Consider the following 72,089-nt stretch of genomic DNA (forward strand, 5'->3'; position numbering starts at 1 on the left):
ATGCAAGGATTACTGTAATATGATGTCTTTAACTCTCTAGGGAAGATGCCAGAAGGGGAAGAGCTGGGTCAAATGGAACAGGGTATTGGAGTAAAATGAGTTGACCAGTAAGAAGTAAAAGAATATTAGAATTACAGACATAAATATCAGCCACTATCCCTAGGCCAGAAGTTGAGCATCCAAAGAAAACACCATTTCCCACTCCAATGGGCTAAAATCCAGACCTTGCTTGAAAGGGCACAATGGATTCCCTACCTGTATAAAGATAATGGTCTGCTGCTACGTGGTTTTAGAAATGTAGCACACACACACAAATTTTGAAGGTAATCTACCCTCTTGTTTGATAGAGAAATATATTAATTCATCAAGATATGTTTTGCTAGAAAATCACTGAAATTAAACCACTCAAGACTGAATAAGATTAGCCTCCATGCACTGAAGGAACCTGGAGCTAGCAAATCGGCACACACTACAGAAGCTAAATCTGGAGAAACAAAGGATACATTTTAGTCCAGAGCATTGCTGAAAATAGTAGAGCAATTAGCTTGCAATTACTGGAGGCTGATAACTTTTTGTGATACCAATAGAGACAGACAGCTTAACAAAGACATCAGGGGAGGAGGAAGTCAAAGACACCATGCTGAAAACATTATTACCTGAGGGTTATGGTACACATGCCTATAGAGCAGGCACTGGAAGCATCACAAAGCGGTGAACACAGACTTTACTGAAATATTCCATCCAATCACTAAGCAAATAAATAAGGACACAGCATAAACAATAAGGACCAAGAGAAGTGAGGAGTGAGTAATTAGTATCAAGAGTTGCTACAATTTTCGGGTGGGTGTTGTGTTGCACACCTGCACTTCTTGCATCTGGGAGACTGAGTCAGGAAATCTTGAAATCCAAGCCAGCCTGGAAAATATATTGATTTCCTGTCTGAAAAAAGCCCAAGTTGCTACAATATAATATCTAAAATCTTTGTTTTAACAACCAAGAATTACGTGACACACAAGGAAACAGGAATATATGATCCATACAAAGAAGAAAATATACATATATATATATATATATATATATATATAAAATAAAACAGAAATTACTATTGAAAGGGCCCAGATTTTAGACCTAACAAAGACTTCAAAACAGTTATTATAAATATATTTTTAAAAACTAAAGAAAGTGATTCTTAAAGAAGTGTGATATCATGACAATGTTTCACCAAACAGAGAGAGAGAGAAAAAAAGAAATAGTAAAAACCAAGAGCGAAATAAAAAATGTATAATAGGGAGCAGGGAACATTACGTACTGCAAACATATATAAAAAAGAAAGGGGCTCAAGAACGGGTCGGGGTAGTCGAATTACAAGACGGTGGACCTGCACAAGTCAGGAAGGCGGCGGGCGGCGGGAGAGCGAGCTCTGGCGAGCGAAGGGAGGGGAGGGGAGGGGAGGGGAGGGTGGGTGTGTCCTGGGGTGAAGCGAGAGGTAACGGACGCTCCGAGCGAAGGGGTTTCAGTAACGCTTGTCACCCCTTCTCGCGGCTGAACCTTTGGAGCCAAGGTGTACTCGGGCCTCTCAAGAGCTGCCGCCGCCATTGCCACCGCCGTTACCGCCTCCGAAGAGTGAGGGTCCCGGACGAGGCGAGCGAGGAGGCTGCGGCCAGAACGGTGGGGTCAGCAGCTACCAACATGTCGGCTACACGGCAACGAGTGAAGGTCTATGCCCTGAACGAAGACCGGCAATGGGACGATCGAGGCACCGGGCGTGTCTCCTCCGCTTATGTGGAGGAGCTCAAAGGGATGTCGCTGCTGGTTCGGGCAGAGTCCGACGGATCACTACTCTTGGAATCAAAGATAAATCCACACACGGCGTATCAGAAGCAACAGGATACGTTAATTGTTTGGTCAGAAGCTGAGAACTATGATCTGGCGCTAAGTTTTCAAGAAAAAGCTGGCTGTGATGAGATCTGGGAAAAAATCTGTCAGGTTCAAGGTAAGGACCCATCAGTAGAAGTCACGCAGGACCTCACTGATGAATCAGAAGAAGAACGATCGGAAGAAAGGCCTGACACCAGTCATTTGATTGACCTACCCACATGTGAACTCAATAAACTTGAAGAGATTGCTGATTTAGTTAGCTCAGTTCTCTCCTCACCTATTCGTAGGGAAAAGCTGGCTCTGGCCTTGGAAAATGAAGGCTATATTAAAAAACTACTGCAGCTGTTCCAGGCGTGTGAGAACTTAGAAAACACTGAAGGCTTACACCATTTGTATGAAATTATTAGAGGAATCTTATTTCTAAATAACTCAACTCTTTTTGAGGTAATGTTTTCTGATGAGTGTATCATGGATGTCGTGGGATGCCTTGAATATGACCCTGCTTTGGCCCAGCCAAAAAGACACAGAGAATTTTTGACCAAAACTGCAAAATTTAAGGAAGTTACACCAATAACAGACTCTGAACTAAGGCAAAAAATACATCAGACTTACAGGGTGCAGTATATTCAGGATATCATTTTGCCTACACCATCTGTTTTTGAAGAGAATTTTCTTTCTACTCTGACATCTTTTATTTTCTTCAACAAAGTTGAGATAGTCAACATGTTGCAAGAAGACGAAAAGTTTTTGTCTGAAGTTTTTGCACAATTAACAGATGAGGCTACAGATGATGATAAACGACATGAATTGGTCAATTTTTTCAAGGAATTTTGTGCATTTTCTCAGACATTACAGCCTCAAAACAGGGATGCATTTTTCAAAACTTTAGCAAAATTGGGAATTCTTCCTGCACTTGAAATCGTAATGGGCATGGATGATTTACAAGTCAGATCAGCTGCTACAGATATATTTTCTTATTTAGTAGAATGTAGCCCCTCTATGGTCCGAGAATTTGTAATGCAAGAAGCCCAGCAAAGTGATAACAATATCCTTCTTGTTAATGTAGTAATTAAACAAATGGTCTGTGACAGTGATCCTGAGCTAGGAGGCGCAGTTCAGTTAATGGGACTTCTTCGTACTCTAATTGATCCAGAGAACATGCTGACTACAACTAATAAAACTGAAAAAAGTGAGTTTCTGAATTTCTTCTACAACCATTGTATGCATGTCCTCACAGCACCACTTTTGACCAATACTTCAGAAGACAAATGTGAAAAGGATAAATTTGTTGGATCTAACAAAAACAACACAATTTGTCCTGATAATTATCAAACAGCACAGCTCCTGTCCTTAATTTTAGAGTTACTCACATTTTGTGTGGAACATCACACTTACCACATAAAAAACTACATTATGAACAAGGACTTACTAAGAAGAGTCTTGGTCTTGATGAATTCCAAGCACACTTTCCTGACTTTGTGTGCTCTTCGTTTTATGAGACGGATAATTGGCCTTAAAGATGAATTTTACAATCATTATATCACCAAGGGAAATCTTTTTGAGCCAGTTATTAATGCTCTCCTGGATAATGGAACTCGGTACAATCTGTTGAATTCAGCAGTCATTGAGTTGTTTGAGTTTATAAGAGTGGAAGATATCAAGTCTCTTACTGCACATATAGTTGAAAATTTTTATAGAGCACTTGAATCAATTGAATATGTTCAGACATTCAAAGGACTAAAGACTAAATATGAGCAAGAAAGGGACAGACAAAGTCAGAAACTAAACAGTAACAGATTTCACAGAGATGCAAAAGCCTTGGAAGAGGACGAAGAAATGTGGTTTAATGAAGATGAAGAGGAAGAAGGAAAAGCAGTTGTGACACCAATTGAAAAATCTAAGACAGAAGATGATTTTCCAGATAGTTATGAAAAATTTATGAAGACTAAGAAAGCAAAAGAAATTGAAGACAAGGAAAACCTTCCCAAAAGGACATCTTCTGGTGGCTTCAAATTTATTTTCTCCCACTCTGCCAGTGCTACTAATGGAACAAACATTACAAACAGTAAATCTGTAGTGGCTCAGACACCACCCACAGGTTCTAATGGTTCTTCTTCCAAAACTACAAACTTGGCTACATCAGAAACAGCCACCAAGGGAAGTTTGGTTGGCTTAGTGGATTATCCAGATGATGAAGAGGAAGATGAAGAAGAAACATCCCCCAGGAAAAGACCTCCTCTGGGCTCATAAAATGTTTACTGGAGGGCCCCAGCATGTGGTCTTACTAAATTGCTGCATCTGTTTCATCAGCTGAAAAATCTGAATCAGAAAGCCTTCTCACTTGAACTTATAAATATACAAGGAGTAGCGAAAGATCCTCTGTATATCAGCTAGGAGAGTTTAGTTCTATTTAAAAAGAAAAAAAAAAAAAAAGGAAAAGAAGAAAAGCTTCCCAGGAACTTAATTGCTAGTAATTAAGAGGTTTGCCTTTCAGGCTATCAAGAAGAGAAAGAAAAGTTACTGAAGCCTGAGAGATAGCTTGTTGGAAAGTCTCCTTTTTTTGGGACGGTTTGCTAGAGGAAAAACATTGGTAATAAAATAATGCAAGGTTGCTCCAGGGAGGTGTCCAATCTAGACAAAGTTTGTAAAACTTCAGTTGCAAATCCAACATTATTACTTATATAATGGTGCTGGCCATGTTGTTGTTTTAAACAGTTGCCTCTTTTTAAAATAAATTTTTATGGACAATAAATTGATCATTAAAAATGAAGTTAGACTGTTGGGACCGTTTCTTGGAGGATTTCACAAATTCAGCCTTTTGGATTGTTGGAGGGAAGTACACCCTGCATTACAGCACATGTTGAGTTTTCTACACCAGGAATTTGCAGTATGTATTTTGACAAAGACAAGCTGGATTTTCAAAATGGATAGTTTTGTTAATATAACTTTTTTTTCAGCACTTTTAGAGAAAACAGTGGTCAAGAAACAGTATATTAGTATTCCAAAATTGTCCTCTTTAGAAAACCCTTAGGAGTGGGTAGAACAGTGTTTTTGACCACCTACCAGTACAATCTTTTGTGGAATATAATTGCAAGTCCCATGCTGCTTTACTGGTAAAGTTGTGTGTCTCTTCAGAGATGGAGGCAAGTGTTAAAGTAAAACTTATAAAGACAAGAAAATAGTGCTGAATACAAGCGCCATTTAATATCTAAAACCATTTTGATCCAAGAAGTTACTTAAGTGTCAAAGCCACATGGAGCACATTAAGCTTTTCCATCAAAGAGTGTAATACAAAATTTTAAGAGTAAAAGGACATTCCATATATGTAAATGAATTTAAAGTAACAAATTGAGGCAAACAGGTAAATTTATTTTTTAGAACAGCCAGTTAACTGTCAATACTTTAATGTTAGTTTGCTCATCTGTGATCTGATATCAATGCTGAGATGAGAAAAATATCCTCAAACTACAATTCAATGCATTGAGAAAAAAAAATCTAAAAATAGTAATTCCAGCTACGGTCTTTAGATCACATTTGTAAGGTGTTATGGGTCCATTTTTCCTGGAATAGCTTAAACTGAAGCAGTTTCCCCTGTTTTGGAGATTTTGTAGTTAATTTTAATTTTGGCTATTGTTTGGAAAAGATGGGCTGTCTGTGTAGACATGAAGTATAGTTTTTCCATAAAACAGATGTCTATTTTGTATTAAAAATACCACTGAACTTGTTTTACACCATTTGTATACATGTGGTGATATTAATGCCGAAATGTAAAATTCAGGAATTAAAATGTGACCTTGTTAAAAAACAAAAAAGAATGGGTAGGGGGAGGAAAAGGGATGCTAAAAGGAATTTAGATGTGTTATGTACTTGTTCCAACCTCCCACAAGCCTTGTAAACATTATGTACCACACACATATAATAAAATACAAAGTGTTTAAAAAGAAATAGAAAGTATTTTTTAAAAAAGAGTAGATTAAACTGAAACTACAGAATTGGAAAGTACAATAACAAAAATGAAATAATCCCTGCAAGAATCCAACAACATATATAAGCTGGCATAATGAACATATAACAAGCCAGGTGTGATGGTACGTGACCACAGTCCAAGTTTCCCAGGAGAGGGATGGAAGAGGACCCTAAGGTTAAGGCTGGCCTGGGAGACCTAGTGGGATTTATCTCAAAATAAAAACGAGAAGGGTGGGGATGTATCTCATTGGTGGAGTGCTTGGATTACATTTGCAAGGCACTGGGTTCAATCCTTAGTACCAACAAAAAAAAATACATACACCTGACAGTGTGTCTATAGAAATTATGCATTATAAAGATTGATATACTTGGGCCGGGGATTTAGCTCAGTGGTTTCGCCGCCTGCTGCGCAAGTGCAAGGACCCGAGTTCGATCTCTGGTACCAAAAAAAAAAAAAAAAAAAAAGAAAAGAAAAGAAGATTGATATACTTTAGGTAACATATCTAAAGAGAAATGGAAAACTAATAAATGAAAATGAGCATAGTCTCAAAGAAATGGGGGACGCTACTTGACGTAGCAACATACACATTTTAGGAGTACCAGCAGAGAAAAGTGAGAAAAATAAAAAATTCAAAGAAATAATGCCAGAAAACTTCCTAAATTTGATTAAAAATATTCTAGAAATCCAAGGAACTCAGTGAAAGCCAAGTAAGATAAAGACAAAGGGAAGCTTCATTGGTAAATTCTGCCAAATATTTAAAGAATAATTACTTCAGATTCTTTGTAAACTCCTTTAGAACTAGAATAAGAGGTAAAACCTCCCGGCTAATTCCATGAATCTAACATAATGCTGATAACAAAGAGAAAGATGTCAAAGGAAAACTAAAGGCCAATCACTCTTAAGAACTTTGATATAAGAAATGATCTCCAAAACCCAGGTAACCTAGCAACTTATAAAAAGAATTATAAAGCATTGCCAAGTGAGATTTATTCTACAAAGCAATGTTTAAACACACAAAATTCAATTAATAAAATACACCACATCAATGGAATGCAGGCCAAAACCCATGTGATTATTTCAGTAGATGCTGAAGAAGTGCTAAGTCCAAAATTCTTTTATGATAGAAACACTTAGTAAAACAGAACAAAACAAAAAAATTAGAAAACCCCACAACTTCTGGATAAAGAACATCTATTTAAAAAAAGTCTAATATCATACTTGATGGTGTATATTAGTTTTCTATTGTTGCAATACTGAATTATTATAAATTAAGCACTTTAATCAATAATTAATATATCACCCTGCTATTCTGGAGCTCAGAAATATAGATTCTAACTAAAAAATGGGTCTCACTGGCTGAAATCAAGATGCCAGCAGGCAGCAATCCTCCTATATCCTCCAGGGAAGGTCTGGTTTCTTGCCTTTTCGAGTTTCTAGATGCTACTTACATTCCTTGCCTCGTGACACTCGTGGTAGTTAATTTGATTGGGCCATGAGATGCATAGATATTTGTTCAAACATAATTCTGGGTGTTTCGCTGAGGGTGTTTCTTGTTTTTTTTGGTACCGGGGATCGAACATGGGTCCTTGAGCTGCTGAGGGTGTTTCTTGCAAAATGAACATTTTAATTTGAAGACTGAACAAAGCATGTGACCATCCTTAATTTGGGTGGGATGAATACATCAGCTGAAGACATGAATAGAATAAAAAAGATGGCATATGATGAGAGAACTGCTCCTGTCTGACCACCTCGAGCTGGAACAAGGTTATTTTCCTGACATAAGATACAAACAAACATCAGTTCTTGGGTCTCAAGCCTGCTGCCATTTGGACTCATTGTCCCTTCTGGGTTTCCAGTTTGGTGAATACACATCTCAGCCTCTATAGTCAGACAAGGCAGTTCCTTATTTTATATGTCTAAATCCATAGACAGATAATACACACAGGACCTGGAGGAATTTCTAAGTTTTTCATGAGTCTCCATACTATTTTCCAAAGTGGTTGTACTAGTATACATTTTTCTTCAACAGTGTAGAAAGGTTCCTTTCCCTCTGCAGCCTTGCCAGCATTTGTTATTATTTGATTTATTGATGGTAGTCATTTTTTTTCTGCAGTAAGGTGCAATCTCAGTGTTTTAAATTTGTATTTCTCTGATGATCAGAAATGTTGAACATTTCTTCATATATTTATTGTCCATTTGTACTTCTTCTGAGAAGTGTCTGTTCATTTCAGTTGCCCATTTGTTGATTGGATCTTTTATTTTGGCTGGTTTAACTTTTTTGAGTTCTTTGTATATTCTAGATACTAGTCCTCTGTCTGAGGAATAGCTGCCAAAACTTTTTCCCATTCTGTTCTGTTTTGTTTTTTTGGTACCGGGGATTGAACTCGGATCCTTGCGCTTGCGAGAAGGCAGCGGAACCACTGAGCTAAATCTCCAGCCCACTTTTTCCCATTCTGTAGGCTGTCTTTTCATTCTGTTGGTGATTATTATTATTATTTTTTTGCTGTGCAGAAACTGTACTTTGATATGATCCCATTTGTTGATTCTCAGCACTATTTCCTGTGCAATTGGGGTGCTGTTCAAAAAGTCCTTGCCTAAGCCTATGATTTCAAGAGTTATACCCATTTTGTCTTCAAGAAGTTAAGTGTTTCTGTTTTAATGTTTAGTTCTTTTAACTATTTTGATTTTAGTTTAGTACATGGTGAGCGATGTGGGTTGAGATTCAGTCTTCTGCACGTGGACAGCCAGTTTTCCCAGCACTGTTTATTCAAGAGTCTGTCTTTCCCCCAGTGTGTATTTTGGCCCCTTGTCAAAGACCAAATAGTTGATTGTGCTTGGGGTTGTTTCTGTATCCTCTCTTCTGTTTCATTGATCCTCCTGCCTGTTTTTGTGCCAGTACCATGCTGCTTTTATCACTGTAGTTTTGAAATAAAACTTCAAGCCTGGGATTGTGATGCCTTTCACTTTGCTCTTTTTACCCAGGACTGCTTTTGTTATTCTGGGTCTCACTGATTCTATATGAATTTTCAAATGTTTTCTCTAGTTCTGTGAAGAATGCTATTGGAATTTTGAGTTGGAGAGCCTTAAAATCTGTACATCAATTTTGGAAATATGGCCACTTTGACTATATTTGTTCTGCCTATTCAGAAACAGGGAATATCTTTCCATTTTCTAATGTTCTCCTGATTTTATTTTTTAGAGTGCTATATTTTTTGTTGTAGAGGTCTTTCACTTCCTTGGTTAGGTTAACTCCTAAATATGTATATTTTTGTGCTATTATGGGTGGTATTTTTTCTAATTCTTTTCTTAGTGGGTTCTTTAAATGCTATTGATTTTTATGTGTTGATTTTGTACTCTGCTACATTACCAAATTTGATTATTACTTCTAAGAGTTTTTTGGTGGATTTTTTGGGTCTTGTATGTAGAGCATCGTGTCATCTATAATGATAATTTGATTTCCTCTTTTCCTATACATATCATTTTTCCGTGCATAATTAATATTGCTAATGTTTTGAGGACTATTTGAACAGGAGTGGTGATAGTGGACATCCTTGTCTAATTCCTGATTTTAGAGGGAAAGCTTTCAGTTTTTCCCTATTTAACATGATGTTGGCAGTAAGTTGCTCATGAATGACTTTTATCAAATTGAGATAACGTCTTTCTCTCCTTACGTTCTTCAGTGTTTTTACCATGAAAGGATGTTGGATTTGTCAAAGGCTTTTTCTGCATTATTGAGATAATCATGGATTTTTGTCCCTGCTTCTGTTTATGTGATATATTACATTTATTGAGTTGGATATGTTGAATCATCCTTGCATCCCTGGGATGAAGCAACTTGGTCATGATGTATAATCTTTTTGATGATTCATTACATTCTGTTTTCTGGTAGCTTGTTGAGGATTTTTGCATTTCTGTTCATTAAAGAGATTGGTCTATAGTTCTCTTTTTTGGTTGGATCCTTGTCTGGCTTTGGAATCACGATAACAGTAGCTTCCAGAAATGACTTTGGGGGTACTCTTTCTCTTTCAATTAAAGAGTTTGAGGAGTATTGGTGTTAGAACTTCCCTGAAGTTTTTATAGAATGCAGCAGTGAACTCATTTGGACCTAGGCTTTTCTTAGATAGTAGGTTTTTTACTATTGCTTCAATTTCTTTGCCTGTTATTGGATTATTTAGGGTTTTAAAATTTTCTTGGTTCTGTTTTGTTATTTCATATGTAGGAAATGATCCATTTCTCCTGAATTCTCCAATTTATTGGCATGCAGATTTGCAAAAATAGTTGCCATTTATCTTTTTGATTTCAGCAGTGTCCATTGTGACTTCATTTTTTTCATATTTAATTGCCTTGATTTGGGTCTTTTCTCTGTTTATTTATATTGGCCAAGAATTTGTCTTTTTTTTTTTTTTTTGGTACCAGGGATCCAACTTGGGACCTTGTGCTTATGAGGCAGGTGCTCAAACCACTGAGCTAAATCCCTGGCCCAAATTTGTCTATTTAGTTTATACTTTCAAAGAATCAAGTCTTCCATTCATTAATTCTTTTTACTTTAAAAAAAACCTCAATTTCATTGATTTCTGCTCTGATCTTTAGAGTTTCCTACCTTGTACTGGCTTTGAGTTTAGATTCTTCCTATCTTTCTGGTCCTTGAGGTGCATCATTAGGTTACTTATTTGGGCTCACTCTGTTTTATTGTTTATTTTTTAATAAGGGCCTTCATGGCTATAAATTTCCTTTTTAGGAATGCTTTCACTATGTCCTACAAGCTCGGGTATATTGTACTGGAATTATCATTAGTTCTAGAAACTGTCTCATTTCTTCTTTGATTTTTTTCTCTAACCCATTGTTTATTTAAGAGAGTTTCATTTATTTTCCATGCATTTGCATAATTTCTGTTTTCTTTTGTCATTGATTTCTAGTTTTGTCACTCTATGATCTGATAGTACGGATGGTATAATTTAAATTCTTTTACATTTACTTAAGCTTGTTTTATTGGCTAGTAGGTGTTCTATTTTGGAGAAGGTTCAATGTGCTGCTGTGAAGAATGTGTAATCTATTGTTGGGTGGAACACAATGTAGATATCCATTAAGTCCATTTATTCAAAGGTTTTGTTCAACTGTAATTCTTTTTGTTGATTTTTTTGCCTATTTGATCTGTCTATATGCTATAGTTCAGTATTGAGTTCCCCTATTATAATTTTTTTTTATGCTTATCTGGTCTTTTGTGTAAAGTAGTACTCGGTTTATAAAGTTGAGTGCATGTTTGTTCAGTGCATATATGTTAGCAATTATTATCTCTTCCTGTTGGGTTGTTCCCTTAACCACTATACCTCTTTTAATCAGTTTTGGTTTAAAGTTCACTTTGTCTGAATCTAAGATAGCTATGCCTGATTCTTTTCATGTTTTCACTGCATGGAATATTGTTTTCTAGCCTTTGATTTTTTTGTCTATGTGCTTCTTTTTGGTTTAATTGTGTTTCTTGTGTATAGTATCCCATTGGGTTTTGTTTCTTGATCCATTCTACCAATTTGTGTCTTTTTACTGGGGAACTGAGACGTTCAAATTGTTATTACTCATAGGTATTGACTTATTCCTGTCATTGCCTTATTTTTCTGTTGCTGATTTTCTATTTTTACCTTCTACTTGGTATATTTATTTGAAAAATTAATGGGTTGTAAGAAAGAGGAAAATGAGGGGCTTTTATTGAGTAAGAAAAATAAATTCATAGTGATAGGGAATAGTCATAGGAAAGAATGAATGAGAAAGAGAAGAAAAAAGATAAATATAGCAAAAACAGAAGACAAAGAAAGATAAGGAAGAGAAAAAGTTGAAAGGGAAATAGAGAAAATAAGATAAAAGAAGCTAAAATGTAGAGGAAAAGGAGAAAAAAAATCCAAATATCCAAAAATCCAATGAAGGAAAGACAAAAATAATACAAAACAGAAAAATAAAAAAAAAGATTAGGTCAATGAAAAAATTTCTGTGTTAAGGAGTGAGTGGTTTCTTTTCAAGATCTACAGTCTTGGAATCCAGCCAGTCACGATTTTCTATGCTTAGCCTTAAAGCCTATGGAGGTGCCCTCCCTGTCCATTCCTCCCAGATTGCTGTTACCATCCAAGCCAAAGTATGTCCTTGTTCCTGTTGGTAGATGGGGAAGGTGATTAGCCCTCTGGTTTCTGTTGGAGTTAGGTCATAGGGTGGGGGTTCGAGTGGGTTGTTGGACTTACTGTCCCCAGTCATGGAATCTGGTTGCTCTCTTCTCTTCTCCACATTGTCCTCATCCAGGACTAGGACAGTTGGGTAGTTCTCATCTCTGCTGCCCCCTGCCATGGAGAAGCAAGATGGGGGGGTTGGCTTTGAGTTGGTCGTGGGTTGCACCCTTGTCAGGAGGTGCTGTGCATTGGGCGGGGACCTGACTGATCCTGTGGGAAAGGGGTGCCATACCTTCTGCATGGGTGTCTTATTTTTGTGACCTTCTGAGATGAAATGTAGAAGACATCAGACTTTTCACTTCTCTCCAGGGGGGTTTGACTCAACCACAATCAGGTCAGTCAGTCGGTTGGCTCCTCTGTGACCTTGTGCTGAGGAGAAACAAAATGCCTTGCTGGCCAGAAGTTGGCTGGTGGTTGGCCAAGGTGTGAGATCCACCAGAATCTACTGCATATGGCTGGCTTTTCCTGTCACGTGGCTGCTAGACTTCTTTTTTAAAACAGGTGTATGTTACGTACTTTCAAACCATGTGAAGCAGCAGCAGAACATCCACACTGTCTAGGGAGTCACAGTGTACCATTTCTAGTGAGACCTAGATTTTAGCCTTTTTGGGTAGAAAGTGGTGTCTTTCTTGGGTGTGCTGTCTCAGCCTGAGGGACAGTTGTGGTATATCTATAATCTATAACTTACATGGATTATATAACTTATATCTATACTTCTGACATAAATTAGGTGTATTTTACTGCTAAATGACCAATCCCTTTTACTTTGATACCTGCTATAGCTCATATTCCTTGTATTTAATGCTTCCTCCCATACTGCAGAACTTGGATTCTGGCCGAAGTCTATACATTGCAGAAGCCTCTGGTCTGAGCTCATGGGACAAAGAAGCAGAAGCTTTCACTGTTGTAAAATTTCTCTCTCTCTCTCTTTTTTTTTTTTACTGACAAAGGTTTGGTGCCAACAGGCAAAGCAAAAAACATTTCAAGGCTTACATCTTCATTTTTACAGACTGGAGGAGAAAACTATGAATTTGGAAGCGAGACATAATAAATCGAGAGCTGGTAAAAACTCTGCTGTCAACCATCAGCAGCATTGTTTGAGTCTTGGTACGTTGATGCAGAGGAATGGTGTATGAATGAAAGCAAAGGTACTGATGTACATCGTATGAGGGAATCTCACAAACACGGTGTTGAATGAAAGAATCCAGACAGAAAGCAGACCCTGCATGGTTCCATTTATGTAAAATTCAGAGATCAACAAAATGAGTCTTGGCCGTTAGATAAAGGAGACTAGCACCCTTTTGTGGATTCCTAACAGGGGTGGTGGTCATGACAGGGAGAATGGGTCATCAGAGATGTGCTATGTCCTGACTTGGGGGCTGGTTTCTTGGGTTTGTTCGTTTTGTGAAAAATTTTCAAGCTTACTTACAACTTATGTGTATTTTTACATAGTCTATGTATACACAGATATATTAATTATAGTTAGTTACAAATACATAAACAGTGAGAGTGTACTTGTGCAGTCACATTTATTTTAGCAGTATTCCCACCTTCCTAGAAGTGGGTATCCTAAAGGTCAATTGTTGGTTGAAGGGATTAGCAAAGTGTAGTTCTGGGGCTGTACTTCAGTGGAAGAGCCCTTGCCCTCACTAGGTTCCATCTGAAACACTTGAAAAACAGTAAAAAATTTAGTATATATATATAACGAATGTTATGCAGCCTTTGAACAAGAGAAAATCTTATAATATGTTAAAGTTTGGATGAAGTTTGTTGTCAATGTGCTAAGTGGAGTAAGCCAGTCCTCAGTATGCAAATGGTACATCATGTCATTCATAGATGGTAGCTAAAATAGTTTGAGATACTTAGACAATAAAATTCTGGTTGTTGAGGGCAGGGCAGTTGGAGGGGAATTGTTGAAGTGGAATAGAGTTTCAGTTTTGCAAGCAATCTACCTGTTTGTTGCATAAAAAGATACATTTAATTAACACTGCTGTACTGTACAGTGCAAAGCGGTTATGAAGTGGCAAAAACGGTTCAAAATGGTAAATTTTATACTATGTGTTTTTTTGTTTTGTTTTATTGGTACCGGGGATCGAACTCGGAACCATGCGCTTGTGCGGCAGGTGCCGGAACCACTGAGCTAAATCCCCAGCCCTATATTATGTGTTCTAAAATGACAGCTAAATAAACAAATGAGAGGAATAGTCCACTCTTTTTTTCCAATTAAACATTGCAAGACCCCTAAATATGGCCCATTTAAAAGCTCATCTGGGGCCTGGGATGTAGCTCAGAGGCACTGTGCTTGCCTGGCAAGTGCAAGGTCCTGAGTTCTCTCCCCCATTCCACAGGGAAAAAACAAAGTTCATCTGGTAGAGCGTGACCTACTGTATTCTGTGCGCCTCCACGTAGACTAGGGTTTGGCCAATAACTCCAAAGCCCACTACAGATGGTTTGCATGTTCCCAGCAGTCCTAGGACTTTGAGGAAAGGATCCTACTATCCCAGACAGACCTGAGCTTCATGAAGCTCCTGATTTCCTCTCTGTAAAAGGTACCAAAGGCTGGTAGAGGACAAATATTGCCCATATTGCTTTGTTCCAAGAAAGAAAGAAATGATCAGAGCTACTTTGGAAAACACACTTACCAAACACATGTGCAGTGCTCCCTGTGGCCCAGGGCCTCTTCTGAGTTCTAAAACCTCACTCCTTGGTTTGATCTTCTCGTTAGCACCACTTTACAAATGCAGAGAACAGGTAACCTGGCTGAGGCTACATAGTCATTAAGTAGACAGAACAGCATTTAAGTATAGGTGGACTGGGATCTGAGTTGATCCTTTTACCCACTTGGATACAGTGCCTCTCTTCTATGGCCTGCATTGGAACACTTAGTTGAGGTTAACAGGCAGCTAACTAAGCAGCTGTGGATGAGATGTGGTTTGCCCCTCTTATCACATACTGTTGTGTATGTGGACCAGGCACTGTTGTGTATTGGGGGGATTCATCTCTTATTTTGAAATTGGAAAGTCAGGCTATGGAGGCCTCTGTGACCCATGTGAAACCTTTTTACAGAAGATCAGGAATTCAGCCACCACATGATCCCAATCCCTGCTGATTTTTGGGAAGAGCATGTCCCAAATTCCCCCTGGTGTGGAAGATGAGCTTTCCTGGTTCCTGCATTGTTTTGCAAGCAAGTTCCTACCTCCAGTTGCCTAGCTGATGTCTAAGAGGCCTCGTCAGGCCAATGTGTCAGGCATAGCTAAGAAATAATGGGTGGAAGCAGAGCCCATATGACCAGCCAGGTGTTCTTCACACAAAAATGCTGGTTCCTCAGGACGGCAGACTCTAGGACTCTCACCATGGCTGTCCTGTGGCTGGTGCTGCCCCTGGGGCTATTTTTTTCCTGGGAGTCTTTGTCTGGGCTGTCTTTAAGCATTTCCTGACTGCAGACGTCCCCTCTACTATGAAATATCCTGTGAAGTTAAGAGTTCTGCATTGCGTGTTACTATATGTGACCATTTTGGTGAGTTTACTCTCAGACTGCATCATGAGTTGGGGTGCTATCTCTTTACTTTGTCTCCCCATCTCCTCTTTCATTTCTCTTCCTTTTCTCTTGAGATTCCCTCAAAACAGAGCCCAGTACATTTTTATTTGCTGTTCTTTTTCTTCCCGTCTTGGATTTCCTTCCTTCCCTCCTTCTCTCCTTGTCTTCTTTCTTTTCTCTCTCTCAGCTTCCCTTCTTCTCCCCTTCCCTCCCTCCCTACCTCTTTTCATACCTTCTTCTCTCCTGTGAAATGAGGACAATAGTGTCTAGGCCATCAGGTTGGTAAAATCACGACATGTGGGTGGTTAAGCTCAAGTGTGTGAAGTTCGTTGGCTTTTGTGCTGCTGAGCAGATTAGTAAAGTGTGCTTCTGGTGTGGCTTGGTGGTTATAGTGGTGTGAAGTTGAGTAATATATGAGCTTACTTACTCCTCGTATAGTGCTAGTCCCCTCTTTGCTTCCAGGCCCTTTTGAAGTGAAAAACTTTTCTTGTTATTGCCCTTTCTCTGTGCTTGAATCCAGCTGATCATGAACTTTCTGAAATACTGTGAACCAAATAATTATCTTATCTTTTAAGTTGTGACTGTAAGGTGTTTTGTGCCGTTGGAGGGAAAGTGACTAATAGAGGAAACTGGTATAGAGAATTGGAGTCTTTGCCATCCCTGTACCTGACTATCTAGTCTAGAAGCATTAGTTTGTGGGAAGAGTTTGAAAGGGTTTGGAGATGCAGGATTAAATAAGTCCTGGAATGTTGTAAGTAGTGCTTGGTGGGTAATACTGGTTAGAGCTCAGAATGAATGTTGATAGGAATGGGAAGCGTAAAGAATAGCTTCCTGAGGTTTTAATTAGGAGTGAGGATTCTTTTGGGAGTTGGCCTAAAGGCCACATGCATATTACATTTTGGTAGAAAATTTTTGTATAATTTACCCCCATCCCGAAACTCTGTGGGTTATAGAGTGATTGCTATGGTGGAGGAAATTTCAGGGTGGCTCAGATTCAGGCTGTGGCTTGGGTACTACTGGGTGCATTCAGCCTGATTTATAGAGAGAATTAGTGGGAAAAATCAAAGTAGAAAAACATCAAATACTTAAAATTTTTCCCAGAAGAAGGATGTTGGGGCCAACGGCAATGGGCTGCAGAAGATATTAGTGCCATCAAAAAGAAACCAAGTACTTACTATAGGAACAAGAAAGAAGATGTGTTGAGGGTGTCTGAAAATCAACAAGACCTCTCCCACTGGAGTCTCAAAGGTGCAAAAGTATAAATATTTCTTTTGAGAAAAGAATTCCTAGAGATCATGTCACCATGTTAAACTATCCAAAGATACAGAGGCTGCTGCTGCCATGGTCCAAGGGGGCCTAGCTACTGCTCATTCTCTTGGCATTGTCCATATGATGTTGGTTTTACTGTTATGTATAATGCAATATTTGCATTATAGGGAGGGTTCTCTCCAGATTTCAAAGAAAAGCCTGGGAGGCTAGGCAAGGAGCTTCAGAGAGAGCAAGTTGTGGAAGTGAAACCGAAGGAGGGGATAGAGTTATCAGAAAGTTGGAGATGCCAGGAATGTGAATGTGGCATATTTTTTGAAGAAAGCTGCAGGCTTGGAGTGGAGTTAGCCCAAGAGAGAGAGTCCATGTGACCTGCAAATTTTGAGGCCATCGGATGGGGCTGCCCAAGCCCTCTGGAACTCACATTTCCCCACCATGTGTCATTAAGCTATAGGACTTAATATTGGCACTGGTAGATTTTGGTCTTGTTTTCTATCCCTCCTTTCCTCTGTTTTTGGTTGGAAATATTTTCTCTGGGCTGTTGTGAGTTGGAATTATGTAAGTTGTGTTTGTTTTTTTGCAGAGGTTTTCTGCTAAGAATTAGCTTTGAGTCTCAGAAAAGACTCTGAGTTGGACTTTTGAGACATGTTGGAACTGTTGAGACTTTGGGAAGAGATTATTGTGTTCTCTTTTGTACGTTGGATAGTTGTAAAATGTTAGATGGAATTATAAACCTAGAACAGTGTTTATTTTTAGATTAAATGTGGTTTAAGGCTATGACTTTGGGAGTCAAGTTGACCAACAGTAGACTGTCATGGTTAAGCTTGATTGTGTCACTTTCATTGAGAGCTGCTCAGGGGATCAGTAAAGCATGTCATTGTGTGTGTCTGTGGATCACGGAGGCCTGACCCTGTATCCTGTATTTGGCCCATTAAACATTTTCTCTGGCACTATTCCTCTGCTCTCTCCTGGAAACCATGAAGTGAATATCTTTGCTCCACCATGTTTGCTCACCATGGCTTGAATCTAACCCACAATGTACTGAAGCCATCATGAGCCAAATTAACCTCTCTTTCTTTAAATTGTAGGTATCGGGTATTTTGTCCTAGAGAGGGACTAAATGGAATCTGATAATTGTGGTTGACATGGAAGGCTATGAGAAGTTGAAGTTAATAACCCAAATCTCTTGCACTGGCATGCCATAGGTTTGTTGTAATTGTCAGCTGCTTCTATTTCATTATGACCATCCTTTTCTCCTTATGATGAATACAGACCCTAGGTGCAAGGTTCAGGACCAAGACAACTCAATATGATTGTAATCCACTTAGTATGTGAAATTTGATACTCTTTAAGTGTACTTCAGAAAATATTCAGATATTTGGCTCATGATTAGATTGAGCATGTTCCTTTAAAAACACTTGGTAAATATATAACTCACACCATTACTCACACTTTCTGAGCTCTCCACATTTCTAACTGATCACAAACACAGTGTTTTGCTGAACACAAAAACAGTTAAGGATCCTGCATAACTCAGAGCTCCAGGTGTGCAGTGAGTATTGACACAGGATGATGAACCAGCTTTGCCATCTTGGGCTGAAAAGAGTCCAGCACAGAGGGAGGAGAATGAGGTTGTGAGAATGAGATTGGACAATCAGCTTCGTTCACTTCAGTGTCTTCTTCCACCTCAGTCACAATCTGGGCTGTTACTTTGGCTAATTGATACCCATTTCAGTCTTTTCTCTGTTGCTCTCACAACACACAGAGCAGGTAACTGAGAATAGAAGTTTGTTTGGCTCACAGCTCTGGATGTTGGGAAGGTCAAGAGCACATTTCCCTCAATGGGTTGTGGCAAGGCACCTTGTGTCATCTGGCAGAAAGGAAATTATATATGTGCTGGCAAGACAGAAAACATGGGCTGAATTCACACTAATTTCAGAAGCCCAATCCTGATGTAACTAACCCACTCCCTCCAATGCTAACTGAATCCCAAGTAGTGAGGCCACTACTTAATCACCTTGGAAAGGTTCCACCTCTTAATACTATTACAATGGCAATGAAATTTCAACATGAGCTTCAGAGGGGACAAGCATTCAAAGCATTGCAACATCATTATTCAATTGGGATCTTTTGGAGGAAAACCTGAAAACACAGTTCCCTACCTGAACACAAGGCAGAGATCCCTGTCATGTAATGAACCCATCATACATGCAGCAGACAGGAGAGAAACATGAGACACCTTAGCAGTGGTGAATGGGGAGAGCTCTCCTGATCCTAACCTCAACTCTACCTCACTTTCTTTCTTGTCTCTAACAGGGGAACATACTAGAGAAGCTGAGAATTTGTTCCATGGCCAGCTTTGTCCGTTTAATACACAACAGCCTGACCATAATAAAGAAGGACCCTAAAGTGGTGGTGACCAACCTGTGCTTTGGGACAATCCCTGTGAGGCTGTTCCAGCCCCAGGGAGTGTCCTGCAGCCCCCGGAGAGGCATCGTCTTCTACCATGGAGGGGGCGGGATGTTCGGCAGCCTGGGTAAGGAGCTTGGTGTGGGAAGCTGCCTGTGGTCTGGGAGAGAAAGGGTCCAGGGACACCAGAGCTTCACCCAAGATCCCAGGAGAAGCCATGGAGTGAGTCAAAGGAGCCAGCAGTGGGAGCTTCTTCAGGGAGCACAGAGACATGGCTCGGGGCTCATGTGAGCTGATGGGTGGCCACCTCCACAGGCAGTGGTTCCTATTATATGACAGTCTGGGTCTTGGTAGGAACAGGGATGGCTCAGTGGAGTTGCCACTGTCCCAGGAGTGAGTCCTCATTCTCCTTCCCACTCACAGCCACAGCCCGTGCAGGCTGTGCTACAACGACCCCTACTCCTGCTCTGCCTTCCACTCTGCAGGGCCACTGGGACCCAAATCCACCTTCTCTTTCCCTCACTCTTCACCTGTTCACCCCACAACTAGTCTCCATGCTCTACCTCTCACCCCTAGATCTAGCCTCTGCCCACAAAAGGGATCTTGCAAAACAGTCAGAGTTTGTGCCTGCTATGCTTCAGCCTCTGTGAGCCCTGCACTCCTCCCCTCCAACCTGGTCACCCACCTTCTGCCCTCCCTCTGCTGCAGCCCCTGTGCAGGGCTGTGCTGCAGACAAGCTGGGCTCTTCCTCCTTGTCCTTCGCACTTGCAGTGATCCTGTCCTCAAAAAATGCTCAGACTTTCTACACTTGATCTTAGCCAAAAGGCCGAGAAGCAATGCTCATACTTTCTTTGGCTAATGACCCCTTTTTTCTGGTCTGATCAAATGGCCCTCCCAAAGTGGCCGTACCCACAATATCAGATCTCAGGACTCTCTCTAACCTACCCTGCACCCTGTCTCATCCCTGACCTCATTCTTATCAAATGTCTCTGGAACACTTGTCACAATCTGAGCTGATCTTGGTCGACTTGTGTTCCTTGTTTTCTGTCTGTCTGAATTAGAACTCCAGGTGTGCATGGAAGGCTGCTACCTTCTTTAAGGCTGGGTGCCAAGTTCCTAGCCTCCTGTATTTATTGTTTAAATGAAGGAATAAATGCATGAATAACTAGATGGATAACAAATGGATGGATACAGGCATTCATGCATGGAGAGATACAATGTCTTGTGCAATCTGCTTGAAACAAAGGCTTTCTTATTGCAGCCTGATGGTGGAAATAGCTATCTATCAGGAGCTATTGCTCTTTAGGTGAACGGTGCCCTTATTTAGAATTTAATTGTGAGTATCTCTCATCTATGGGATCCACTCAGGCACATTCTTCCCTCTCTAAAGCCTATAGGTGCTCCATCCTCCAGGTGCTTGCTTATGCTGAGGGATAATGTCACGTTCAAAGGTAAAAGCAGGATGCACCAGTAAATGTTTACTGAACTCCCACTTAGTGTTAGGCCATTTGCTGGCACAGTGGAGATATGAGAACAAGAAAGACTCTGTCCCTGCCCTCATGTACCTGTCAGTCAATGAGGCAGCTGGACAATGCAGGAGATTTCAGAGGTATCAATAATTTCACATGTTAATAACCTAGGCTATTGAAATAGAGAGTGACCCAGAAAGTCATTACAGTTTAGAATCTCAAATCAGGCCAAGCATCTCTGAGAAGGCCAGCATTGAGTCCAAGCTCAGCAAATGAGGAGGAGCCAGGACTACAGAGAAGGAGTGGAGGAGAGCCATCCTGAACCATGACAGGGACCTAGGGCAGCCTCGTGGGGCACATGCTTTGGGCTCCCAAACACAGAGTACTGAAAACTTAGGAAGATGAATAATATTATACTTCAATGCAATATTTAAAAAGCAATAATAATCCAAATCTATGATGAACAAAGTATTAAAATTCATATACCAGCAGATATCGCCAAGGTAGAGCAAGTTTTACAAGTGCAAAGAGGTAGCCTGTTTAAAACTTTGATCATTTGCTTATCACACACGTTTCAGCATTAATTTTTGTGTGCTACGATACTGCATCACAACATCTATCTGGAAGGCTGAGTGTCCTGGGGCCCTGGATTTTGCACCCACAGTGGATGCCTCACTTGCCCTACCCTGACCCAGCCCTGCTCAGTGTAAGCATTAGGGGGGCAAGGGGAGAGCTCTAACTCTAAAACAGGAGCAGCTTGGGGCCTGGGGGAAGAAGGAAGTCAGGGTGGCAGAGTGGGAGACGAAGCTGGACAGATCAGCAGGGCCCAGGCATGGCCTGCAGAGGTCTAGGCCTTGGCTGTCTTTAACCTCTCCTGGGAGCTTTAAGGTCCTACCCAGCCCTCCCCGAAGCTGACTGAGTCCCTCTCTAGGGTGATCCTAGGTCTCAGATTACCTAATACACAGCAGGGCTGGGATGCTCTGGTGCAGACCCTGACTCAGCCAACCCCTGTGTGCCCCCCTCTGTTTTTCCTCCATCCTCACTGCCCTCACAGTGTTGGTGAGGCTTTCATCTGCTTTCCAAGAGATCCAGGACACTGGAATCACCTAGTGTGATTGGGAAGAGCCTGACACCCAAGCCTCCACCCAGAGGCCCTGAAAGCAAGCATTGGTGAGGTCAGGCTGACAACATGGACAGATACCCTGGTGCCTCTGTGTTCAGACAACGACGTGTATTTGTCAGGGGCTGGGCCTGCACTGCACCCAGACTCCCAGCCCACAAATGTGAATGGTCCATCTTGTAGAACTTCAAGTGTACCATCCTGTTAATAATCATGTCCCATACAGCCATTTCTTATTTCCTAACTAACATAAATTCAAAATATTATTAATATTCCCAGCAGGCATGCACGACTTGCCTAATCCTGGCATTATACTTTTCAGATCCCTAAGCTTTCCTGGTTCCCAATTTCTCTCAGTGTAAAATTGGGCTCCAAGTTCTACTCCATCAGGGGCATTCATGAGATTGGGGTCATAGTCTGCTTTTCCCAGGTAGAGTTCACCAAAGTCACTTCAGAGTAGGAACAGGGATAGGACATCACCCCATGCCCATGGCAACTGCTCTCCCTGGGGCTGGGTGCGGAGATGCTGGGCCTTCCTCGTGGGCTGCACTGGGCCTGGTTTTGTCTGGCAGATTCTTGCCACAGCCTGTGCAGTTTCCTGGCCCGGGGGAAATGGACTCTGTGGTCTTCTGTGTGGGGTGAGTTTCTGAGACAGTGCTTGACTCTTCCATGGGGATAAGAAGCTATGGAGGTGTGTGTGTGGTGATTGGAGAAGAAAGAGCAAGGCCCTGACCCCAGAGGTGCTCATGCACATGTGCTTGTGACACAGGCCCAGCTCCATTCAGAGCAGCACAAGCCTGGAAATAAGCCCATGGCAGGTGAATGTGCTGAGCCGCTGAGCAATAATCGTAAATACAAGACTTCAGGGCCCTGAGCTGCCATGGAGCGTGACCTGGACAATGAGTAATGATACGGACGGGCTCATCGAGGTGTGAGTGAATATTACTAGTGCAATATTTAGTGAAAATCTTTAAAAATTTCCCTTAAGCTTGATACTCTTTAAAAAGTTAATCATTTTCATTAGCTTATGCTCACAATACGTACTAGTAATGTTCATGTTAGTAAATGCATATTACAGGTCTCTCTTTTTTTTTTTTTTGGTACCGGGGATCGAACTTGGGACCTTGTACTTGCGAGGCAGGTGGTGGAACCACTGAGCTAAATCCCCGGCCTGCATTTTTGATCCCTTCATCCTCTTACACTTATCTTTCTCCCACTAATCTGCATGCCCATTCCCAGGAAGAAGTTTGCCTTCTTTTTTTGCAATCTCTATTTTATTCTTTCATTTATTTATTATCTACTGGAATACTTAACTTTCCATGTCTGACTTATTTCACTTAGCAGTATGGTCTCAAGTTCCTTCTATTCTCCTACCAGTGACTGATTTCATTGTATTTTAAGGCCAAATCTTCTATCATCTATCTATATCATCTAGTCACATTTTCTTTACCCATTGTGAATTGTACTACTACAGACATGAACTTGTATACCTATAGTGTGACATCTTTTTTTTCTTTTTACTTTCTTTGGCATCTTTACTGAAAAAGAGTTTATAATATATTAATTGTGGATACATTTTTGGACTCAAAATTCTTCTCTCTTGATCTACATATCTACTCTAATGTCATTCCCATTCTCTTTAATAAGTATGTTATTCTTTTTTTAAACTTTATTTTTATGAGGACATATTTGTCATACATACTGATCACATTCATCATAGGAAATTTGTACCTGTACATAATATATCTTAATTCTTTTTTTTTCTCCCCATTCCCTTGCCCACTCTTAAACCTCTTCTCTCTTCCCCTTTAACAAAACTTTTGTTTCCATTTTTCTCTTCCATTCTCTTTTTCCTTTTCCCTTCCTTCTCTTTCCCCTCCCACCTACCTTATTCCTCTGCCCATTTGAACATTTTTTTCCTACTTCCCAATATCTACCATTCATTTTTGTCCTTATTTACACTTTTGGTTTCTTACACAAGAGAAACAATTTGATATTTAAATATGTATGTCTGATTTATTTCACTTAAAAGTATGGTCTCAAGGTTCATTCACCTAAAATGTCTAGTTTATCCTTCTTTATGGCAGAGTGTACTCCATTGTGTATGAAAGCCATATTTTCTTTCTTTTTTTTTCCCTGATACTGGGGATTGAACTCGGGTCCTTGTGCTTGCCAGGCAGGCGGTGGAAACACTGAGCTAAATCCCCAGCTTAACCACATTTTCTTAATCCATTCATCCATTGATGGACATTGAAGAGGTTCCCAGATTTAGCTATTACAAATTGTGGGGCTATAAACATGGGTGTGCATATATCACCGTGGTATGATGCTTTTAACTCAGGAAGATATCAAGAAGGGGAATAGCTGGGTCAAATGGAACCTTTAATTTTAGATTTTTAAGGAATCTCTAGACTGATTTACATGTTGGTTGTATGAATTTACACTCCCACCAGCAGTGGAGGATTCCTTGTCCTCCACAGCCTCACCAGCATTTGTTATTGATTGATGTTTTGATGGTAGCCATTCTTATTCTTTTGGGACTATTCCCAGGAGAGTTATGGCAGGGTCAGTGGAACTTTTATTTTTAGCTTTTTGAGGAATTTCCATATTGATTTCTTAGTGATTGGACTAGTTACCTTCTCGCCAGCAATGTGTGTGACTCCATTGTCTCCACATCCTCTTCTGCATTTGTTGCCTTTGTGTTCTTGTTGATAGCCATTCTGATTGGAGTAAAATGGAATTTTAGTGTTATTTTAACTTGCATTTCTCTAGTGGCTGAAGATGATGGATATTTTTTCATATACTTATTGTCTATTTGTACTTCTTTTGAGCATTGTCTATTTAGTTCCTTCGCCTATTTTTTATTAGGTTGATTGTTTTTTAGGTGGTTAAATTTTGAGTTTTTATATATTCTAGATACTAGTCCTTATTCAGAAGATTAGCTTGGAAAAATTACTTTCCCATTCTGTAGGTTATCTTTTCACTCTCTTACTTGTTTCCTATGTTATACAGAATCTCTGTAATTGTAAATAATCTTGTTTGTTGATTATTTATATTATTTCCTGTGCTCTTATAGTTATGGACAGGAAATCTTTGCTTTTGCCTATAGCTTCAAGTGTTTCTTTTGTGTTATCTTTCAGCATTTTCAAGCTTCTGTTTTATAGGTAGGTCTTGGATTCATTTTGATTTAGTTTTAGTATAGGATGAGAGAATCAATCTCATTCCAAGGTCAGATAAGAAATCAAGGATATATATCAATGGCTCAGGCTGCCTGTGGAACAGTTGGTGAACAAAAAAGTCAAGACTTGGAGATCTCTTGAAACACAACATGAAGAGAAGACTACTCGGGTCTAATCCTTTCACTTTACCATGGGGGAAAGGGCTGTTTCAAGAATGAGATGATTCACTCAGTGCTGGAAAGTTAAGAGTGCAGGAAGCTAGAGGCGTACCTCAAGACCACAATGTTAAATGAGATAAATCAAACACACAAGTATAAATATCACATAATTTTTTTATATGAGAAACCGAAAGTTAAGATAATTTCAAAAAATTAAATGAAATATAGATAATAGGAAACAGAGAGACAGATCATTTGCAAATGGTAAAGGGATCTAAAGACTGACAGAGTGGGTGGAGGAAAGGATGAAGGGAAAAAATGAACTATGATACATGTTAAGATACATTCAGTAAATGTATCTACTCCACAAGGTGAATGTAAACGTTAGGTGGTATTAAAAATTCATACTATGTCCATGTACTAATAAAAATATTCAATGCAAACTAAACAAAAAAAGAGTCAAGTGAGTTTCCTGATCTCCGCAGGCTTTAAGGGCCATGGACAGGAAACTAGATTTAACCTCAGCTGGTGGGAAACTTGTTTGAAGGTTCTAATCAGGGAAGCAACAGGATTTGGTGTGTGTTTCAGAAATATTGTCCTGGAAGGAGGTGGAAAAGATGTTGCAAAGGACTGAACAATGAGTGAAAATGCTATAAAAATGTCTCAACCTCTTCACCTCCCTTTGAAAAAGCAAAAACAAATGGATAAATAATTTTTTTTCTTTTTACTTCTTTTATTGGTACATGTTAGGTATACAATACGTTTACATTTATCATTTGGTGTTTGTACCTGAACACGATGTATCTTGGTTCTTATTTTTTCCCCGTTACCTGTGTGCCCTTCGCCCCATCCACCTTCCCCTATTTAAATACATTTTGTTTCCATTTTTTTTTCTTTCCTCATAATTTTTCCTTTCCCTTCTTCCCTTTCCCCTTCCCCTCCCATCACCTCTTCACCTTTGGACCTTTCCCTATTTCAAATTATCAATTATTCATTTTAATCATTTTAACCCTTATTTACACTTTCAGTTCCTCACACTAGAGAAACTATTCAGTATTTACACATGTGTGACCTATTTATTTCACTTAAGAGTATGGCCTCAATATGCATCCATTTAGCTATAAATGTCTGTAGTCTCTCATTCTTTATGGTTGAGTAGTACTCCATTTTATAAAAAAACCCCACATCTTCTTTGTCCAGTTTCCAGTTGATGGGCACTTGGGCTGTTTCCAAGCTTTAGCTATTACAAACTGTGCTGCTATAAACATAGGTGCACATATATCACTGTGGTGTGATTCTTTTAATTCTTTTGGGAAGATACCCAGCAGGGGAATAGCTGGGTCAAATGGGACCTCTAGCCCTAGTTCTTTGATGTATCTCCATGTTGATTTCCACAGTGGTTGCACCAGTCTGCACTCCCACCAACAATGGAGAAGGGTTCCTTTCTCTCCACACCCCCGCCAGCATTTGTTATTGGTTGATTTCTTGATAGCAGCCATTCTTTCTGGAGTGAGGTGGAATCTCAGTGTTGTTTTCATCTGCATCTCTCGAATGACCAGTGATGTTGAACATTTTTTCGTATATTTATTTCCTGCTTTTACTTCTTTGTCTGAGAAATGTCTGTTCATTTCAGATGTCCATTTGGAAAAATAATTTAAAAAAATAGAAATGAAAACTATGTACAAGAATACAGCAAATAATTAGGTAAGGGAATGATAAATGGTTGTGGGGTTATAAAAGAGAGAACGGAGCTGCAACTTAAGCTGGAGGTCAAGGGAGCCTTGACAGCAACTTGTGACCAAATTAAATGAAGGGAAAGTGAAGCCAAGGCATCAAAGATTAGTGTAGCATGTAGCATCATAATGCTAACTGTGGACACTGGGTTAAGACAGCATGTGATCACATCTTGGACTTCCAACTCACTGACCATATGATCTTGAGTGGGGGCTTAACAACTTGTGCCTTGGATTCCTCATCTATCCAGTAAGTACAAACACAGTACACACTTCATTGGCTGTTGTGTATTAAGGGAATCAAAATTAGTAAAGTACTGAAAAATAACCATGCCCCAAGTACATGTTGACTGCACTGAAGACAAATGTGTGCTCCTCCAGCTGGAACAGACACAACATGAGCCAATCCACTAGCACTCCATGAGCCTCACTGGTTCTGTGGGGACAGGTGCCATCTTGAGTTTTGTGTGGTGGGTGTTGGTGTCTGCTGGTGGCAGACTATCTGGCAGTGGTGAAAGTAAATCAGCTTTGGTAGAGAAGGTGAGTCAGGGCTTCTTCTCCACTCCTTTCCTGTGGCTGCTGTAACAAACTTCTACGTCTTAGTGGCATGATCAATAAGTGTATTTATTCTCCAGCAGTTCTGAGGTCAGAGGTCTAGGGTGGTCTTCAGGCTGCATTCTTTCTGGAGACTCCTAGGATAACATGTTCCCTTGCCTTTTCCAGGTTTCAAGCATACCTTTCATCTTGTATGGGGCTTTTTCCCTGTTCAAAGCCAGCAGTGCAGCATGGTTAGCTGATCAAAATTGGTTTTATAAATGCAATATCTATTATTGTCTGTGTATAATAACTTAAGATTTTTTTCCTGGTCAGAGATAACATATATAGCTTAAAAGTGTTAATTTGCCATGATTTGGTTTGCATGAGCAATACAAAGTCATTGTTAAAATAAATAAATGGAGACTTCTTGGGCTTGGAAACCTGCAGGAAAAAACTCCCCTGTGGCTATAAAAGCAATGTGTTCAATTTTCTTCACTGATGGGTGACATCTCTGGTTTTTCCCAGACTTACTGCGGTACATCCTTACAAACATTATTAAATAAATTATTATAATCTTTTTAAAAGTGCTACAATTAAAAGGTTAAGGTTTCTATGTCTACAGCAATCAAGTTTTCTTAAAGATATTAAAATGCTCTTGGTTAAACTTACAAAATTAGATTGAGTAGTAATGGCTTTTTTTTTTCACTAAAAGTTTCTGATGTTCATTGGTAGGCTTTTTGGTTACTAAAAACTGAGCTTTAAGAGTTAAACAGTATTTAAATGTTAACCCATAAAATGCTTTAGTTTATAATTGATTAAATAAACAACTATTGTCTTAGTTTATAACATAATCTATATATTTAAAAAGTATATGTATGTACATATGTATCTAAAAACAAAATATTCTGTGAGTCTAAGCTTTAAAGTTAAATTTATAGTTAAGATTCTATAAGTTTAATACATACAAAATAACTAAGAGGTTCTTTCTTTTATATAATATACATCTAGACTGTAGACGTATAAAATGATCAAGATTTTTTGAGATTTCTTTACATTTGGTCCTGCTATTTAAAAATTTGATCTGTGCCTATTAACTTTGATTAAACATTATATAATTATACAAATAAAATACACTTATATAAAATATTGGATAATGTCTATTTGTGATCAATAACACTGTTTCTTAAAGTTATAATAGGTCTAAAGATGTCCTTCAATTATTGTCAGTGAAGTTACACCCCATTATCTTGTTAGAGTCTAAATTTTGCCTTAAAAATAAAAACTGTATATATATGTATATATATACACACATACGTACATATATAATTTTTATATAGCTGTGATGATAATTACTGCTAACCTCATGGTATATCAAAAGCATTTGTATTTCTCAAGTATACAGGCCTACAAAGATACAAAACTTAAATAAACATTTAATTGTACTGATGACTTCCAAGCTAATGTTGTTTATGATGGTGAACTTCTTCAGGCTCAAACATCTGGCTTTCTATTACTTGTGTTCTAGCTACTTGTAATAAAATATACCTACCAATTTAACACGAGAAAGGCTGCCAGATGATGGTTATGTATTTGTTACATAATCATGTTAGAACAGTTAGAATTTCCTAAGCAATTTGCAGTCCAGACAATGTCACTTTAAGGAGTAAATATTGGACATTAATAATCTGTAAAGTATGTCTATACTACAAATGTGACAGACTCCTTTTAACAGGGTCCACTAGAGTGACCTTCTAAAGACAGTCCATAACTGCAGAACCCCAACATGACTTCTATCCAGTTCCCCTTCGATTAGCTCTTGGGAGAAAATCTGTGACTGCCACCTTTCCAATATCAACTCTTCTCAGCTTGAAGCAGCTAGATTTGGTCTTTACTCCTTCTCCCCTAATGGCAGTTAGGGGTACTTCTTCAGAGTGGGGGATATTATAGACAGCTAAATTAGATAGAAATTAATAAGCAGAGAGGGATTAGGCCCTGGAAGGAGTCAGCACAGAAAATGAGATACATCAAAATGGCAGCTGGAGGCAAATCTAAACAGGGCCAGGCTTCAAGATGGAGACACAATGGCAGACCTACAATCCTCTGTAGCAATAAACAGCAGTTTGAGATTATACTCTAATTAGGATCACCTGGCCCAGTGAGCCTAGATAATGCATCAGATACACAGGCGGGTGATCAGAACTCTCTGATCCATACTCTCCTTCCTTTCCAGGAATGCCTTTGTTCGCTCTATATTAAATGTAATAGACAAACTTTTCGTAGAGTGCTGCTACCTGATATTTGCTCTTCTCTCCATTTGTGCTGCCTTGATCTGCCTTAGGAGGCTTGGGAGAACTTGGGGACCTCCTCTTGCCTTGTTTTCCCATAATTCCATGTTCAGTGTATCTGTTCTTTATTTCACTCCCCTTTCCCTTTTATTGGTACTGGAGGTTGGGGTCTAGTAAGCTAGGAAGAACTTATAGTTTATATAAAGATATTTAGGAAGATATTGTTTCCCCATGATGTATTTCCGGTTTTATATGCATAATGGTAATATTTATTTCTTCAGATATTTAATTTATTTGGACTTTGTCCCTATGCTTTGAAGAAAGGGTCATTTCTAGTTATAACAGTATTAATAGATCCCATCGTGTATCACTTGTGTAAGATAGACCTTGAATTAACGCTTTCATTCTTTATCAATGCTCTGTGCAAACTATGTTCAATATTATTAGCAGTTATTCTATGATGTAGTGGGGGGCACTGAAGGGTGGGTGAAAGAGGAGTAAGTTAGGAAGGGAGGAAGTTGGTAAAAGCAACAGTGATAGGTGAAAAAATTTGATATGGGGTCAGATTTTGTTGGAGTGCTTTTAGTTGAGCTGAGGGTTAGTGTTGATGGTTTTAAGAAAATACTTGAGGCAAAAATAAGTTATAGGAGGAGGACGTGTATTTTGTGCACTAGGAAAGCTATATGGGTGTCAGAATCTACTGATGTTCGTGCGCCTGCAAAGTGGAAAAAAGGTATGGGAGGATAGGGGCTAGGAAAGATACAAAAGAGCCAAAGGAATAGAATGGGGAGTGTCTTAGTTACTTTTCTCTCATTGCTGAGACCAAAAGTTAAGAGGGAAAGGGTATATTTAGCTCACAGATCCTAGAGCTTTTAGTTATAATTGGCTGGCTCCAATGCAAGGTGGTTGACAGACAGGCATCACCGAGGAGAAACAACAGGGTGCACACAAGGTAGCAAAGGCAACAAGGGACCTTAACAGTGTCTTTCTGCTCCTTTTATCTTATTCAGATTTGCAGGATTAGGGTGGTGCCAAACCAATCACTCACGTTTAGTGGTTTAGTAATCACACACTCTTAATCCTAGCACCATGCATTCCAGATTTAGCTACCTTTGACAAAGACTTCATGAGGCTTTGGAAGGACATCCAGACATAAGCCACAACAGGGATCAACTGTTTTCTTAGGCACAGACCATAGACAGTGAGTGTTCCTTGAAAGTTCAGTACCTCCCTGTCCAGTTTTGGTCCCACCTAATCATGGCTCTTGTTGAGATTTGCTATTCTGAGAGTCAAAAATCTCCTCCTTGTCCCTTCTAGTGCATCTACATCTCCTCAGCTAGGAGTCAGCTTGCCTGAAACCATGGTAGGTGTATAGAAGCACAATTTGTAATAGCTAAACCCTGGAAGCAGCCTGTATGGACATCAACAGATGATTGTATAAAGAAAATGGGGTATCTATATATAAGGGAATACTACTCAGCTGAAAAGAAGGACAAATTTGAAATTTTTGTAGGAAAATGGATGCACCTGGAAAATATAATTTTGAGTGAAAACAAACCAGACACACGAGATTAAATATATGGCACCTTTGTACAAACAAAGGGAATAATAAAGGATGGATAGAAGGGGGCAAGAAGATGGATCTCTTGCAAGAGGGAGAGGTCCAAGGGAAAAAGGGCAAGGGGTAGGAGGGAAACAGAAAATAAGTAGAATAAAGATATGCTATGTACAGGAATCTAATAGCCTCAATGAATGTATATATTTTATGCTATAACATGAGCTAAGATTAATAAAATCAAGAAGAATGGGAATCAGAGTAGGGGATGAGGAGGGGGTGGGAGAGGGAAGGGGAAGGAGGTAAAAAGAAAAAAAATAAGCTGTATTATGTACATGTAACCACTCCCCCATGAAGACTGTAAACTGCATGTACTGCAAACATGTACTATTGAAATTTTTTTTTTTTGGTACCAGGGATCGAACTCGGGTCCTTGTGCTTGCACAGCAGGTGGTGAAACCACTGAGCTAAATCCCTGGCCCACTAGTGAAATTTTTTAAAAGTTAAAAAAATAGAAAAAAGTTATAGACAAGCTAAAGTTAATGACGTTTGACATATACATACACCCTTGCTATATGCCTCACTTCCCTTTTGGACCAACATTAGCTAAGCAACTATACTTATAATCTTATAGGCTGATTGCAATTTGACCATAGTTACCCAAGTTATGATTTTGCTGTATAAAATACCTTTGAGAAAGACCCTCAGGAGCAACCCATGTTTTGGACACCTCTTGCCTCTCAGGAGGCTTCTCTCAATAAAATTTTCCCACTCTTAACCACCTTTGTCCTCATATCTAGTCTTCAATATTGGGAGACACGAACTCAGCACATCAGAAATCTAACAGGTTTGGGGTTACTTCTCCACCACAATTTGTAGGAAAATGGATGCATTTTGAGACCATAATGTTAAGTGAAATAAATCAGATGCACAAGTGTAAATATTGCATGGTTTCTCATATATGAGAAATCCAAAGTATAAATAAAGAGCAAAGGAAAAGATAGATAATAGGAAGGAGATAGATAGATCTTTCTGAAAATGGAAGAGTATAAAGAGAAGGAGGGCATTATGACTTGTGTCTAGATGTTCCTCCAAAGCCTCATGCAGTCATAGGTGGGGCTTTTTCAGTGGTGGCTGAAAGTAGAGTGTGTGACACTGGGATTGATTCATGGTGCAATGCTAGGATCAAGGGCACTAGGATTAAGGGTATGAGTGCTACCTGCCCTAAATAGCCTGGATAAGACATAAGTGACAGAAAGAGCTGTGGTCACCCCTTGTTGCTTTCCTACCTTCTGCCCATCATGAACTGCTTCTCCTCTGTGATGCCTCTCTGCCATGTTATCCTGCCAGGGAGCCAGCTGGCTATGAACTGAAACCCTTACAAACTGTGAGCCAAATAAACCTTTTCTCTTTTAACTTTGAGTGTTAGATATTTTGTCTCAGCAATGAAAACAGTAACTAACAGAGGGAGAGGGAGCCAGGGGAGGGAAGGGAATGAAAAAAGGGAATTAAGATGTGTTATGTACACGTACCAACTCCTCGCAAGGCGTGTAAATATTATGTACTGCAAACATGTACCAAAAAAAGGGGATCAAGAAATAGGAGGAGGGGAAAGAGAGAAGGGAGAGGGGATGAGAAAAGGAATTAAGAAGTACTTTGTACATGTACCAACTCCCTACAAGAAATAAACTTTTTATACTACAAAAAATATTCCTGCCCCACTGCAAAACTAGGATCATGGCCAAAGTTGATACAATGCAGAAGCAAGAAATAGAATTTTTCTCTGGCGCAATATCACCCCATTCCTCTTCATCGACCACAGCTTTGGTGACAAGCTTTGGTGACAAGGCAAAGAATATCATTTAGAGGCTTCCATCTTGATTTTCACAGAGGGGGAAAAATTGTGTATTTGGAAGTATTAAGGAGTATTAAGAGTAGTAAGCACTCTACATCCAAGCAACAGCAGAAGTGTTAGAGACTTCAGGTATATTTGTGCATAGAATGGTTTGTCAGAGTGAGAGCGAATGAACCAATGCACACAATGTTGGAGAATCTCACGAACATGGTGTTAAATGAAAGAATCCCTGGAGAAAGAAGATTGTCTGCATCATTCCATTTATGTAAAATTCAGAAACCAGTAAGATGAATCCTAGCTGTTAGATGAAGGAGATCAGCTACCTTTGGTAGGTGTGTAATGGGGGTGTGGTTTGGATGGGCAGAAGGGGTTATCAGAGATATGCTATGTCCTGATTTGGGGGTTGATTGTTCATTTGTGAATATTCCTCAGGCTGAACACTTCAATTATGTATATTTTTACATAAGCATATATACACACAGATATACTAATTATAAATAAATCAATCTCAACATAAATTAGAGGGCATTCGCAGAGCTACATATATTGCAGTATTATTTGCACTTGCCCATAAGTGCAGGCAACCTAAATTTCCATTGTTGGTTGAATGGGTAAGCCAAATGGGGTTCTGTGGCTGTACCTCAGTGGTAGAGCATGTGCCCAACATGGAGAAGGCTGTGGGTTCTATCCCCACATAAGAAAAATGGTAAAAATTTGGTATATACATATAATGGATATTATTCCATCTTTTTTTTTTTTTGGTACTGGGGATCAAACTTGGGACCTTGCACTTGCAAGACAGGCAGTAGAATCACTGAGCTAAATCCCTAGCTCTCCATCTTTTAATAGAAAAAAATCTTATCATATGTTACAGCTTGGCTGAAGCATGAGGACAATGTGCTAGGTGGAGCAAGCCAGTCTCAAAAACACAAATTCTGCATAATTCCATTCATAGAGAGTAGGCAAAATGGATTCAGACTCTTAGAGAGTAGCACTGTTGTCAGGGAAGGGAGTTGTTCAAGGGGCATAGCATTTCAGTTTTGCAAGAGATCTACCTGTTGCATAACAAGATATATTTAGATAACACTTTGGTGCTGCACACTTAAAAATGGTTATGATGGTAAATTTTATATTATGTGTTTTTAATTAAGCAAATAAAGAACTGAGAGGAATGGTTCATCTGTCTTCCTATAAATCCTTCCCTAGACATTGAAAATGTAGCCCCTGTAAATTTCTATGTGCTGGACTCAGCCCTACTACATTCTATGGGAATCTAGCTAGACCAGGGCTCAGCCAATCACTCCAAAGTCCCTGGAGATGGTTCATATGAATCTCACCATCCCAGGCAGACCTAGGCCTCACCAAGCCTCACATTCCCTTTCAGAAAATAGTACCAAGGCCTGGTTTAGGATGATTTTACCCATATACTTTGTTCCATGAGAGAAAGAAATGATCAGAAATATTTTGGGAAACAGGCTTCAAAAACACCTGTAATGTACTCGCCAGGCATAAGGAGTTGGGTATGAGATCTGCTTTGGTTACCCTAAGGAGATTCTGTTGTAGGATTTGAACTTGTCTCCTACTTTATAGTCAGAAGGTCAGCATAGGTAACCCTCTGTGACCCACATGAGGCTACCTGTTCAGATCCCCAGGAGCTGAAATACACTATGGACTCACTCCCTTCTCATTTGTGGGAAGACTGCTTCCTGAACTCCCCTTGGCGAGCCCCTTGGTCTTTCCTGATCATAGTATTCCTTGGGGACTAGGTTCCTTAAGCTCCCTTTGCCTAGCTAACTTCTAAGAGGCTGGGTCAGGCCATTGTGTCAGGCAAGAATAGAAAGTGTAGGTGGAGCTGGAGCCCATATAGTCAGCCAGGTTCTCCTAACCACTCTCCCAGGCTGGTTTCTTGGGGTAACAGCTCCTTGTGGCTTCAGACCATGGCTGTCCTGTTGCTGGTGCTGCCATTGGGCCTGGCCATCTTTTTCCTGGGACTCCTCGTCTGGACCATCTTTAAGCATTTCCTCACCACAGAAGTCCCCTCTGCCTTGCAACATCCCGTCAAGTTCAGAATTCTGGACTGCATGTTTATATATGTGATCACTTTGGTGAGTGCTTTCTCTTGAAAGCTTCTTCGTGAGTTGGAGGTGCTGTCACTGTACCTTCCCTCTTTTTCCCTTTTATTTTCTTTCCCTCTCTCTCTCTAGATTCCCTCAAGACAGACAAGATAGGATTTTACACACTTTTGTATGTGCTACTATCTTTCTCTTTTCCTTTCTTTATTGTTTCCCTCCCTCCTTTCTTTCTTCCTCCTTCTTTTCTTTTGTCCTTATTTTCATGCGTTTCACTCCCTTCATTCCTTCTTTTCTTCTGTCATACTTTTTGTTCCTTCTCTCCTTCTTTCCTCTTTTCTATATTTCTTTCTCTTGTTTCCTTTGACTTGTCTTCATTCCTTACTTTACACTCTCTCTCTTCGCCTTCCTTCTTTTCTTCCTTGACTTTTTCCTGCTATATTTCCTTCACAACTTCCTTTCCTCCTTCTTTCCTTCTTTTCTTCCATTCGTGCTTCCTTCACTATTTCTTTCTCTTCTTCCTTCTTTCTTTTCTTCTTTGCTTCTTTTTCTCCTTCTTTTCATCCTCTCTCCCTCTTCTTCTCTGTCCCTCCTTTGTTCCTGGTCTGGCTTCCCTCACTAATTCCCTCCCTCCCTCCCTTCAGAATGAAACAATTACCAAGTACAATCAGTGAGCTCTTTTCTGAGGATTGAATAATTTCAGACCCAGTCCCTGCACACCAAGTGCTTGATGGGGACTGACACCTTCAGTGCAGCATCGTTCTCCCTCCATGCACTTACCTGTTTCCCAGGTGTTGGTCCTGCACAGCTGTAAGTCCCTTGAAGGTGGGGACTACTCTATTCAGCTTTAAGCTAGACTCCAAGCACAGGGCAAGGCACCTCATAAGTACTATTTATTGATAAAATCATAAGTAAATTCAGCCATCATTTCAGGGTGGCCCTACAGGTGGACTCTGAGCAGAGCTTCAGTATGAGATGCTGGCAGGAGATCAACACCTACCTAGAGTTGCAGCAGAATTGGGAAGAAGGGTTTTTCCCATGTAGGAGGCACCTAGAAGTGGCCAAACAACTCACACTAATTATCTCTGAGGGCAACTGTACAGGAGGTGAGGAGGTATAAGGGTGAAATGCATCAACTACAGCCAGAGAGTGTACGTAATCTTTTTTTTTCTTTTCTTTTTACCAAACTCAGGACCTTGCACTTGCAAGGCATGCATGGTGCCACTGAGCTAAATCCCCAGCCCAAGTGTATATATTCTTGTATTGCCTCTTACTAGGTGTGTGATCATGGGCCACTTGTAAAAACTTCCTGTGTCTCAGTTTCATCTATGAAATGGGCATGATGGTATCTGTCTCATTAGGTTGGTAACAACATTAGATGACATGTGAAAGAGATGAATAGGTTCAGGAATATTTGTTTTTAAAAAAATCCATCCCTGGACAATTGGTGGAATTTTTCACCATTGGCACGGACCACTTCAAGTCTGAGCTTCACCACCAACTAACTGAGTGGTCCTGGAAATCAGCATCTCTGGGCTTCACGTCTCCCGTTTACCCATTTCTGAGACCCTGCGAGCAGCCTACAGCAGCTGTCATCACAGGTGCTTAGCTGGTGTGCTGCGGTTGAAGAGAAACCCTAAAGGTTGAAAGAGCCCCATTTTCCTGGATCTCTTAGATATTTGGGGCCTTTGTTTTTAGTTCTAGAGCCTCAAACTCACCTGTTATTCCTTAGGACCAAGATAGGCCCCAAATATTAGGTTGTGGAGATGATCCAAAATAACTACAGCTCACTTTGTACATGAACTGTCTTAACTTGGAGTTCTATTTCACAAAATATCCAGATAGTGGCTTGCTTGTAATTACAGTTAGAGTATTAGTTGAAAAACACACTAGGGCTGGGCATGGTGGCGCATGCCTATAATCCCAGCACTCAGGAGGCAGAGGCAGGAAGATTGCCATGAGTTCAAGGCCAGCCTGGGCTACAAAGTGAGTTCAGGGCCAGCCTGAACACAAAGCGAGACCTTGCCTCAAAAAAAAAAAAAAAAAAAAAAAAAAAAGAAAAACACACTAGGTAAATACTCAGGGTGATCAAAAAATATAGGGAATGTTTAAAATTTAAAAAATTTATTACAGTAAAAGACATATTGCCATTATCTCCCTCAAAACATGCCCCCTCTTCAAACATACTAATCCCATCATTCTTGCCACTTTCTGAAGCACATCTGGAAGTCCTCTCTCGTCAGTGTCTTTATGAGGTATGATTAAAAAAAATAGTGCAGCTGCTGCTGCTCAGTGCCATTCATCAGATGAGTGGCCCTCATTCACCTTGTCCACCCATTGAAATGAAACTTATGACTTCTGGCTCTTCGTCAATGTTAAAGAGACCATGAAAGGTAAATATTTTGAATGGATTCAGAGTATCAAGGCAGCCATAACAGCAAAACTGAAAACACTCACAAAGGAAACATCCACAGAAGCTTCAGAAAGAGGCAAGAATTATGGAAATATACTTAAATAGAGAGCAAGCATTTTGAAGGGAATTAATGGCAATGTGTCTTTACTGTGACAAATCTAAAAAATTTAAACACACATTATGTTTTTTGATGATACCTTATCTGTAGTCCTTTGCCAATACTCACCCCTTCTGAGCAAACAGCCAACATTCCCAGATAATCACATTACTCCTTTCTGCTGAACACAGACAGAACTTAAGGATGTTCCATAACCCAGAGCTCCAGGTTCACAGTTATAAGGCCCACCCTCCATCCTGGTACTGGGGATTGAACTCAGGACCTTGCACCTGCCAAGCTGAGCTACATCCCCGGTCCCGAAGTGATGTTTTGACACAAGTGACCAAGTAGCTTCAACATCCCCTCTGGGTAGAGTCCAGGACAGAAACAAATGAGAAAGGATGCAAGTCAAATGCCTTCGACAATCGACAGTCTTCATTTCAGTGTCATCTTCTCACTCTGGCCCAAACTAGGCTGCAGCATTGGCAAATTCACACCAATCTCCGACTCTCATCTGCTGCTCTCACATTACCACAGAACAAGTAATTTATCCACAAGAGGGATTTTTTGGCTCGCAGTTAGGGATGTTGGGAAGGACAAGAGTATGACACCAGCTGTGGGTTTTGCTACAGTGCCTTGCAAGATCTCCTGGCAAAAACGCAAACATGCATGTACTTGCAAGACTGAAAACATGAACTCAACTCATCCTTTGTCAGGACCTCACTGCAGAGGTGACTGACCCACTCCTCTATAGCAGATTGCGTGTATCTGGGAGGGGACTGCCTGATCACCTCAGAAGGATTCCACCTCTTAATTCTGTTCCAATGGCAATGAAATTTCAACATGAACTTTAGAGCGGGAAAACATTCAAATTCTAGCAATATCATTATGCAATCAAGGCCATGTGGCTGTGGACCCTGAAAACCTAGCTTTTACTTGAACACAACCCAGAGTCCACTGAGATGCACTGAGTCAAATATGCATGCAGGAGGCAGGAGAGAAACCTGAGAAGCCTTAGCAGTGATGGTAGGGGAAGATCTGCCCTCCTGATCCTAACTTCTCCTTCACTTCCTTTTCCTCCTCTTACCTCCAACAGGGGAACATACTAGAGAAGCTGAGAATTTGCTCCATGGCCAGCGTTGCCCGTTTTGTACATGACAGATTGTTCACAAAGAAAAAGGACCCTAAAGTGGTGGTGACTAACCTGCGCTTTGGAACCATCCCTGTGAGGCTGTTTCAGCCCAAGGCAATAGCCTGCAGATCCCGGGGAGGCATCATTTTCTACCATGGAGGAGCCGCAGTGATGGGTAGCCTGGGTAAGGAGCTGGCCAACTTGTGGAAGAGGAAGGGTGTTGGAACATGGATAATTTTGCCCAAGATGGCAGAAGAATCTCATGAAGTGAGTCAAAGAAATCAGCCCTAGGAGCTTCTTCAGAGGAGCCAAGAGAGGGCTTGGAACTCACTTAAATTAGTGGAATTGCTGCTTCTGGGCAATGGTTTCTGTTATGTGATAGTCTGGGTCCCTTGCTAGAGCGTTAGCTATTGACTCCTCCTTCTCTTTCCACTCACATTATGGCCACTGGCCCATCCTGTTTGTCCCAGAGTGACTTTCAACCTGTGCATTGTCCTTAGCTCTGTAGGGCCATGGGATACAAACCCACCTTCTTTTGCTTACACCTTTCCCTTCCAGGAGGATCTTTCTACCTGGTTCTCTGCACTTTCAGCTCACTCAGCCTCAAAGATGTCCCCAAGGCTGGGGTGTACCTCAGTGGCAGGACATTTGCCTAGCATGAGTAAAGTTCTGGGTTCCATCCTCAGCAGTACCAAAAATAAGTCCACACTCTCTCTCCTTCAGATGTTAGCTGGGAACAAACACATCCTGTCCATAGGTCCTATCCTTGTGAATGGTCTTCACTCTCAGAAGCCCCAAGGCATGCTCCCTTAGATGCCATCCTGTGTGCAGGGAGGATGTAATTTCCAAAGGTAAAAACAAGATGGGCCAGAAAATATTTGCTGAACACTTACTGTTAGACCCTTTCCATGCACAAGGCACTCAGAGAGGTAGAAGAAAGACTCAGGCCCTAACCTCAAGTGCCTGTCCATCAATGAGGGAACTGGACAGTTTGGGCAGGAGAATTCACATAGGGGGCATTTTCACATGGCGATAAACCAAGGTGGACTGGGTTCCTCTAATTAGACCAAGTCTCTTCAAGAAGGTAGAAGCCCAGGCCCAGGAGATGAGGGACAGTTGGCACTACAGAGGAGGCGTATCATTCTAAGCCAGCTCGGGGACCTGGGACAGCCCAGGAGGCATGGGCCTCAGGCTCTAACATGAGGGGCACTAAAATCCTCAGTCATCAGGACAGCTGATTCTTCACTTGAGGCCAGTATTTAAAGAGACAATACAAATGTAACAGACTAAGTTGAACTGATGCAGGGCTGAGTGGCTTTTACAAATGCAAAGTAGAAGCCTGTTTAAAACTTTATTTTGCTCATTGCAGCATGTTTAGCATTAGTTTGGATTTTTTAATCTTTTACATCAATATATTATCTGGAAGGCTGAGTGTCCTGGTGCCCTGGAGTTTGCACCCACGGTGGATGCCTCATTTACGTCACTCTAACCTGGCCTTGCTCAGTCTAAGCAGCAGGGCAGCCAGGACAGAGCTATGAAGCAGGAGCAGCTTGGGCCTTGAGGGCAGAAGAAAGTTAGGGTGGCAGAGCTGGCAGTGAAGCTGGACAGGTCAGCAGGGCCCAGGCCATGGCCTGCAGAGGTCTCAGCTTTGGCTCTTTAACCTCCCCTGGGAGCTTTAAGGCCACACTCACTCTTGCTCTCCCCCAGGCTGACTGAGTCCCCGTCTAGGGTGGGCCCCTAGGACCTGTCTCAGATGATCTAATGTGAAAGGGGCTGAGACCTTTGGGGCAGACTTTTCTCGTAGGTGCTGACCCCTGACTCAGCAGACCTCTCAGTGTGGTGTGTCCACGTCTGTTTCTGCTCTATCCTCACTGTATCCTCCACAAAGGTCTCTCCCTGGCTCCTCTGAACATGGGAATCACCTGGTGTGATTTAGAAAATCTTGATTCCTAACCTCCTACCCAGAGACTCTGATACCAGGATTTGGGGTCTGCCCTACAGATTGGTGGATAGGCTCCCTGGTGCCTCTGTGCTGAGCGCAGAGGCTGGGAAAGGGTGAGCAGAGGTGCATGTAAGCCCAGTATTGGGCCTGCAGCACAGCCTACTCACATCAGGGGACCCACCTTCTAGAACTTCAGATGAATCCCCCTATTCATAACATGTCCTATCCAGCCATTGCTTATTTCCTCATCAATATAAATACACAAAATTATTAATCCCAGCAAGCATGCTCAGCTTGACTTGAATTGACTTTTTCCATTTCAGATCCCTAAGCCTTCCTGGTCTTCAGTTTGCCCCAATGTAAAATTAATCGATGCAGATGAGCCCCAAGGTAGTTCCCTCCTTGACATTCAGGAGATTGGGGCAGATGTCTGGCTCTTCCCAGGCAGAGCCCACCAAAGTAGGAGGAGACCAGAGAAGGGACAGAGACAAGACATCACCCATGCCCACATATCGGCTGCTTTCCATGAGGCTGTGGGGGTAATGCTGGGCCCTCTTCATGGGCCACCCTGGGTCTGTTTTTTTCTTACAGATTCTTACCACAACATGTGCCTTTTCCTTGCCCTGGAGACGGATTCTGTGCTACTGTCAGTGGGGTGAGTTTTGGAGACACTCCTCAGCTTTTCCATGGGAAGAAGGTGGGTGGGGAGTTCCCGGATGATTGTAGAGCAGAGAGGAGTCTTGGACCCAAGAGGCACTCAGGACAGGCACCAAGGACACAGGCACAGCTCCATTCAAAGCAGCACAAGATGGAAAGAGGCCTGCTGTAGGGGAGTGCACAGATTGGCCCGGTGAGACTGACTACTACATTACATTGCCCGAGTGGCCATGGACTATTACACAGCCAATTAGTAAACAGTATCGTGGGATGCAATATGATATGAATGAATCTTAGTAGTGCAATCATAAGTACAATAATTAAAAAATTGCATGAAGTCTTATGCCTTAAAAATAATGTTATGACAATTACAATCAAACTAATGTCTTCTAGGAATGTACATGGTTAAAACCAAATAATATAAAAAGGAAACAAAAAAGATGATGTATTCAGCATTCAAGGTAACCCTCTTCTGTGTAGAGGCAGCACTGAAGTGAGAGAAGATGGTGGGGTGGTCAGGGTTGGTTGAAAGTCATGGTCAAGGTCCTGGCTGTGGTTGAGGTGATGGTTCTGTAGATTCTCTTTGGTCATTAAGTAACTACCTACCTATCTAGCTACTACCAACTGTAGGCCACACCAGCACCAAGGTGGAGAATATTTTAAGACATAATCCCAAGTCTATTGATGCAAGTATGGTGGGGTCAACTCACTAACATTCTAGTCCTTGCTCCAAGAGATCTCAACAAGCAAGAACAGCATAGTTTAGGCAGAAGAGTTGAGAGAATGTGAAAACTTCCCTGTTAGCACCTGAATATCCCAAGGCCCGCCTCTAACCTCGGCTGCTCTCAGTCTGAGTAGAGAGCTCAGCTGTGTGACTCCAGCAGGCCATTGAGCACCACTGATTCTCTCTGGAGACACTGAAGAGGGCAGCGTTTTTTTCCAGTACACAGTGAATCACAACTGGACACCATTGTGTCTGAACTTCTGCCATTAGAGCCCGTGTCTCCAAAGACATTAGGGATAATTAAAATCCCTTGAACAGGGGGCACGAAAGGCATGAGTACTCCCTGTGATATCTTATAAGATGTATTACATCCTATAAGGTGATCTCTTTTTAACTTTTCACAATCCCTCTTGTAATGGCCCTTTTCTTTGCAATATGCACATTGATCTTTTTCTAACAAGGACCATACTTTACTTTTATCCTCTTTTTTATTTTCTCTGTATTCCTTTTGGATAAAACCTCCATCTGTCAAGGCTGCAATGTTCGCCCTTCCTATCTTTTTAGCCATTCTATCCTCAAAAGGATCCCTATTGTTAAACACCTTCATTGCCACACTCATCAACTTTTCCCTGTTTTCTCCCTCAAATCCTTCTATCCGCTGCAGTTTCTTTCTAATATCTGGGGCCGACTGAGTAACAAAAGCCAAATTAATTGCCTGCCGATTTGCAGGGGCATCTGGGTCAATTGGAGTATACGTACAGTATGTTTCCAACAGATGCTCCAGAAATGCAGAAGGGGATTCCTCAGGTCCTTGAAGGACTTGGCTTACCTTGCTCAAGTTGGTAGGCTTTCGAGCGGCTCCCCTCAAGCCAGCTAGGAGATGCTGACGGTAGTTGTGGAGAGCTTCTCTCCCGCCCAAGGAATTAGCTCACCACGGGGGATGGGTGGACGGAAGTTGTGCCTCAAGATGGGCCCGCTGTTGCTCATTGAGGGGGCCCTCTGTTCCCCCAACACCAACTTTATGGCTTGCCCTCGGATCCTTTCTCTTTCCTCAGAGGTAAAAAGAGCTTGCAGAAGTTGTTGACAGTCATCCCAGGTTGGGTCATGTGTATGAAAAACAGATTCTAGGAGGGAGATCAAAGCCTGGGGTTTTTCTGAAAAGGGGGGATTTTGATGTTTCCAATTATACAGATCACTGGTAGAGAAAGGGATATAGACATAATGACCCTGTTCTACTTCCCTAAGAGGCAGAAGAGGAACTGAACTAATCTCTTCAGTGAGAGCTCCGCTGAGACCATAAGGGGCCCCTGTTCGAGTGTGGGATGGGGAGGTTATAGAATCTGGAGATTTTCCTTCTTCGGGAAGAGGAGGGGGAGAGAGAGTTTTGAGCTCTGGGCCTGGCTTTATCAGAGGAGGAGGATGGCTCCACATAGGGTGGAGGTCTTATAACAAGATCTAAGGGGTCAGGATCTTGTGAGAGCACCGGCTTGGGAGCCTGGGTTTTGGCCTCTTGGGGTTCCCTTGGGGCCATAACCAGAATGAGAGAGTTTGTTCGCAGGGAACAACGCTGCAACCATGCCGGAGGCTCTTGACAAGCCCGAATCCAGATATTTATATATGGAAACTGATCAGGATGGCTAGGGTGCCCGGTGACCCTTTTCCATACCGCTCTGCAGAGACCTGGGTCAAAAGAGCCCTCAGCTGGCCATCCAACTCCAAAGGCTGGCCATTCCAATTGGCACAGGGAGCGAAGTTTTCGGTGAGAAAATTTAACCCTATATTTGTTCTCCTGTTCGGGGGAAAAAGCCAATTTAAAATTAGTGAGAAAACAATCCAATGGGGTATTTCTGGAGCAGGATCCTCCCATCTCTGTCCTGATGGTTTGGAAAGAAATACAAAATTAAACACACAACAGACAGGACACTAACGTACAAATGACAAGACAAACAGGTGCCACAACAAAAGCAAAACTAAACCTTCCCTTATTCCTTGTCAGGAACCTTGGGGTCAGGGGAGGCTTACTGGCCCATCAGCCACCTCACTCCTGACAACAAACGGCTGCAACTGGCCAAAAACTTACCTCCGGAGGTTTTCTGAGGTCTGTGCCTGAGTCTCCTGCTGGATCCCGCCACAGAGCCTCGGCTGAACTGGGGTTCTTTACCCAGGGATCTTGCTGGGGCCTCCAAAATGTAAGACCGAGGGCCTTACCAAACACTCCGAGGAGCTGACTAGTGAAGCACACCCAGGAATCCCAGCGGTGCCTTCAGAATGTGAGACCAAGAGCCTTACCAAATGCTCCAAGGAGCTGACTACAGCAAAGAACACCCGGGAAGGAACACACCGGACAAGTTGGAAAACAGACCTTTATTAGTCTGGCCAGATGGCACTTCCAAAGCAAAATAGCTTAGAGAGGCAACTGGCTCAGAATCCGAGGCTGTTTTTATAGGGAGTTGAGGGGGAAGTTAACATATAGAATTAAAGAAAAGGGGACAAAGGTTAGTGGTTGACTGTCACATATTGATGGTCAGCAGACATCTGCAGCTTGTTTTAACAATTGTGGTGCCTGGAATATCAGTTCTGGGTAAACAAAGAGTTGAGTAGTTTACTCTGGGACTCTAGGTCTGTTACAGATCCCTATCTAGTGTCCCTAAACTAACAAGCATCTCCATCCATTAACTCACATTTTAATCACAATGGGGCTGGAGAAAAAGAAACAAAGGTTATGCAGTCCCACACCTGCTTTCCTTTTTCTGGCTGAAAGCTACTTCACCTTAACTATAGTTTTAGCCTTGCTGCTGCACAACTGATGGGTAGTAGGACTGAAACCTGCAGATTGCATCTTTTGACCCAAAGATGATAGAGGCCAGATTGGGCAACTATTTCAAGTATACACACTCCTGGTTCAAGCAAAGTTTTATAGGGCAGGGGACTGCAGCCAAACTGGAGCTTTGACTAAAGGGAGTGAGCAGTTTGTTGATAGAGTAAGCAAAGAAGCCCTCTAAGAAACTAAGGGAGGAGAATCTAAAGTTGAATTGTATCTTGGGCAAATTAGTGACATAGTCAAACACTGATCCAAATAAAAAATAAAAGCTGCTAGAGGTTTAGTTCAGTGGTAAAGCCTGGTGTTCACCTCCCAGTATTCAAATAATTCTAGTTAGACACTTGGACTTCTGGGTTGTCACAGTCAACTTGATTTTCTTTGTATCTGGCATCATTGTCAAGTACTAACATCCTGGCCTTGTACTTGATGTGTAAAGAGGGGCTCAACTTTGCTCAGGAGTTACTGAGTTACTTTTACAGCTGGTGTCATCATCTTGCACATACACCCGGTCCTTCTACTGGGGCTAAAGGCCTTTCAGTGCTTGACTGCTGAAACAGCACAAAGGTGGGATAGAAAAGACACATACCAACTCCAGCCAGCAGTAGGCAAAGTTAACCTTGTGTCATACTCTTGATCAAAAAAGTTCTCAATATGTCTTTGTGCAGTGTTGGTAGATAGACTCTGTTTCATGGGTGAGTTAAAGCAGCAAAGGAACAGACACAATATGAAGACAGACATTCCATGCCTTTTATCCCATTTTACCCACGAGTAAGAAGTCTGTACGTTGAAGGGTAGAGTCAGTGTTCTCAGCAAAAGCCGCCTTCAAGTCCCTGGATGTAACCCAGGCAGCTGTCACCATAATTCAGACATTAGAGGGGCTGTCAGCAGCAAAGCTAGTGGGAAACTAATAATGTAGTATCCAGATGTGTGAACTCCAAAATTAGTCATTTCAAATAGACTGAGGGCAAGGGAGGGTAGAGAGCTTATTTATATTTCTTCTAGGGGAGAATTTCTCAATTTTGGACAATGTTATGCCTCTGTGACTTTATCAGGGCAGGATGGATCTGTTAGAACATGCCATGCTACAAAGTGTAATAGTTTATTGCAGCAGTTTGTCTTGTCATTCCAGCCTTGTGTTTCAACACTGCCCCACCATGATGGTGCCTAACTGTTTCAGTAGTTCATTTGCCATTTTTCTAACATTACTGCTTGTTCCCCTTCCAAAGTTAATAGCTTTAAACTTGTACTATCTTGTGTGGGGTTTGTGTATGAATGGGAAGCATGGGAAATGGAGCATGTGCCGGGAATGTAGAATCCTGCACAGCCACACTCTGGGCAGATACTTCACATTAACATAGGAAGACAATGGGGATTTGTAGGGTCCTTCTGAAGACTTAATTGGGGAATGTCTCCCAAGGGCTATAGAGGACACTGTTCAGATGGCCCTCAGTGACACCTGTGCACACTTCACTGCTCTTTGTTCCCTCTTCCCTCCTTAGGTACCGCAAGCTTCCTGACCACCATTACCCTGTCATTACTAACGACTGTCTGAATGCCTCCATCCACTTCCTGAAGATCCTGAAAACCTATGGTGTGAACCCTTCCCAGGTTGTGATCTGTGGGGAAAGTGCTGGAGGAGGAGTTGTGGCCCAGGTGACTCAGGCATTGGTGAGCCAGAAAGATCTTCCCCAGATCCGGGCTCAAATCCTGATTTATCCAACCACTCAGGCCATCAATTTACAGTTACCATCCTTTCAGCAGAACCAAAATGTTCCGTTCCTCACCCGGGACTTCATGTTGATGTGCCTTTGTAAATATATGGCCATCGACCTCTCCTGGCGAGATGCCATGGTGAAAGGTGCTTGTATACCCCCAGACACCTGGAAGAAGTACAGGAAATGGCTCAGCTCTGACAACATCCGACAGAGTGTCAAGAACAGGTTCCAGGAATCCCAGCTCCGTGGTCCTTTTAATGAGGCTGCCTATTTGGAAACAAAACATCTGTTAGACGTAGCAAATGCACCCCTCTTAGCAGATGATGAAATCATTGCTCAGCTTCCTGAGGCCTTCCTGGTGAGCTGTGAGTATGATGTCTTCCGTGATGATGTCTTGCTCTACAAGAAGCGCTTGGAAGACCAGGGGGTCCCAGTGAGCTGGTACCATGTGGAGGATGGATTTCATGGATGCCTAATTTTATTTGATAGGAAGCCTTTCTCTTTCCCTTGCTCTGTGAAAATTTTAAATGCTATAGTCAGTTACATAAAAGGCATATGATAGTAACACTAAGGCCCTCAGTCGGGTGAGGCCAGGATAACTCTGCCATAGCTGTGGATTATGCTGAGTTGTACTGTACAGAAGGAGATGCCAATGCACCCAGTCAAGGTAGATAAGATAGAGTGAAGAGCTGTCTAGCTTTAACTTTAAGAAAATGCAAACTCTGTTTCCTTTTAGTATTACCAGAGTTCAGTTTTATGTCTAGCTACATTCTCTAACATTTAGAAATAAATATCAATGGAGGAGAAAAACACCTTTAAAATTTTCTTGAAGCCTTAAGCCATAAGGTTTCTGCAGATTAAGTGCCGAGAACTGAACCCATGGTCTGAGGTGAACACATATTTATGATGACTAAGCATTGCTGGGTCCATGTCTCTGGTGGAAGGAGGTGGTCACCTCATTGTTCCTGGGGTCAAGGTCACTGATCACATCCCAGCTTAGAGTGCCACCAATTGCCCTGAGAAATGTTCCTGCAACTAATCATGCCTTGGATCAAGCCACCCTAAAGAAAAATTTAGAGGAGGTGTTTCCAAAGATATGCACAGGGGAGAGGCAGGAGGGGAGAAATGGTGAACTCTGGGAAGCCAGGAATTTTACCTGTACCCAGGTCTTAAATAAAAACCCCTAAGGCAGATCTCTGGCTGCCATGAGGAGGTTCTCAGAGCCAAGGCTGTGTTGGGAATCTCTGGAAGTCACGTGGGATTTGGAAAGTGCATTTTCTAAAGGAGGAAGTGTGGCCTGTTTTCTCTGTTAAGCTTCTATGATCTCCCCACTTCTACAAAGTACTCTTTTTTGCTGATCAATGTCAGTGTCTCTGCTCACAGGGATAAGGATTCTCTGTTCATCATGCTGGTAAGGCACACAGTAGCTGTGTGGGCCCATGTTTGCATGACGCATCCGGAGGAGCCCTGTGCACCATTGCTGGCCAGATCCACCCAAGGGATGGAGCTGGAGGCTCTCCTATCTGTTCAACCATAGCCTGCCTGGGTAGCACCACTCTCGCCTGTGACTGACAAAGGAAGGGGTCTTACCTTGGCCCTTGGTCTTTGCAATAAGTATCAATATTTCATAGGCAACTGGACTGGCTTCTTGGGGCCTCTGCAGGCATCATGATGCATAGGTTATATTTTAGCATCTTTGATAGCAGGGGTATCAATTTTCTGTTTTCATCTAACAGCAGCTCTGCAAATGTTTTAGTGTATCATATTACACCTCCAATATCTCACAATTTGAAAGGTCCAGGGGTCTGTTCATGGCTTAGGTGGGCTCTTATCTTATGGATCTATGGGACATGATATGGTGTTGGATGCAGTCCCATTTGAGACTCACATGGGAAGGCTCTGCATCAAAGGTTATCAAGTTGTAGGCAGAATACACTCTCTTCAGATTGGAGACTGGAGTCATCAGTATCTTATTAGCTGTTGGTCAGAGGTCTCCACCCTGAGTTTTTATGGACACTCACAGTGTTATGTCACATAACTTTAAATGGTAATTAGTTCTTTAATGGAACAACAGAGAGACAGATGGGACCCAGTTGCCAGAAGATCTAGAGTAATAAAATCAGGAACACAAGTCCATCTAATTTGTTAGCTTTGCCAGATCTCATCGGAAGGAAATCATGGGTCATACTCACACATGGGAATCACTCATGGTAAAACAGCACAAATGGAAGTCAAAGGATCATCGCAAAATTTGCCCTATGCAGAAAGACAGCAGAAGGTTACAGAAAGACCAGTGAAACTCACTTGCAGCCTAGGATACAGAAGGTGTTCTGCACCTATGAACTCTATCTTTTGGTGCTGATGACAGCTTGTTGTACCAGGAGGGATCCTTTCACCTTTGTCAGCTCTACCTCTTTTCTCCAATAAAATCCCTCCCCTCTTTTTCCCTAGGGATCCTCTGGGTTTTCCTGCAGCCTCATTGCAGATTATTCATGATAGGCACTCTGCCCTCAGGTGAGTCAGGGTCCCATCAGGACAGAGAGGACCTACAAGCTGACAGTTTTCCTCCTAATACTCTGTCAGACTCAAAGGGAAACAGAGTGCTCTTGAAACGTCTTAACTCCATGGACCTGGCTGACTCTCAATTCAGGACCTATAAGAGAAATCAAGGGCATAAATCAGTGACCCAGAGAGCTTAATGTCACAATGGAAAATTTGATTAGCAAAAATGTCAGTTTTATGGGATTCTTCTGAAGGTTGAGCCAAAAGGGAGGCCTAATTTGGTCTAATCCCATCATTTTACTCTGGGGGAACTAGGTCTTCAAAAAGCAGATGATGCACCCAAGCTTGGAAAGTTTCAGAGTGTGAGATGTTAGAGGGATCCATGAGGTGGTACAAGAAAGTCAAAAGGCAACAATTTTAGGTAGAGGGCTAATATCTAGAATATATTAACTCTGAAATAATTAGACCACCTAAAATAAAAGACCCAGTCAAGAAATGGGTAAGAGAAATGAACAGACAGTTCACAGAGGAAGAATTACAAATGGTCAACTGATATATGAAAAAATGTTCAACATTTCTGGCTATTAGAGAAATGCAAGTTAAAACAATACTAAGATTCCATCTTACTCTAGAAAGAATGACAATCATCAAGATATCAAACAATTACAAATGATGATGTGGCTGTGGTGAAAACAGAACTCTCTTACAGTGTTGGTGGGAATGTAAATCAGTACCACCATTATGGAAATCACTATGGAGATTTATCAAAAAACTAAAATTAGAAATTCCATATGATCCAGCTATCCTCCTTCTAGGTATCTTCCACAAAAGAGCTTAAAACAGTGATACACACAAACCAATGTTTATAGCAGTACAATTTGTAGTAGCTAAATCCTGGAAGCAGCTCATACACTGATCAACAGATGATTGGATAAAGAAAATGTGATATCTCTATATCATAGAATATTACTTGACTATAAAGAAGGACAAATTTGAAACATTTGTAGGAAAATGAATGCACCCGGAAAATCTAATGTTGAGTGAAATAAACCAGACACACTGTTTAAATACTGTGTAGTACCTCTCATTTGAGTCAGAAAAAGTACAAACAAAGAGAATGATAAAGGAAGGAAAGAAAGAGACAGAGGATGATCTCTTGAACACTGAAAAGGGTCCAAGAGACCAAGAGCAAGGGTTGAGGGTTAAATAGAATAAGATAAGCCATGTATAGGATTTTTTTTTTTTTTTGGTACCAGGGATTAAACTCGGATCCTTCCACTTGCAAGGCAGGCGGTGGAACCACTGAGCTAAATCCCTGGCCCCCATGTATAGGATCTTAATAACCTCAATGAATGTAAACATTATATGCAATAAACACTAACTGAATTTAATAATGTCACGAAGAATGAAAATGGGGAAAGTTGAATTAAAGGAGGAGGTAGGGAGGTGGAAGGGGAGGTGAGGAGAATTAAAAAAAGAAACAAGGTATATCATGTACATGTAACCACTCCTCAACATGATTGTAAAATGCATGCACTACAAATATATACTAATAAAAATTTTTAGAATGATCAAAAAGAAAGGTAGAAGGGCCAAGTGAGCTCACCCAGGCCTTCAGGGCCATGAACAGAAAACTAGAATTAACCTAATCCTGTAGCAAATAATTTCGTTTCTAATCAAGGAGGCAACAAAATTTAGTTTGTGTTGTAGAAAATTGTTCTGGAAGAAGATACAAAGCATGTTACAAAGGATTGAATGATGAATGAATATCCTATAAAAATGTTTGCACCTTGCCACCTTTGAAATATAAATATAAACGAAGCCAAGGCATTAAATAGGGAGTGACAGAAATGGCTGTGGGGTTATGGAAGATGAAACAGAGTTGCAATTTAAGGGTGAAAAGGAGACTCAACATATCAAAGGCTGAGCAGAGTATGTAGCATGCAAGCCCCTAGCAGTGTATACAGGCAGCATGGGATCACATTTTGAATTTCTGTCTCATTGTCTACTTGACTTTGATGAGGTGTATAACTCCTTGTGCCTTGGTTCCCTCATCTGTAAAATAGGTACAAACACATTACCCAGCTCACTGTTTGTCATGAAGATTAAAAGAATCAAAATTATCGATGTACTGAAAAATTTCATACCTCAAGTACCTATCTAAAGCACTTAAACCACACCCAACTTGATCTAATCCACCCCCACTGATTGAGCATCATGGGTTCTTTGGAAAACAGTGCCATCTTGTGGGTTGATCTCAGCTGGTGAAAGATAACTTTGCAGTGGTGGAAGTCAGTCAGCCTTGGTAGAGAAGGTGAACCAGGGCTTTGTCTCTGTTCCTATCCTGTGACTGCTTTAATCAACCATCATAAAGATAATGGAATGATCAGCACACACGTATTCTCTATTGCCTCTGAGGTCAGTGGTCTAGAATGGTCTGCAGAGGTATGTTCTTTCTGGAGGCCCTCAGGACAATGCATTTCCTTGCCTCTTGTAGGTTTCAAGCACACTTACTTTCTTGTCTGGGGGCCTTCCTCCCTGTTCATAGCCAGCGGCACAGCATTTTCTCTCCTCCGACTGCTGCTTGTGTCCTCATTCTCACCCTATCTGACTTTGGCCCTACTGAGTTCTTCTGTAAGAACACTTGTGACTGCTCTTGTTACCTTTGCTACCCTGTGCATGCCATGTTGTTTCTCCTCTGTGATGCTTGCTTGCCATCCCTGCCTTGGAGCCAGCCAATTATGGACTGAAACCTCTACAAACTAGTTGTGGAGAGTGCATGTCTCTAGTTTGTGTTCAGACAATACACAGCATCATACCTGGAATACAACAAACACTGCAGAAAAAGAAATTAATTCTCCATATGAGTCTACTAGTTTACTGTTTCCATTCAAGTTTTTCAGAAACATTATCTGACCTAACTCTGTTACTGTCATAGTCAGTGGCGAAAGACGCTTTTTTCTTAGCTCCTCCCTTTTAAGAGAAGGTGGATCAGACACTTTTCTCCTCCTATCTCTTAGCTTTTTTTCTGTTAAAAAATATTGGAAGGGGCTCCTGGGCTGCCGTCCATCCTGCTGCTCCTGGCCAAGAGGAAGGGACTTCCCACCACTGCCAGCTTAGAGGAAGAGGCTGTCCCTCCCGTCACTCCTGGCCCAGAGGTAGGGGCTTCTGGGCCACCATCCATCCCACCGCTCCTGGCCCAGAGGAAGGAGCTTCTGAGCCACTGTCTCACTGCTCCCAGCTCAGAGGAGGCAAGGCACATGGGAGCCAACAGCACCCCCCCATACACTCTGTGTCAAAATGAGAAGACATGTAAACAAGTATCAAAAACAGACTTCCAGATCACCTCCAGCAACCAAAGGGAAATGAGATAGAACACTTTAATACTCAACCACCTGGATTCCCTGAACTGGCAACAAAAGAGGATCTGGAAAAAATGAAATCAGAAATAATTTCTCAGATAACAGCAGAGATTGTGCTCATAGTGCAAGACATGATTAATAAATCTAGAGAAGAGCTGAGGAACATGATGGAATCTCAACATAGGAAACAAATGGAATCCATAAAACAGATGCAAATAGATCTCCAGGAGATAAAAAACTCCACTGAAACTCTACACAGCAGAATGAGCCAATGCGAGGACAGAATTTCAGATATAGAAGATAAGATTGGAATTAGTGACCAGGAAAAGAAAAATTGCTTCAAAATTATAAGGGAACATGAGAAATGAATCCAGCAGCTGCTAGATGATGCAAAGAAGAATAACATAAGACTGATCAGAGTCAATGAAGAAACAGGAGGGAGTGCAGATGACATAAAAAAAACTATTCACAGAAGTAATGGCAGAAAACTTCCCAAGCAGGGGAAAAGAACTTGGCATACAGATAAGTGAGGCATATAGGACTCCAAATAGCCTTGATCAAAAAAAAATCTACACATAAGCATGTAATTGTTAAGATTCCAGAAACTCAACAAAAGAACAAAGTTCTACAAGAAGTTAGAGAAAAGAAACAAATCACATACAAAGGAAAGCCCATCAGAATCACAACAGACTTCTCAATGCAAACTCTCAAGGCAAGAAAAGCTTGAAGTGACATATTCCAAGCCCTAAAGGGAAACAGCCTCCAACCCAGATTGATGTACCCTGCAAAACTATCTTTCAAAATTGATGGAGAAATAAGATACTTTCATGACAAAGAGCACCTTAGGAACTTCATGAATACCAAACCAGCACTCCAAAAAATTTTACAAGATATCCTAGGAACAGGCATTTAGGATCATAAACCCAGGAAGCAAAGCAGAATGAACCCATCTGTCATGACAAGAATTAAATGTAAAGAGGGAGAACCCAACAAAAAGAAAAAGTCATGGCAATGACAAGTCAATATGTTTCAGTTATAACCATCAACGTTAATGGTCTCAATTCACCAATCAAAAGAAATAGACTGGCAGAATGGGTCAAGAAGCAAAATCCAACAATATGCTACATACAAGAAACACACTTAATTCAAAAGGAAACTCATGGACTTAAAGTTAAAGGGTGGAAAACAATACTCCATGTGACAGGAAACCCCCAAAAAGCAGGAGTAGCTATCCTCTTTGTAGATCAAGTAGATTTCAAACCAACACTGATTAAGAGAGACAAAGAAGGACACTACATCCTTGAAAAGGGAACAATCCAACATGAAGAGATGACAATCATAAATATCTATGCATCAAATGCTAGTGCACCCAACTATAGAATACAAATGCTAACAGACATGAAAAGTCATATATGCACTAATGTAATTGTAGTGGGTGACCTCAATACTCCATTGTCACAAATAGATAGATCAACTAGACAAAAAACAAGTAATGAAATACTAGAACTCAATCAAACTCTTGAACAAATCAATTTAACAGATGTTTACAGAGTCTTCTACCCCACAAAATCAGAATACACATTCTTCTCAGCTGCACATGGGTCATTCTCCAAAACAGACCACATATTCACACATAGAACATGTTTAAGTAAGTGCAAAGGAATTGAAGTTATCTCCTGTATATTATCAGACCATAGTGCAATGAAATTGGAGATCAATAGCAAAAGAAACTGGAAAAATTTCATAAACACGTGGAAATTGAACAACACACTTCTGAATAACCAATGGGTCACAGAGGAAACTAAAGAAGAAATCAGACAGTTTCTTCAATTAAATGACAATGACAATGCAACATGTCGGAATCTATGGAACACAATGAAAGCAGTCTTATGAGGGAAATTCATAGCAATGAATATACATATTAGGAAAACAGAACAAGCCCAATTAAACAACCTGATGCTGAACCTCAAGCTTCTAGAAAAAGAAGAGCAGGAGAAACCCAAAGCTCATACAAGGAAGGAAATTATAAAGATCAGAGCAGAAATCAATGCGATGGAAACTAAGAGAATGATACAAAAAAAATCAATGAAGCCAAGAATTGGTTCTTCGAATTGTTCCATCTCATTGCCTCTGGCAATTGCCTTTCATGATCTAGAAGCCTTGTTTTGTGACTTGTTTAGGTGTCTTCTCATTTCAAGCAATGGAGTCTGGTGCACCTTTATTGAGGTGACTCTGTTCTCCCAGTAGGTTTCAATTCTGCACAAGTCTTAGAGAGGCTTTCTCTCTGCTTTTCACAACTATGCCAATGCCTGGATACAGAATGATGGCCTTTCTGGATCCCTGCACAGAGCTGTTGTCCAGGTGGGCTTCTGGCTGGGGGTCTTGAAGTCTACTCAGCTGTTTTGTAGATAGGTCTTTGGCTATGGTCAAATCCAGTGCCCAAGCCACTGGTTTCTGGGCAGGGCCCTCCTGGTGTCTGATCACCTTCACCACTGTTTTCAGGGCAGTCTTCTGTCTGAGGAATGTGCTGCAGAGCTGCTGTTTTGTGGGTGGACCCATGGATGGAGTATGCATGCACTTACCAGTTGTACCTGGGTGGGTCTCTTGCTGTGTCCTGCACACCTATGCAGCTGTTTTCCAGGCAGGCCTTTGGCTGGGGACTGTGCACCAATATTGCTGGTGTCTGGGCAGGGCCCTGGGTGGGCCCTGTGCACCCATGCCACTGTTGTCCCAGCAAACTTCTACAAGTTAGACTTTATCTTGTGCAAATTAATGATGTAGCCTAACAGTGACTCAAACATTTAAGATAATAAAAGATGTAAATTTATCTCAGTGTGAAGGTCCTGTGTTCAGTCCCCATACAGAAAGTAAATTCTTTTTGTGAGACACTTGGACAACTGGGGTGGTCACAGTAAACTTGTGCTAAGAACTACTGAATTTTTGTATATCTGGCATTGTTGTGAAGTACAAAACATCCTGGCCAAGTACTTGATGGGTAAAGAGGTGCTCAAGTTTGCTTAGGAATTGCCAAGTTTCTCTTACTGCTGGCATCATCATCCTATATAAACATCCAGAGTTTCTGGTAGGGCTGAAGTAAATTCATGCCTTGAAAAAGCACAAGGGTGGGGTAGTAGAGACAAATACCAGCTCAAATGGGCAGTAGGGCAAGCTAATCCTATGTCACAAGCTTGGACAAAATATTTCTTAAATTATCAATATGTATATGTGTAGAACTGAGAAGAATCTGACTTTAAGTGGGTTAAAGCAGCAAAGGGGACAGACACTATATAAGGATAGAGATTCCATGCCTTTTATCCCATTTCAGTCACTCATAACAAATCTGTAGGCTGAAGGGTAGAGTCAGTGTTCTCAGCAAAAGCCACCATCAAATCCCAGGATATAACCCAGGCAGCTGTCTCCATAATCCAGACATTAGAGGGGCTGTCAACAGCAAAGCTAGTGGGAAATTAATAATGTGGTATCCAGATGTGTGAACTCCAAAATTAGTTATTTCAAATAGACTGAGGGCAAAGGAGGATAGAGAGATAATTTATATTCTAGGTGAGAATTTCTCAATTTTTTACAACATTGTGTCTCTGTGACTTTATCAGCATCTCAGGATGGATCTGTTAGAACATGCCATGCTACAAAGTGTAATAGTTTATTGCAGCAGTTTGTCTTGTCATTCCAGCCTTGTGTTTCAACACTGTTCCACTATGCTGGTCCTTAACTGTCTCATGAGCAGCAGTAGGCTCACTTGGAATTTTTCAGTCATTAATGCTTGTTGCCTTTCCAAAACTAATAGCTTTCAACTTGTGCTATCTTCTGTGGGGTTTGTATATGTAAGGGAAGCATGGGAAATGGAAAATGTTATGGGAATGTAGAATCCTGCACAGCTAGACTCTGAGCTGATACTTCACATTAACATAGGCAAACAGTGGGTATACCCACAGTTACTTCCTAGGGTCCTTCTGAAGACTTAATTAGGGAATGTCTCCTAAAGGCTGTAGTAGCCTGGGTTCAGATGGCCTTCAGTGACTCCTATACACACTGTTCTGTTTCCGCTTTCCTCCTTAGGCACCAGAAGCTTCCTCACTACCATTTCCCTGTCATTTCCAATGACTGTCTGAATGCTTCCATACACTTCCCGAGGACCCTAAAACCTATGGGGTGGATCCTTCCTGAGTGGTGGTCTGTGGGGAAAGCATTGGAGGAGCAGTTGTGGCCCAGGTCACTCAGGTCTTAGTGGGACAAAAAGATCTTCCACAGATCTGGTTTCAAATCCTGATTTATCCAGTTGTCCAGTGTATCAATTTCCAATTACTATCCACTCAGCAGTACCAAAATATCCCATTCCTCACCCTGGACATGAGGATGATGTGCATTTGTAAATATACGGACATTGATATATCCTGGCGAAATGCCATGGTGAAAGGTACTTGTATACCCCCAGACTTCTGGAAGAAGTACAGGAAATTGCTCTGTTCTGACAATATCCCCAAGAGTTTCAAGAACAAATACCAGGAACCTCACTTTCCTGGGCCTTTTAATGAGGCAGCTTATCTGGAAACTAAATATTTATTCTACGTAGAAAATGCACCACTTCTTGCAGATGATGAGGCCATCAGTCAGCTTCCTGAGGCCTTCCTGGTGAGCTGTGAGAATGATGTTCTTTGTGATCACACTTTGCTCTACAAGAAGCGCTTGGAAGACCATGGGGTTCCAGTGAGCTGGTGCCATGTGAAGGATGGATTTCATGGATGTATAATTTTATTTGATTGGAAGCCTTTCTCTTTCTCATGCTCACAGAAAATTTTGAATGCTGTAGTCAGTTACATAAAGTCCATATAACAGCAACACTAGGGGCTTGAATTATAACAGGCCAGGATACTTCAGGCACATCTAGGGATTCTACTGAGTTCCATTTTATTGCAGAGGTTGTTAATCTATCATAGCCCACTTATGGAGGATAAAATGGAGAGAAGAACTCTCTGGCTGTATTTTCACGAAAATACATACTGTGTAACATTCCAGTACCTCCAGTGTTCAGTCTTGCATGTAGCAACATTCCCTAACATTTAGGAATAAATATCAAAGGAGGAGAAAATGCCTTTAAATTGGTCTTAAATCCTTAAACAATAAGGTCTTTGCAGAGTTAATGCCAACAATTGGTCCCAATTGCCTTGGTGAACCCATATCCATGTTGACATAGCATTGCAGGGTCCATGTCTATGCTGTGGGACAAGTCACATCCTGGTTCCTGGGCTCAATGTAAGTGGTCACATCTTAGCTCAGAGCGCCTCCAGCTGGCCTGAGAAGTGTACCTGCAACTAATCACATCTTGGATCAAGTTATCATTGTGGTAGACTACTGAAATATATTGAGGTAGTTTTGGAAAAAGACACAAAGGACAAAGGCTAGAGGTGAGAAATGGAAGAAGTGATGAACTATGAGGGGCCAGGGGCTTTACCTGGAGTCAAGTCTTTAATGTGGATCCCTAAGGCAGATCACTGGATGCCATGAGGAGATTCTCAGAGCCAAGGGTGTGTTGAGAAGCTTTGGAAGGCATTTGGGACTGAAAAGTATATTTTCTGAGGGAGAAAGTGTGGCTTCTTTTCTCTGTTAAGCGTCTCCATTCTTCTCACTTTTTCAAAGCACTCTCTCTTGGTTGGTCAATGCCACTGTCTCTGTTCACAGGGATAAGGAAAGGGACTTCTGCCCATCATACTGGTAAGGCCCAGAGTAACTGTGTGGACCCGTTTTCCCAATGCATGTGGATGAGTCCTATGCACCACTGCTGGCCAGATCCACCCAAGGGATGGAGGTGGAGGCTCTCCCACTGATGCAAACATACCCTGCCTATGTACTAACATGCTCATCTGTGACTGACAAAGGAAATGTTCCTACATCAGGCCCTGGTCTTGCATTCAACACCAGTGTTTTACAGGCAACTGGACTGAGTTCATGGAGCCTCATTAGGAATCATTATGCATGGGTTGTATTTTACCATTCTTGATAGAAAAGGGAGTCAATTTTCTTTTTTCATTGAACAGTAGCACTACAAATGTTCTAGGGTTTCACAGTACATATCCATTATATTACAGCTTATAAGGGCCAATAGGCTTCCCCTAGCTTAGCTGGGCTTTTACCTTGTGGTTCCATGGGCCATGCTATCAAGAGGTTGATTGTATTCCCATCTGAGACTCAAATGGAAATACTGTGCATTCTAGATCTTCAGGCAGAAGACAGGCTCTTCAGATTAGAGACTGAAGTCATCAGTGTCCTGTTAGCTGTTGGCCAGAGGTGTTCACCATTAGCTTCTATGGCCACCCACACCATCATACCACATAAGCTTAAGTAGTACTCACTTCCTTAAATCAACAACTGAGAGACAGAGAGGACCTGGTGGTCAGCAGATCCAGTGTACTCTAATGAGGGACACTTAGTCCCATCTAAACGGTCACTTTTGCCACATCCCATCAGAAGGAAGTCATGGGTCTTATTCGTACATGGAGATCACACAGTGTGTTAAGTACAAGTAGAGCTCAGGGGACCTTCTCAAAATCTGTCCTATGCAGAAGGTCACTGTGTACCACTAGGAGGTGGTGTGGTCCTTAAACAAATCTCAGAAGGAGCTTCTAACTGTTTTATCTTGTTTAATACTGTTGCTATTACAGACATTCCTCCTTAACAACCTAGTCACCTTTTTAAATGAGCTGGTAACTAAAAGAGGAGCTGTGTATATATGGTGTGTACATTACAATATTCAGAACAAAGAAATAGTCAAAGGAAACTAAATAGATGACTTTGTATTTCTTTGCCTAACACTTAAACGCAGGATTGCAGTGTATAACAAAACAAAAAACTACAGTAATGTAATGCCCAGTACAATCAGAAAAATTTACAGTACTTATAAACAAGGTAAATTGTACAAAATATGGAGCTTCTATAAACAAGAAGTTCAGAACTGTTGTAAAGGAAAAAAAAAATGGATCATAAGCCTGAGCAGCAGGTGGTAAGTATGAACAGCCCTAAACAGGTAGGTCATTAAACGGGGTTATCTGTAAGTTGCTAGGGGAACAGGACTAAGAGTAACAGGAAGCCTCACTCACCTGGCAACAGTCTCAGGAAAATAATGCCATGGGATATAGTTTTAGTGTCACTCCTGGATACCCCCCTCAAACTGTGAGAACAACAGGTGTTCAGTAAACAGAAAGTCCTCAGTAAGCAACAGCTACTTAGAAGTTATGTTAGTGTATCTGGAGAAACAGGAGTGAACAAATTCCTCTGCAAAGCTGCTGAGCATGCTATGTATTTACTGAGCAACGTGTCTGTCTGGCATTCAGTCTTGGTACACTGGCCTTCAGTACCTGCAGGGTTTGCATGAGCCCCTCTCCATCCAGTCTGTTTGGGCCCCTGCTGGCCACTTAATGCTCACAGCAACCACGTTTGCCAGGTACTGCTCCCTGTGACAGAGGATTTAGGATAGGGAGGCTACATAATGACAGAAATGGTCACCTCTTTAGGGTAAAGGTACGTGTTCTAAGGATTTCCTTCTGGGTCATTGTAAGAACGTTCTCCTTGCTCTGCACTATTTGCTTATCATCACATCTCCCTGTTTTCCCCAGGTTTTGATTTCTACTCTTTATTTTCACTATACCTCATTGCCACCAGACTGGTCTCCTTTCAGTTGCATGTGTAGCTTCCAGATTCTACTCTCCATGTATCTAGGTCTCTCCACCTGAGCACATCCACAGCCACTCACAGGTTCTCAAATCATACCCTCCCCCAGGATTCCCTCTCCCCTAGATGCCCCCATCCAGGAATCTCCAACCTGGATGCTTTCCACCATCAGGGATGTGGAAATCATCTCACACTCACTGTGTATCCTTGTCACTTCCCAGGAAAGGACCCACACTTTTCTACTTGTATTTCTATCACAGCATGTGATGCACAACACTAAATATTGATGAATAAATAAATTATGCAGTGTGTAGTCTCCTTGAATTATTGCAAGAGAATGTGGATGTGTCCAGGATGGTCATAATGTATTTTTGGCTTCTTATGTGAAATAGCTAACATTTATTGATCTCCCAATTCATTATGGTCACTGACTTTTGTTGACTTATTATTATTGGGTATTTAGAAAGGGCCTGAACCCTATGTGGATTGTTTGATGAAATGTCATGGGTTGGGTATGCCTTAGTAATGAATTCTCAGTTAAGGAAGCAAAGCAAACAAGCATAGGAAACAAATGGAATCCATAAAACAGATGCAAACAGATTTCAAGGAGATAAAAGCTCCATTGAAAGTCTACACAGCAGAATGAGCCAATGTGAGGACAGAATTTCAGATACAGAAGATAACATTGCAATCAGTGACCAGGAAAAGAAAAATTGCTTTAAAATTGTAAGGGAACACAAGAAATCAATCCTGCATCTGCTAGAGAATGCAAAGAAGAATAACATAAGACTGATTAGAGTCAATGAAGAAACAGGAGAGAGTGCAGATGACATAAAAAAAAACTATTCATAGAAATAATGGCAGAAAACTTCCCAAGAAGGGGAAAAGAACTTGACATACAGATAAGTGAGGCATAGAGGACTCCAACTAGCCTTGATCAAAAAAAATCTACACATAGGTGTATAATAGTTAAGCTTACAGAAACCCAACATAAGAACAAAATTCTACAAGCAGTGAGAGAAAAGAAACAAATCACATACAAAGGAAAGCCCATCAGAATCACAACAGACTTCTCAATGCAAACCCTCAAGGCAAGAAGAGCTTGGAGTGATGTATTTCAAGCCCTAAAGGGAAACAGCCTCCATCCCAGATTGATATACCCTGCAAAACTATCTTTCAAAATTGATGGAGAAATAAGATATTTTCATGACAAAGAGCACCTTAGGAACTTCATGAATACCAAACCAGCACTCCAAAAAATTTTAGACTATGTCTAAGGAACAGACAATGAAGTTCACAACCCCTGGAAGCACAGCAGAATGAATCTGTCAGGCATGACAAGAAATTAAATGTAAAGAGGGAGAACCCAACAAAAAGAAAAAGTCATGGCAATGATAAGTCAATATGTTTCAGTTATAACCATCAATGTTAATGGTCTCAATTCACATAATTAAAAGAAAAAGACTGGCAGAATGGGTCAAGAAGCAAGATCCAACAATATGCTGCATACAAGAAAAACACTTAATTCAAAAAGAAACTCATAGACTAAAAGTTAAAGGGTGGAAAACAATACTCCATGTGACAGGAACACCCCCAAAAGCAGGAGTAGCTATCCTCTTTGAAGATTGTGTGGATTTCAAACCAACGTTAAGAGAGACAAAGAAGGACACGATATCCTTATAAAGGGAACAATCCAAGAGGAAGAGATGACAGTCATACATATATATGCACCAAATGCTAGTGCACCCAACTATATAAAACAAATACTAACAGACATGAAAAGTTATATATGCACTAATACAATAGAAGTGGGGGACCTCAATACCCCACTGTCACAAATAGATAGATCAACTAGACAAAAATTAAGTAATGAAATACTAGAACTCAATCAAACTCTTGAACAAATGAACTTAACAGATGTTTACAGAGTGTTTCACCCCACAAAATCAGAATACACATTCTTTTCAGCTGCACACAGGTTGTTCTCCAAAATAGACCACATACTCATAGAACATGTTTAAGTAAGTGCAAAGGAATTGAAGTTATCCCCTGTATATTATCAGACCATAGAGTAATGAAATTGGAGATCGATAGCAAAAGAAAGCACAAGAATTTCATAAGTACATGGAAATTGAACAACACACTTCTGAATAACCAATGGGTCACAGAGAAAATTAAAGAAGAAATCACACAGTTCCTTCAATTAAATGACAATGACAGTACAACATATCAGAATCTATGGGACACAATGAAAGCAGTCTTACGAAGGAAATTCATAGCAGTGAATACGCATATTAGGAAAACACAGCGAGCACAATTAAACAACCTGCTGCTGAACCTCAAGCTTCTGAAAAGAGAAGACCAGGACAAACCCAAAGCTCATATAAGGGAGGAAATTATAAAGATCAGAGGAGAAATCAATGCAATGGAGACTAAGAGAATGATACAATAAATCGGTGAATCCAAGAGTTGGTTCTTTGAAAGAATAAACAAAATTGACAAACCCTTAGCCAATTGTATCAGAAAAAGGGAAGAGAAGGCCCAAATCCATGCACTTAGGAATGAAAAGCATGAAATTACAACAGATCCAGCAGAAATCCAGAGGATCATCAATTTCTACTTCAAGAACGTATATGCCAATAAGATGGAAAATACAGAAGAAATGGACAGATTCCTAGATACATATGAATTACCAAAGTTGAAAGAAGAAGACCTAAAAATTCTGAACAACCCAATATCAATCAATGAAATTGAAAATGTAATTACAAGCTTACCAGCTAAGAAAAGCCCAGGTCCTGATGGGTTCACTGCTGAATTCTACAACACATTTAGAGAGGAACAACTGCCACTACTATTTAAACTCTTCAGTGAAATTGAAAGGGAAGCAATACTCCCAAATTCATTCCTGGAAGCAAGCATCACCTTGATCCCCAAAGCAGAGAAAGACCCAACCAAAAAAGAGAACTACAGCCCAATCTCACTAATGAACATAGATGCAAAAGTCCTTAATAAGATACTGGCAAATAGAATTCAGAAGTTCATCAAGAAGATCACACAGCCTAACCACGTGGGATTCATCACAGGGATGCAGTAATGTTTCAACATATGCAAATCAATCAATGTAATACAGTATATCAATAGAGTCAAGGACAAAAACCATATGATTAACTCAATAGATGTAGAAAAACCATTTGACAAAATCCAACATGCATTTATGATAAAAACTCGCCAAAAAATTGGAATAGATGGTCTCTACCTCAATCTGATAAAAGCCATCTATGAAAAACCAACAGCCAATATCATGCTAAATGGTCAAAACCCGAAAGCCTTCACACTGAAATCAGGAACAAGACAAGGATGTCCACTATCCCCACTCCTGTTCAATATAGTTTTGGAAATATTAGCCAAAGCAATTAGACTAGAGAAAGAAATAAAAAGAATAAAGATAGGAAATGAAGAAGTCAAATTGTTATTATTTGCAGATGACATGATACTTTATATAGAAGACCCCCAGAACTCCACCAAAAGTCTTAATAACCAACTTCAGTGAAGTAGCTGGATATAAGGTCAGCACACAAAAAACAATAGCTTTCCTCTACATGTACAACAGACTCACTGAGACAGAAATAGGTTAAACAATTTCCTTCACAATAGCATCCAAAAAACTGAAATACCTAGGAATCAACCTAACAAAAGAAATCAAAGACCTCTTCTCTGAAGACTATAGCACTCTGAAAAGAGAGATTGAAGATGATATCAGAAAATGGAAAGACATCCCTTGCTCCCGGGTAGGAAGGATCAACATAGTGAAAATGGCCATACTTCCAAAACTGCTATATAGATTCAGTGCAATTCCAATTGAGATCCCAGCAGCATACTTCACGGATCTTGAGAAAACAACCCAAAAATTCATTTGGAACAAGAAGAGACCCAGAATAGCAAAAGCAATTCTAGGTAACAGAGACATGGCAGGGGGTATCACAATCCCCAACTTGAAACTATACTACAAAGCCACTGTGACAAAAATAGCATGGTACTGGCAAAGAAACCGACCTGAGGACCAGTGCAACAGATTAGAAGGTGCAGAAGCAACTCCAGACACATTCAGCCATCTCATCTTCAACAAAGGAGCCAAACACCCTCACTGGATGAAAGATAGCCTCTTTAATAAATGGTGCTGGAAAAATCGAGTTTCAACTTGTCAAAGATTACAACTAGACCTATATCCCTCACTATATGCTAAACTAAAATCAAAATGGATTAAAGATCTAAATATTAAAATAGAAACGCTGAATCGGCTGGAACAGAGGTTAGGTAGAATTCTTGAAGACATTGGGGTAGGAAAAGATTTTATGAAGAAAACCTCAGTTGACCCTGAACTAGCACAAATAATCACAAGTGGAATCTCTTCTTATTAAAAAGCTTCTGCACAGCAAGAGAAACTGATACGGAAAAGTTTTAGATAACTTAATAGATTGAATATTAAGGTAGTTGTAGAAGCAAAATAAGTAATGTGTTCTTTTAAGATTTGCTTTTTTTGTAACTCCTTGTTTAAGGTGAAGATTATCTGATTCTAACCAATAACTTCATTAACCTAACAAAGTTACCATGCCAGGGTGAATTTGGAATATATATGGCCTATCTTGTGCCTGTGACTTGTAAATAGGAACTGGAATTGTATTTACATATCAAAGACTACTAGGGATGAGATAATGGCTAAAAAGGATATAAAAAGGGAAATGCTGAACAAAGGGCGTGGATACTGACCAGACTGGTTTCTGGCATGCCTGTCCACTTGCGAGAAGAAATTTTATTATTTTATCCAAATTCTGTGTCTCTGTGTATTTCTTTCCGAGATTTCTGCAACAAAACCACCAACAGTGTGAAGAGTCAACCCGCAATGTGGGAAAACATTTTCACCTGCTGTTCTTCAGACAAAGGTCTACTATCGCGAATCTATAAAGAACTTAAAAAAAATCAGACCTCCAAAATTTAAGGACCCAATCTGAAAATGGGCATCTGACATGAACGGACAATTCTCAGACAAAGAAGTTGAAATAACAAATAAACATATGAAAAAATGTTCAACATCACTGGTCATTTGAGAAATGCAGATGAAAACAATGGTAAGATTCCACTTCACTAAAGAAAGAATGGCTGTTATCATGAATCAACCAATAACAAATGCTGGCGGAGCTGTGGGGAAAGAGAAACTCTGCTCCACTGTTGGTGGGAGTGTAGACTGGTGCAACCACTGTAAAAATCAGTATGGAGATACCTCAAAGAACTAGGACTGGAAGACCCATTTGACCCCGCTATTCCACTGCTGGGGATCTTCCCCAAAGAATTCAAAGAATCATACCACAGTGATATATGTGCACCCATGTTCATAGCAGCACAATTGGTAGTAGCCAAAGCTTGGAAGCAGCCCAGTTGCCCATGAACTGGAGACTGGATAAAGAAAATGTGGTTTTTTAATAAAATGGAGTACTACTCAACCATAAAAAATGAGAAATTAGAGACATTTATAACTAAATGAATGCACACTGAGGCAATATTATTAAGTGAAATAAATAGGACACACGTGTAAATACCAAATAGTTTCTCTAGTGTGAGAAACTGAAAGTGTAAATAAGGACTAAAAGGTATAATGGATAATGTGAAATAGGAAGAAAAGGGGCAAAGGGGAAGGGGAAGTGGGAGGGGTAGGAGAAAGGAAAGAAGGGAATGGGATTAATATGAGAAAATGGAAAAAATGGAAACAAAGTCTTTGTACATATGGAGGGATGGAGGGGTTGAAGTGAGGGCTGGGGAAGGGGGAAAAATCAGAACCAAGATATATCATGTAAAGGTGCAAATTTCCAAAGATGAATGTCATATTGTATACCTAAATGTACCAATAAAACAAAATTTAAAATAAAATGAAAGAACCCCAAAGGTTCTGGTCACCTCACACAGATTCCATGGGTTCCCCAAGAGACCCAGCCCTCCTGTCCCTACAGACACAGTGTCAGCCAGTCTCTGACACAATCCTTCAGAGCCCTTTGCTTGGCAAGTCAATTCATTGCCAGGAGCTCCCGCCTTGGAATTTCTCAATGATAGTGCTTCAGGGGAACAAACTTTTGGCTCATTCTTTATAAAATGTACACCACCTTCCCCCACTCCCAGCCTCTTCTCCCCACTCCCTACTCCACCTACAGCACATTTGAATTTTCCTAAGTGCTTCCAGAGTCCTTCCCCTGGTGGTGAGAGAAGGAGCTAGGGACAAAGACTGTCTTGGTATCCATTTATAGTGAAACCTTTCAAGGCAGAGACAGTACAGAAGAGACAGAAGATTGTGCAATAAATTTGTAATACCCTCTACCTCTAGTCACTTAGAAAATGGGGAAGAAGTCAGGTTCCCCAGGGTTCTTTTCATGGAGGACTTGTGATAGCTGATGGCAAAGCATGTGTAATGAAATAAAAATAAAGTATGCACAGATATGGACACATGGTCAGAAGTTGGAAAACAGAGTGAAAGAGAATCCTCAAATTGGACAATCAAGGGCCACACTTGAGGTGTGTAATTGAGAAACAAGAGTAGGCTCCTGAGTTTCAGAAGGCATCCTGAAGGTACTATAGAATGAATGTACTAAAAGGTTCCTACAGACATGTTTATTGCAACCACAAAAGCCAACCCCACATGGCAATTGCTCAAAACCAAAGTGGTTTAATGGGGTTGGGCACAGGTGCACTCCTGAGTAAGGGAATAATATCCCTCTCCAAAGATATTCAGGAACTCATCCTGAAGGGTTCAACCAGGGGGGAATGTAGTGAAGTTGTTTAGGGAGGGAGGAGAGTGACAGGGGCACTGGGTATTAAGCTCTATGGGGTTGCCTGAGGTAAGCTGTGTGCTGATTTGAAGGCTCAGCTCCTGCCGGGGTCCTGTCTGCACAGCTCCAGGGTCTACTGTCCACTCCTTCTTTACCCTGGAAGAGGAGAGGAGCCCTCACTTACTAGCTGTACTACCCATGGTGTTGCCACATGGTTCCTTACTAAGCTTTCCCCACATCATCCCACTCTGAGTGTCCATCTGCTTCCTACTGAAGCCCTGATTGCCTCACTCCATTCATTTTGTGGCTCAGGTGCTCATGCAGATGTGTTGAATGACATTGGTAACTGGTCTCAGATCACACCACATGCTCACATGCCTATGTCTGTGAGCAGAGACAGACAAGTACCCTTCTCTGCATGTAGGTGGCTCCCAGGCACCTGAGGCCACTCAGCTACTTCTCATGAGGTCTCATGGGAAAAGCCTGGTCTCTCCAAGGAGCAGCAAGGGTGAAGCTGAAGCTGCCTGGAGTGCTTCTCTCCGGGGACCCTTTGTCCAGGAGAAACTGCACCCTAAATGCTTCCTGGCTTCTGCCCTTGCACAAATAGTTCAAGGCAGGGAACATTATGTCATAAGAGAATTTGGTAGAAATAAACTGTGCTGTTGTGGGTTGATTTGCGATTTCCCAAATTCATACCTAAAGTTCTAACTCCCAGGCCCTCAGAATGTGACATTATTTAAAGAAGGGGTTTTTATAGAGGTCATCAGTTAAGGTGGTCATTAGAGTGTGCTCCAATCCTCTATGACAGGCATCCTCATAAGAAGGGGAAATTTGGACACAGAGACAGTCTTGCTTAGAGAATAGGTGACATGAAGAGACAGGAAAAGGACAGCCAAGGAGAGAGGCCTGGAAGAGATCCTTCTCTGACAGCCTCCTAGAAGGAACAAAACTGGTGACATTTTAAGTTTGAAATTCCAGCTTCCAGAGCTGTGAGATAATAAAATTCTGATGCTTAAGCTCCCTAGTCTGTAATACTTTTATGACAGCTCTAGCAGAAACTATGATAGCTGGCTTCCCAGATAAATGTGTAAGTGCCAGATAAAAATTGCTAGAAGTCCATGGAGAACTTCATGAAAACCTAATAGTTCTGAGTACATGATGGTACATGACAAAGATATGTCATGTATATAGCAAGTATGTATATAGCAGGCATAATGGACCCAGGGCTAGGGACTCCTTGGCAGTCCATGGCTGAGCTTCAGTGATCTGAAAGCCTTGATCAAACTCACCTTTACTCCATTTGCCAGAGGCTAGCAACTCAGTGCCATGACCTCCTTTCTAAGTTCTTTCCTATGTATCAGGGCTGGATGCATGAGCGTCACATTTTACAAAATTTACTTACCAATGTCAAGCAGAGAGAGAGAGAGAGACAGAGAGAGACAGAGAGAGAGAGAGAGAGAAATGACACTTACTATATTGGAAATAGGGTTGCAGTGGAAGTATGCATGCTATAGTAAACTATTTGAAGACCTTAAAGCAAAGAGACATTCTTAATGACAAAAATGAGCAGAATGACATAAAATGTTTTGAAAGAATAAGTCTGACCACAATAATGAACAGCAAGGTTTACATAAGTCTGAAGTTGAAAAGATAATTGCTTGGCAGATATTCTTGAAGCAGTAATTTTTGTATAAGATCACAGCGATGTTTGCCCAACACTGTCATTCTGGCAGAGATTTTTGGGACAATCGCTATCAGTCAATCATGCATGAGAATCCTTCCTTTACAACCTTAGGCTTTAAATATTTTGGGTTGTGATTGAGACAATTGACTCCGTTTTGATTCTGAGAAATTTCGCACCAGTAGCAGCACTTCAGGTTTGATTTTGCCATGGAGAAGTTTTCGCCTAAGATCTGGAAGCAGGCCAGGAGAGAATAGGCACCTGAGGGTTCAGAGATACAAGATTTGTCCACAACTTCCAGGTGTCCTCTGGAGACTCACCTGGTTCTGTGCGTCATACACTAACAGCAGTTGCTTTGTGTGGCACCCGCAGTTCCTGTATTATGTAAAGCTTGTAGCATCCTCAATCTTTAGTCCTTAGACCCTGCAAACAGTTTTGCAAGTTTCTAGTTCCTTACATTAACTCTTGCTATGCTTGGGCGGAGAAAGGCTATGTGGTGGAAAAATACTAGGAATCTGCCAAACTCCATTTCATTTTCACTCTAGATACATTGAATGTGTGCATTTCCTGAGCTCCATTGTATTTTGGAGAAGCCGTAATGGCTAACATAGTGTGGGCCACTGGAATGTAGAAGGGGTGGTCAAAAATTACAGTGAATGTTTAAATATAAAAAAAAGACTACTATAGTAAAAAACACTTTGGTAAGAATTATTAGATAAGTATACTCTAAGTAAGGGGAAGTATTTTGAGCATTTTGAGAGATATCAATAGCAAGGTGTCTTTTACTATAGTAAATTTCAAAAATTTTAAAATATTCACCTTAATTTTATCACATCTTATTGATCAAAAGTGTATAGCAATTTCTATCAATGAAAACATTGCAGTATATTCTCGTCCACCTTTTTTTACCGAATCTGGCCCTGTGTAACTTCTGGCCCTTCCTCAAAGTGAAAACAACCATGAATGGTGCGTTAGTTACTTTTCTTCTTGCTGAGACAAAATACCCAAGGTTAAAGGAGGAAAGGTTTTTGTAGTTTACAATTTGTAGAGTTCCTATTTGGCTGGCTCCAAGACAGGGTGGCATGGCAGAGGGACATTGCGTAGGAAAAACAGTTTGTGGAGGGCAGAAGGCAGCAAAGCAGTGAAGTAGCGAAGAAGCAGCAGCCATAAGTGATGGCAGCAGCCTTCTTTCTGTCCTTTATATTCTATCCAGCCTTAGGGTGGGTAGCACTCACACCCAGGGTGGGCCTTCCCATTATCTACACCCAGAATTGTGCTGTTATGGTTTGTGTCTAGATGTCTCCTTAAAGCCCCATGCAGTCTTGGGCTTTTGCAGAGGTGGCTTGATCTAGAGTATGTGAAGCTGGAATTGATTCATGATGCAATGCTAGGTTCAAGGGAACTAGGACTAAGGGTGTGAGTGCTACCTGCTGTAAGTAATCTGAATAAGATAGAGGGGGCAGAAAGACACTGTTAAGTCTCTTGTTGCTTTTTTTACCTTCTGGCCACCATGAACCGTTTCTCCTCTGCAAGTCCTTCCTGGCATGCTACCCTGCCTTGGAACCAGACAGTTATGAATAGAAACCTCTACAGACTGTGAGATAAATAAACCTTTCTTCCTTTAACTTTGGATGCCAGGTATTTTGTCTCAGCAATGAGAGAAAGGTAACTAACACAATGCCAAACCAATCAGTGGACTAATTTAGTAATCACACACCCTTAATCCCAACATCACACAATTTAAACCCAGCATTACACAATTTAACTCTGGCATCACACACCCTAGAATCACCCGCCTCTGAAAAGCTCCACCTATGAGCACAGGAGGCTTTGAGGGGACATCTAGGCACAAACCTTAACAAATGGTAAACATTTTGAATCAATTCAGGACACAACAATGCAACCAGAGACACTCATAAAAGAAACCTTATAGAACTGCTTCAGAAAGTGGCAAGCATGATGGGATAAGTGTGTCTGAACCAAGGGGGAGTATTTTGAGGGGACTAATAGCGCTGTGTCTTTTACCATAATAAGCTTTTAAATCTAAATATTCACACTATTGTTGATAGCACTTCCTATATCCAGGCTGCCCTTTAAATCCTCTTCCATGGTACTACTCTTCCTGTCTCCTGGCATGGTCCAGAGCTTGCAGCAAAGGTAGAGGACCCAGCAGTTCTGGGATGTCAGGCCACTAGACGGAAGGAAGAGATCCCATAATCACCCTGTGATGACGTCCATATTCACCAAAAAACTTAGTATCTAGTTGTGAAGAGCTAGTCAGCTACATGACAAGAATATAATGTTCTCGTATGAAAAACATAAATAAGCAAACAAAACAGATGCAAGTAAATACAAAGAAAGATGTATGTAGTGTATGAGCATACAAAATAAACTCACATGAATCCACAAAAGAAGAAACTCACAAGATCAATAAAGCGTGAAGCAATGTTTCATATCCTTGGTATCACAGACATGCAAATTCAAAACAACACTGATACATGATTGTAAAAAATCTTGCTGGCCAGCCAAATTTAAACATAGTGATAGCTTTTTAAGTTGTGAGTGTACCAGGAGCAGTCATTTTCTCATCTAGTTTGGGTTGCAGTGCAAATTGACACAAAGTTCCTGGAGGATAGCCTGTGAATATGGATCAGAAGTTTGAAAACATATTAATTTTGATCCATCAATTTCACATTTAGACTTTTTGTTCTTCAGACATAATTGAGTATTACCAAAGGTTTAGGAAAAACTAGAAACAATCTTGATGTTTAACAGTAGGGGATTGGTTAAATAAACTACAATATACATGAATGATGTGATGACAAAGTATTCTATAATCACTGAAAATTATGTTATGGAACTAAAATTACTGACATGAAAGGGACAAGATCAGGGTACAAAGAATTTGTACCGTATATTCCTGTATAAACATACACACACACACAGCCACATGCACCATCCTGGGTGGATCTAAGTTTTGTTGGGTTGAAGCATATCCAGTTTTGAGTACTTTCCAGAAAAGTGTGTACATTTCAACGTATAATTTAGGTTTAAAAGGGAATGTGTATTTAGAACAAGAAAATAGATCAGCATATTACAAATTTTAAAAACCTAAAAAAGAAAAAAGTTGACTGTGTTATGAATATCATGAAAATGTGTAAAGTCTAATTTAAATGATTTCTCATAACTCTATCCTACAGCTGAGAAGCCCCGAACCTTAAGCTTTGTTAGCATAGAAAAAGTGAAAAAGTCATGACAGTGATATGGAAAAATCAACACCACTGTCTCCAAATCCACCCATTTTCCTGCAAATGACAGAAT

General features: G+C 40.9%; 1 protein-coding gene and 2 pseudogenes across 2 annotated transcripts; all 3 read left to right on the top strand.

The window, feature by feature from the left end:
* The first annotated feature begins 1,484 nt into the window (after positions 1 to 1,484).
* LOC101706954 (serine/threonine-protein phosphatase 4 regulatory subunit 3B pseudogene) lies at positions 1,485 to 5,868 on the top strand (annotated as a pseudogene).
* A 13,310-nt stretch (positions 5,869 to 19,178) lies between these two features.
* Positions 19,179 to 47,533, top strand: LOC101706585 (arylacetamide deacetylase-like 4). 2 transcript variants are annotated; one of them, XM_021243554.2, is made up of 4 exons: positions 35,055 to 35,263; positions 38,834 to 39,053; positions 41,403 to 41,466; positions 46,513 to 47,533. In XM_021243554.2, the coding sequence occupies exons 1-4, from the start codon at positions 35,096 to 35,098 to the stop codon at positions 47,285 to 47,287; spliced, it is 1,227 nt and encodes a 408-aa protein (XP_021099213.2). In that variant the 5' UTR covers positions 35,055 to 35,095; the 3' UTR covers positions 47,288 to 47,533. The 2 variants fall into 2 exon arrangements, with proteins under 2 accessions (XP_087070780.1, XP_021099213.2); XM_087214654.1 differs by lacking the exons at positions 35,055 to 35,263; positions 38,834 to 39,053 and adding an exon at positions 19,179 to 19,394 and having other exon boundaries at positions 46,513 to 47,394.
* Positions 47,534 to 56,616: 9,083 nt separating this feature from the next.
* Positions 56,617 to 57,443, top strand: LOC101703928 (arylacetamide deacetylase-like 4 pseudogene; annotated as a pseudogene).
* Positions 57,444 to 72,089: the final 14,646 nt, after the last annotated feature.

Source organism: Heterocephalus glaber, unplaced genomic scaffold (assembly GCF_053883595.1).
Source record: "Heterocephalus glaber isolate CG9 unplaced genomic scaffold, H.glaber_assembly_v1.0 deba00001447, whole genome shotgun sequence".
Taxonomy (NCBI): Eukaryota; Metazoa; Chordata; class Mammalia; order Rodentia; family Bathyergidae; genus Heterocephalus; species Heterocephalus glaber.

Excerpts from the sequence above, each read along its gene's own strand:
- LOC101706585 (XM_021243554.2), top strand. The coding sequence starts at position 35,096 with ATGGCTGTCCTGTTGCTGGTGCTGCCATTGGGCCTGGCCATCTTTTTC. Across the intron at positions 35,264-38,833 it reads TTATATATGTGATCACTTTG|GGGAACATACTAGAGAAGCT; the intron begins GTGAGTGCTTTC and ends TACCTCCAACAG. Across the intron at positions 39,054-41,402 it reads CGCAGTGATGGGTAGCCTGG|ATTCTTACCACAACATGTGC; the intron begins GTAAGGAGCTGG and ends TTTTTCTTACAG.